General features: G+C 44.6%; 5 protein-coding genes and 1 pseudogene across 6 annotated transcripts; 3 read left to right on the top strand and 3 right to left on the bottom strand.

Annotated features, from left to right (window-relative positions):
- The first annotated feature begins 13,891 nt into the window (after positions 1 to 13,891).
- Positions 13,892 to 15,122, top strand: LOC136498932 (plant cysteine oxidase 4-like). The gene is made up of 3 exons (XM_066494632.1): positions 13,892 to 14,057; positions 14,181 to 14,347; positions 14,459 to 15,122. The coding sequence occupies exons 1-3, from the start codon at positions 13,922 to 13,924 to the stop codon at positions 14,942 to 14,944; spliced, it is 789 nt and encodes a 262-aa protein (XP_066350729.1). The 5' UTR covers positions 13,892 to 13,921; the 3' UTR covers positions 14,945 to 15,122.
- A 5,242-nt stretch (positions 15,123 to 20,364) lies between these two features.
- Positions 20,365 to 23,054, bottom strand: LOC136500989 (wall-associated receptor kinase 2-like). Its single transcript, XM_066496479.1, has 2 exons — positions 22,005 to 23,054; positions 20,365 to 21,890 (listed from the first exon to the last, which is right to left on the bottom strand). Exons 1-2 carry the CDS (start codon positions 22,579 to 22,581, stop codon positions 20,506 to 20,508), a joined length of 1,962 nt encoding a protein of 653 aa, XP_066352576.1. The 5' UTR covers positions 22,582 to 23,054; the 3' UTR covers positions 20,365 to 20,505.
- Positions 23,055 to 23,908: 854 nt separating this feature from the next.
- LOC136501613 (uncharacterized) lies at positions 23,909 to 31,761 on the bottom strand (annotated as a pseudogene).
- Positions 31,762 to 32,857: 1,096 nt separating this feature from the next.
- Positions 32,858 to 36,066, bottom strand: LOC136502295 (phospho-2-dehydro-3-deoxyheptonate aldolase 1, chloroplastic-like). Of its 2 annotated transcripts, XM_066497744.1 has the most exons (5): positions 35,438 to 36,060; positions 34,793 to 35,070; positions 34,230 to 34,506; positions 33,870 to 34,115; positions 32,858 to 33,281 (listed from the first exon to the last, which is right to left on the bottom strand). In XM_066497744.1, the coding sequence occupies exons 1-5, from the start codon at positions 35,882 to 35,884 to the stop codon at positions 33,003 to 33,005; spliced, it is 1,527 nt and encodes a 508-aa protein (XP_066353841.1). In that variant the 5' UTR covers positions 35,885 to 36,060; the 3' UTR covers positions 32,858 to 33,002. The 2 variants fall into 2 exon arrangements, with proteins under 2 accessions (XP_066353841.1, XP_066353842.1); XM_066497745.1 differs by lacking the exon at positions 32,858 to 33,281 and having other exon boundaries at positions 33,878 to 34,050; positions 35,438 to 36,066.
- Positions 36,067 to 38,700: 2,634 nt separating this feature from the next.
- On the top strand, positions 38,701 to 40,319 carry LOC136502297 (uncharacterized). The gene has a single exon (XM_066497746.1). It carries the CDS (start codon positions 39,128 to 39,130, stop codon positions 40,100 to 40,102), a length of 975 nt encoding a protein of 324 aa, XP_066353843.1. The 5' UTR covers positions 38,701 to 39,127; the 3' UTR covers positions 40,103 to 40,319.
- Positions 40,320 to 42,227: 1,908 nt separating this feature from the next.
- Positions 42,228 to 45,521, top strand: LOC136502298 (uncharacterized). Its single transcript, XM_066497747.1, has 4 exons — positions 42,228 to 42,437; positions 42,559 to 42,971; positions 43,975 to 44,085; positions 44,973 to 45,521. Exons 1-4 carry the CDS (start codon positions 42,266 to 42,268, stop codon positions 45,159 to 45,161), a joined length of 885 nt encoding a protein of 294 aa, XP_066353844.1. The 5' UTR covers positions 42,228 to 42,265; the 3' UTR covers positions 45,162 to 45,521.
- Positions 45,522 to 70,770: the final 25,249 nt, after the last annotated feature.

Here is a 70,770-nt window from a genome sequence, read left to right as displayed (position 1 = left end):
CTCACCTCCTCACCCGTTCTCATACCTCCGAAGAAATATGAAGACATGATGTTGTACATCGCGGCAACTTCTACTGTGATCAGCACAACAATTGTCGTAGAAAGAGAAGAAGAAGGGCGTGTATATAAAGTACAACAGCCCATATACTACATCAGCGAAGTACTGTTAGAATCAAAAATCCGGTACTCGCATGTGCAAAAATTACTCTATGCCCTCCTAATCACTTCACGCAAGCTTCACCACTATTTTGAAGGCCACAAGATTACCATGGTGATAGATTTCTCACTCGAAGACATCCTACACAACAGAGACGCAATAGGGCGCATATCTAAGTGGGCAGTTGAACTTGGTGCTCTCAATATTGATTTCAACCCACGGAAAGCAATTAAGTCTCAGGCCCTGGCCGATTTTGTTGCCGAGTGGACAGAAATTCAACAACCTATGTCAAATACCATCCTTGATCATTGGAAGATATACTTTGATGGATCACTCAAGCTAGATGGAGCCGATGCAGGTGTCCTCCTCATTTCTACTGATGGAAAACAACTCAAGTGCGTCCTTCAGATATTATGGCAAGCTACAAACAATGAAGCAGAATACGAAGCCCTCATCCACGGGCTACGAGTGGCAATTACCCTCGGAATCAAGTGTTTACTTGTATACGGCAATTCAGCAGTAGTCATCAATCAAGTCAACAAAGATTGGGACTGCACCAAAGAAAACATGGGCGCCTACTGTGCTGAAATACGAAAGCTCGAAAAATATTTTCAATGATTAGAAATTCTACACGTCCTACATGATTCTAATATTGCGACAGACATCCTTGCCAAGCTTGGATAAGATAGGGCAAAGGTCCCATCCGGTGTATTCATAGAGGAGTTATCAGCTTCCTCTATCAAACAACCCGGTGAGATAACCGCTGAAATCTCAGCTAATGGCACCTAGATTTTGGTAATCACCACTTCATGGACCCAGATTTTTATTGATTACATCAAAGAGAATAAGTTGCCAGTGGAAAAAGAAGAAGCTACCCGAGTTGTTCGCAGAAGCAAGAATTACGTCCTAGTAGGAGACAAGCTCTACAGAAGAGTCGCATCATCAGGAGTACTCCTAAAATGCGTCTCATTTGGAGAGGGCAAAGAGATCCTAGATGAAATACACTCAGGTTGCTGTGGAAATCATGCCGCTTCAAGAACACTAGTCGGCAAAGCATTCTGCACCGGTTTCTACTGGCCAACCGCTTTGAAAGACGTAGAAGAACTCATCAGAAGATACAAAGGTTGTCAAATGTTCACAAGACAAGCTCATGTGCCAGCTCACAACCTCATCTGCATCCCACCCGCTTGGCCTTTCTCCTGCTGGGGGCTGGATCAAGTAGGACCTCTCAAGAAAGCAAAAGGTGGTTTTGAGTACATCTTTATAGCAATTGACAAGTTCACCAAGTGGATTAAATACAAACCACTCGCAAAATACAGCACAGCCAAAGCAGTCGAATCATCACAGATTTGGGTTCTCCCTTCACAGCTACAGAATTCCAAAGCTGGGCATAGGACTGCGGCTTCATAATAGATTACCCATTAGTCGCACATCCAGAGGCCAATGGACAGGTGGAAAGGGCTAATGGACTCATACTAGCCAGATTAAAACCAAGATTATATGAAGAACTAGTGGACTATGGATCGAAATGGATTGAAGAATTACCCAAGGTCGTATGGGGGCTACGGACTCAAATAAGCAGAGCCACCGGATACTCACCTTTCTTCCTAGTTTACGGATCAGAAGCCATACTACCTGCCGACTTGATCTGGACGTCACCAAGGATAGAACAATATGACAAAGGAGAAGCAGAACACACCCGAAGATTAGAACTCGATAGTACAGAAGAAGTCAGAGTAAACGCTACCCTTCAATCAGCAAGATACCTCTAAGGATTAAGACGCCACTACAACAAGAATACACAGCATCGATCACTACAAGTCGGCGACCTAGTACTAAGAAGAATATAAAAAACTGACGGACGCCATAAACTACTCAGTCCATGGGAAGCTCCTTTTATAGTCATGAAAGTCACCGGACCAGGCACATACAAGTTGATAACCGAAGACGGAAAAGAAGTCAACAATACATGGCACATCAGCCAGCTAAGAAGATTCTACGCATGAAAACAACTCAAGGGAAAATATATATATATATAAGCCATAAGAGAACAATGTTCATGATCAATAAAGATGGTGCTCATCGACAACATATGTACTATTATGACTTATCAGTGTTCATGATCAATAAAGATGGTTCTTTCTAGACAACATATGTCTTATTATGGCTTTCCCTGAGTTGTTTCCAATGAGCCGAACAAAAAAGCAAAATGGCTGAAAAGACGCCTGAGCATACCGGCCGAGAGCAAAAGAGCTAAAAAGATGTTTGAGCCCACTGATGAGGGTAGCTAATAAGCTAACACCCGAACAAAAAAGCAAAATGGCTGAAAAGACGCCTAAGCATACCGGCCGAGAGCAAAAGAGCTGAGAAGATGCTTGAGCCCGCCGATGAGGGTAGCTAACAAGCTAACACCCGAACCAAAAAAGCAAAATGGCTAAAAATACACCTGAGCATACCGGCCGAGAGCAAAAGAGCCGAAAAGATGCTTGAGCCCGCCGATGAGGGTAGCTAATAAGCTAACACCCGAACCAAAAAGCAAAATGACTGAAACTAAGCCTGAGCATAAATTAGAGCAATTCCAAGACAAGGCCCTCTAGCTCTTTGTTCCTAATAACAAGAGGCTCGGGGGCTACACTTAGAAGATCCCAAGAAGTGCTACATGGTTTCGCTCAAGAAAGCACTCAAACGACGCTTGTTCCTGCTCAACAAGACTTGAAGGAGCAAGACGAGGCTTCCAGAACTCAACCATGAAGTGCTCGGGGGCTTGTCGATCCTAGGATGTTTTTGCAACCACAGATAGGACCAGATGCTGACCACACTCGGAGTTAAAAAGAAGAAGTTGGAGATATCCTAAGTTTTTTCAGTACTAACAAGAACAAAAAGTTTGTCGAGACAACGATCTATACCGAGTTGTTTACAAGTCACAGACGAAAGCCAGACAAGCACTCGACAAATCAAGGAAGTCTACCAAAACATCAATCTACATATACCGAGTTGTTTACAAGGCACAATCTAAAGCTAGAGAAGCACTCGACAGATCAAGAAAGTTTGTCAAGACAATGATTTACCTAAGCCGGGTTGTTTACAAGACAAAGAAATACAGACAAAGAAGATATCAACAAAAAATAAAGAATCTCCATTTAGTCTTCAAGTATAGTGTTTTATTACAGAAGTTGGAATACAAAGGTCGACTACATCAAGCATTGTCATCAGGAGAAGAAACATCAATGTTAAGATTATCTACAATCTTCCTGGCTAAATCATCGACCTCGGGCTCCAACTTCTCAACAGCATCCAGATACTCTTGGCTCTCGGCTTCATCAGCAACCTTGGACAAAGGAAAGTCTGGAGAAAAAACCCAGACCTAGGCAAGAACATTCCTAGTACAAAGATGGGCACACCTCTTCATGAACACCTGGAAACGGGTCGGCACTTAGGGAATGAACTGAGCCCAAGAATGACCATCATTTGCTGGAGTCCGGAGAAGGTCGGCTACTGACCAAAAAGACTTCCACAAAGCTTTTTAGTTCTCAGTAGCCATTGCCAACTTGCCAGTCAAGTCCTCAACGGTCTTTTGGGCCTGCACAAGATCTCTGTCAGCTCCACACCTAATCAACTTAGCAAGCATGAGTTCTTCTTCAGCTTGAGTAATTACCTCCCTAGCCTTATTATGGCTAGTGCGAACGAGTGTCTTCATCTCCTCGATACCCTCCGAGAGCTTCTGCTTTTCAACTCAGAGAGCTAGACCAATCAACAAAAGACAAGTCAGCAGAAAGGCAAATTTGAGTACAAAGGAAAGTGAAAAAGAACTCACGATACCATGGCACTCTTTCTTCATGGCCTCCACATTTTTAAGGCCTCCTAGGCAGCTACATCTCTCTGCTTTTCTACATCAACTACCTAGGCATGAAGAGCCTTCTTCTCCTTCTGATGTGTCTGACGCTTAGTCTCCAACTCAGACCGATAGAGGTCAAGCTCTGCCTTCAGGGTACTCACCTCAGAAGACAACTTTTTCTCATTTTCAGACGAGAAAAAGAAGCTAGTATGATCATGAGAAAAAGACTGAGCAAAAAGAGAGAGAGAGAGAAAAACAAGATATAAGGACAGAAGAAAAACAAACATCCAAAGAAAGAACTGTAGGAAAACTTACCTAGATCTTTTTCCCAAAAGAAGTCGCAAGGGTCGACAAGCTTCCCCAGGCGGTGGTTAGCTCTGATAATCGATGAGTGGCATCAAATTGCTGCACCACGTCATCAGCCAAAAGCGGACCACTAGAAGCAAGAAGAGGAGAGGGAGAAGCCAGCCGATGCAAAGAAGGCACAACAAGGGCAATATCTTAGGAAGCCACGGCCAATCCCTCAGATGAACCCACCGCCATGGCCACGGTCATCTCAGGAGTCGGCAAATCAGCAGCTATGCACTCTGTCCCCCTCTCAGCCACCTCAATGACCGTGCATTCTGAGTCCTGAGACTCAGTACACAAGGGCGCACTAGAGGTCTAACAAGAAGTCAACTGGAGGCTCAGGGAAGACGAAGGCCTAAAAGTTGACAAGGAAACTCGCCAATAAGAATAAGAAAAAAGGAGAACAGAAGCAAAGAAATAAAACTAGAATTCACTCACTCAGCTATCTTCTTCTTCATAAAACCAAAAGAAGACCTCGTAGGGGGAACCACAGCAGCAAAAACATCGCCACCACCCTGCGATGGGAGTAGCGCGATTGGTACTGGAGTACTCGAACCCGATGACCGCTTACTACAAGGGAACAAGACCAAAGTCAAAACAAAAAGAAGGGTTCAACAATAGGAAAATGAGAAAAGAACTCACCAATGAGTAACAAGGGCGGCATCATCCTCCTCCTCTTCTTCACTCTCGACCAAGGCCATCATAGCGCCAGCTAAAAAAGGACAAAAGTACTCGGTCAAAGATACAAACAAACAACAAAGGGGTAGAGCGTATCAATATGCTCACCTAAGAGCATGCTAGCTACAACTGGAGTACCTGGATGAGTACTTGACTGGCGGGACTTCTTGGCAGCAGATGGAGCAAAAGAAGAACTATCCGCTCGCCCCCTCTTTTCGAAAGTACGAGGAGCTCAAGGAACTGGATGAGGAACATACTCTTCATATACATCAGAAAATACGAAAGAAACACCAGGAATCACCATGGTAGTTTGAAACTTACTGGTCAAGGATGCCCCAGCAAGACTACCCTTAGCCTCCACATTTGCAGGCCAATCATCAAGGGGAATTGGATCAGCGAAATTACGCCCCAATTCCTATAAAAGAGTAAAACAACAAGACAAGGAAGATTAAGCAAAAGTGGATACAACAAAAGAGAATTAAAAGTACCCACATAAGAAAAGAAGAACTCACAGCAGGAGGCAGGTTGTTAGCACTGTACTCAAGGACAGCAAGCGGGACAACGCTTACTCCTTTCAGCATCTTCTGAAGACACTCGAGCACCTCCTCATCAGTCAACTCAAGGGCAAGGACCATACGAGAAGGATCCTCTGCCCTAGAGTACTCAAAACCATAATGTTCTTGCTCCTTCAAAGGTTGAACTCGGCGATGAAGAAAACTAGAAATAATCCCAAAGCCGGTCAAGCCTTGCTATTTCATAGTGCAAATCCTCTCAAGAAATGGCTTGATCGTCTAGAGCTCAGCCACCATCATAGGGTTCTTTTCCCATCGGTCATTAACCAAGGGACCAGATTCAAAATGAACAGAAAGAGGGGGAATCAAGTTGGCGGCATAAAACCAGTCATCACACCAATCCCTCATAGAATCAACCAGGTCATAGTCAAGGAATTTGCTCTTAAGACCCTGGCGAAACTAAATCCCGCAGCCACCAAGAACATTGGTGTCATCGCGGCGGGGTTGTGGCTTCAGGCGAAAGAAGTAATGAAAGAGAGAAAGAGAAGAAGGAATTCCAAGGAAGGTTTCACAAAGATGAACGAAAACGAAAAGATGAAGGACAGCATTGGGAGCAAGGTGGTTCAGACTAATCCCAAAATAGTTAAGAAATCAATGAAGAAAGGCAGAAGCAGGAAGGCAGAGACCGGCATGGATAAAGGAGACAAAAAGAATAATCTCACCAGGACTAAGAGCAGGGACCCGATGCTCGCCTGGAGCTCTCCAATCAGCAAACTCCTTGCTCTAGAGCAGACCATCACTCACGAGCTCATGAAGCTGGTCTTCAGTTGTTGTTGGAGCTGGCTAGATCTTCTGAGCAGCCCTCATCACCATGAATTCTTGATTTTCAATGACGGAGAGCGATGCTTCCTCGTCGACAAAGGTCGCCTGAGACTTACTCGCCAACTTCTTCCTACCCATGTACTAGCAAAGGCAATGGGGGCACTAAGAATAGAGAAGGCTCAGATGGCAGCGCTCAGATGACGACAGCAATGGCGATGGCGGAGTTTCGAAGGCTAGGGTTTCAAGGCAAAGGCGAGGTACCAAAGAAAAGGAGGAGAAATGCCTTTAAATAGATTTTACACCAGTAAAAACGTGGCCCACCAGGCCTGTTTTAACATGGCATGAGGACACAACGGTCCATTTACCGACGCAACTAAAATGACGGACGGCTCAAATCCACACAATGGTACAGTTCACCGGGCAGATTTCAGACTTATCTATCCAGCACCACGGCAGAGTTATCATATTACCACAAAAAGAACTCATTAACAATAAAGCAAAGAAGGATTACCTCACAAGGAGCACAACAACCCAGTCATCATAGAAAGAACTCAGAAATCTCATCAACAACCGGGACATCAAGAGAATAAAGAATGACAACTCAGAAGACAAGATTCTTTCCATTATAAATGGTTTCAAAAATAGAAGATTACACATCTTACAAGACCCAACGAACTCGGTACCACAACAAGCAAAGTAGCAAAGAGGAACCCGAACACGGCTAGGCTCTGGAACGACTACATGTTCCAAATTGCTACTCGGTAGAATAAACCGCCCTCGGCTACACTATTTTCTTCAAAGGACGGACACAGTGCATCCAAGGCGGAAATCAGCAGCATGGCAGGACAACATGGAGCAGAGAAGGCCGACAGGCATCTGTCTACCTAAGACCAATGTGATGCTAGATATAGTGTTGATCTGCACTGGACAGTCTTAGGGCAGGCGACGAGGATCAACCAAGAACTGTCAGATGAAGGATCGCATCCCACATCACAAGACTCCCTCCAATTACCGCACGTACTTCCAAGTACAATGCTGCTGTGGAATTAGCCTACCTCTAATCCCTATCACAAGACTACCTCTAGCTATGGCAAGACACACAAGAACTGTAAAATACGCCCGGGGGCTGCTCTACTTCACAAACTACCATATTCATGACTACGGAGACTTCAGACCAAGCAACAAAAATGCTCGATGAATCAAAACAGCACAAGAAAAGGATATTTATAGGCCAAAGAAATGGTGCACATGGACTAGAAGCACCAGTGGAACAAACCTAACAAAGGACATAGTGAAAAGACATAATTTAATGAAAGAGGAGTCAGGCGTAAAGCAGCAGTACTCGAGAACGAGCATATTTGGAAGAATATACTAATACTGTACAACTCGTGAACAAACAGCATTTACTATCAACAACCACCATACAACTACATCTGATAATAGCAGACTACCAGAGAACATGCCAAGAACCTACATCCAAGTTCTTTTTGATAAAAGAACCCAACAAGAGGCTCAGGGGCTACACTCAGAGAGTGCACTTTTTCCTTCAAAAAGCGCACATCACTCAGAAGACTTCATCAAGACAGTAGTTTTTCAAATAACATAAGATTCAAGACCCTCCAACTTTTTGTTCCAAATAGCAAGAGGCTCGGGGGCTACACTCAGTGAGTGCACTTTTTTAAAAAAAAAAGCGCACATCACTCAGAAGACTTCTTCAAGACAGACCACTTCAAGGCCATACGACAAAAAGAACACGGACATAGCTATATCCGAGCTCTTTTTGACAAAGAACCCGGGTATATGCTCAGGAGCCCTTCGACGAAGATTCAGGGCGATTTCAAAGAGAAGACCCTCAAGCTCCTTGTGCCAAACAGCAAGAGGCTCGGGGGCTACACCCAAACGGGAGTACTTTTTTCTTCAAAAAGGTACACACCACGCGAAGATCTCACGAAGCGCTATACAGTTTCACTCAAGAAAGCACTCGGACGACGCTTGTTCCTGCTCAGCAAGACTTGAAGGAACAAGACGAGGCTTCCAGAACTCAACCATGAAGTGCTCGGAGGCTTGTCGGTGCGGGACCCACGAGATACCCCGCAAGAAAGGGAGAAGATCTAGTCTAACCAGGATTCTTCCTCTGTAATCTTAGTAGAAGTATTATTCTGTAATCCTACTATGAACTCTTATTGTAAACCAACTAGGATTCTGACCTCTTGACTATATAAAGGAGGGCAAGGTTCATAGGGATGGTGACTTTAGACAACACAACACTTGACAATCAATCCAACGCAAAGGCTAACGCCGACTAGACGTAGGGCTCTTACTCGATCAAAGATCGAGGGTCCGAACCAGGATAAATCGACTGTCTCTTGCGTTAACCGTCGAGTTCCGCATACGCTGAAGCCCGAACATACTGCCCCGGGAACCCTCGTGGCAGGCTATCGATGGTTAAACATCGACACCAGCTTGTTAGCTTACGGAGCGTAATCGTATTTCTAAGGGTTTCGGTTGCCGTTGATTATTTACGTCTCTGTGTTGCATCCACGTATATCATAATAGGAACAACGATGGATCGTGGAGATGATTGGAGTAGCGGAAAAGATTGTGCCTTGATGATCGTATTACCATGATGAAATGCTAACTTTTGGTTATATCTTACCCAGACAAGTCCCGGTGCATAACCCCTATTATTCTGCACTTTTATTTTATGCTTGTGCATTAAGTTTTAAGGAGTTGAATAAAAACAACTTGCATATATATATATATATATATATATATATATATATATATATATATATATATATATATATATATATATATATATATTCTTATCATATGAGTCCTACTAGTATGTCAAGATTGTGTAGATTGCTATGCTATAGGATCCGGTAGAAGTCGAGTGATTACCTGTCACTCACGAGAGATAGAAAAGATATTGTTGTTGTTATTATATTACTATCACATGTAATATATATGAAGGATAATTGGAGACCAGACAGAATGGTGTTTTGGATTGGGACTTGGTTAGACATTCGAGCGAGGCTCGGATTACATGTGTTCTGTCTGTGTCGATTGAGTACTGTCCGTTGCTGTGGATGGTAGTGAGGTCACAGACATATTATCCTGAGCACATACTTGCTTATGGAAACCAAAAGGCTCGTTACGCTCTTGTCATGGGTTCTGGCTCTTTTCGGACCGACTGATTAGAGACAGGGAAAGATGGAGGTCTAAGCACCATACTGAGACCAGGTTTCAAGTGTGGTGGCTTTGAGTCCAAGTTTAGACAGGGACCTGGACCCATTGATAGGAGTAGAACGGGTTGGTCTTGTTTGTGCCTAAGGTGCAAATGAGGCGTGTGTTTCGGGATACCCAGCTGGGATACACCATAGTAAGAACTAGAACTTGAAAGGTGATAAAATGGTTCTGATTGCTTACCACCTGCTTGAAAGTAGCATATGTGCTTATATAGAATGGTTAGTTAATGAACTAATGATGGCTGCAAATAAAATTGCATATAAGGACGCACGTTTAGTAATGCTTCCGCAGATGCAATAATCCACAAGCCAAATAAGCCTCGTATATCATTGGAGTCTTTTATTTTTCTCCTATCGGGTAAGTCTTGCTGAGTACAATCGAGTACTCAGGGTTTTATTCCTCCTGTTGCAGGTGATTGGAGGATACTTAGAGCTGACTCGTGTGTGGAAACCTCCTGGTGGTCTCAGAGAGGTTTCCTTTCACGCTACGGCCGTAGTGTTTATCTATAAACCTCACTAAAGGTTTTTATAAGAAAAGAAATAAAATCTGCTAGCATCTCTTGTGTAAAAATGTCCACTATGTTAATGCTCCACCATATCATTAAATTAATCTTTGCTTCCTCTGTAACTCTGATAAACAACAACAACAACAAAGCCTTTAAGTCCCAAACAAGTTGGGGTAGGCTAGAGTTGAAACCCAACATAAGCAATCAAGGTTCAGGCACGTGAATAGCTGTCTTCCAAGCACTCCTATCTAAGGCTAAGTCTTTGGGTATATTCCATCCTTTCAAGTCTCCTTTTATTGCCTCTACCCAAGTCAACTTCGGTCTTCCTCTGCCTCTCTTCACGTTACTATCCTGACTTAGGATTCCACTACGCACCGATGCATCAGGAGGTCTCCGTAGCACATGTCCAAACCATCTCAACCGGTGTTGGACAAGCTTTTCTTCAATTGGCGCTACCCCTAATCTCTCACGTATATCATCGTTCCGAACTCGATCCCTTCTTGTATGACCGCAAATCCAACGCAACATACGCATTTCCGCGACACTTAGCTGTTGAATATGTCGTCTTTTCGTAGGCCAACATTCTGCACCATACAACATCGCAGGTCTAATCACCGTCCTATAAAACTTGCCTTTTAGCTTCTGTGGTACCCTTTTGTCACATAGGACACCAGACGCTTGCCGCCACTTCATCCACCCTGCTTTGATTCTATGGCTAACATCTTCATCAATATCCCCGTCCCTCTGTAGCATTGATCCTAAATATCGAAAGGTATCCTTCTTAGGCACTACTTGACCTTCCAAACTAACATCTTCCTCCTCCCGAGTAGTAGTGCCGAAGTCACATCTCATATACTCAGTTTTAGTTCTACTAAGTCTAAAACCTTTGGACTCCAAAGTCTCCCGCCATAACTCCAGTTTCTGATTCACTCCTGTCCGGCTTTCATCAACTAGCACTACATCGTCCGCGAAAAGCATACACCAAGGGATGTCCCCTTGTATGTCCCTTGTAACCTCATCCATCACTAAAGCAAACAAATAAGGGCTCAAAGCTGACCCTTGATGTAGTCCTATCCTAATCGGGAAGTCATTCGTGTCTCCATCACTTGTTCGAACTCTAGTCACAACATTGCTGTACATGTCCTTAATGAGCCCGACGTACTTCGTTGGGACTTTATGTTTGTCCAAAGCCCACCACATAACATTCCTTGGTATTTTATCATAAGCCTTCTCCAAGTCAATAAAAACCATGTGTACGTCCTTCTTCTTCTCCCTATACCGCTCCATAACTTGTCTTATTAAGAAAATGGCTTCTATGGTTGACCTACCGGGCATAAAACCAAATTGGTTCATAGAGACCCGCGTTATTGCTCTCAAGCGATGCTCGATAACTCTCTCCCATAGCTTCATAGTATGGCTCATCAACTTAATTCCCCGGTAATTTGTACAACTTTGAATATCCCCTTTATTCTTGTAGATCGGTACCAATATACTTCTCCTCCACTCATCAGGCATCTTGTTCGATCGGAAAATATGGTTGAACAGCTTGGTTAACCATACTACAGCTATGTCCCCGAGGCATCTCCACACCTCGATTGGGATACCATCCGGTCCCATCGCCTTACCTCCTTTCATCCTTTTCAACGCCTCTCTGACCTCAGATTCTTGGATTCTCCGCACAAAGCGTCTATTGGTGTCATCAAAAGAGTCATCCAACTGAAAGGTTGTATCCATATTCTCACTATTGAACAATTTGTCAAAATACTCTTGCCATCGATGTATCCATATCCTCTGTAACTCTAATAACATTGTTATATTCCGTTGTTGTAATCAATTAAGGTAATATTCTGTTACCGTAATAAAGTGATGTAAGAAATGACTTAAGAATGTTGTAAGCTTTATTTTCACATTTATGATCCTGATGGAAAAATATGGATTTTCGAGATTCTTCCTTGGGTGTGCTCGATGGAACTGCTTAGTTTAGTGCACTCTCTTGAATACTTAGTGTCTAATAAAAAATAAGTATTTTTGAAAGGATATTAAATTAGACGGCTCTGTCACATGTAACCGGTCGGCCGGTGGTTGATTTGCATCTTACCACTAGCTAACAGCGTGCATGGAAAATTTAAAAAGCGCGAACGGGAGGAACGACCAATGGATGGAATGCTTTTCTTGTCACGCTATCCGTGTCTCAAGCAAAGCAAGAATGCATTTTGTTCGTCGGATTGGAATTGGAGTCGGTGCGCGCGCGCGTGGAATAACTTGTCTTTTCGCCTCTGCGTGCGGATAGGATTCGTCGTGCCGTATACATATACATGACTTAGACTAAATGCAAAGGGACATACGCAATGCCGTCACCAGCGTCAGCTTATTAGCAGTGGATTATATGTATATACGTAGCTTGTCGTCAGGCCTTTTTTTTTATTTACAGTGGCTCCTGGTTTCTATCTTCTACTATTATGGCGGAACCAGCGATTTTGATTAAGGGGACTAAACAAATACGATAACATCTTTAAATGTGATAAAATATACACAAGTGTATGTCTCTATACATTTTTAAATATTTTTATACTATTTATAATCAAAATCACAATATTTTAATAAAAAATGGTTGTATAGTTACTTTGTTATGCTGTAAATCCAAAATATTTGTAGGAGTATTAAAGAAAATCTACCGTGCTTGGGGGTGGGGGGGGGGGGGGGGGGGGGGAGGGGGGGGGGGGGGCAGGGCCCCAGCTTGTCCCCCTGGTTACGCCACTGTCTACTGCTAATTTAAGCAATGTCAACACTGATCTATATTTTCTCTATTCCAAAATGTAATTCTTTTCAGTTTTACATATATTATCAGATATGACATGTATATATCTCATGATTTCTCAAGGAAAAACATATACATTTTATGGTGAATTTTATAAAGCCGCGTAGATGGGGCTGGCTGCATTTTTTTTATAAAATTAGTAAAAGTTAGAGAAATTTAACTTGGATAAAGCTAAAATGACTTGTGTTTTACCAGAGGGAGTACCTTATTAGCGTGACCCAAACAGTACAGGAGAGATAGCAATGTAAGATTTGGTTTATTGCCATATTCGTTTGACTGATAAGCCATAGCTAAAAATACCATTGGCTGATTTGTTGTGAGAAAAAAATATTATTTATTAATTAAAAAAGTATGGCTTATAAGCTAAGCAAACAGTAGTACGTACATGCATAGAACTTTGCTCACACGGTGGTACTACTAGGCTAGTGGCATTAAACCATTCCGGAAACAGAATAAAACAAGGCAGTATCAAATATCAAGTGGGCGCTACTACGGCTACATGTACAAAACCCGAACCCCAATAAGGATGCTGTCGAGATCCCAAGCGACCAAACACAGGCCACAAGTTCCGTGCAGCAACTTGTTTTATTTACTAAGTTAATTATTGTCAGGAAAGGAAAAAAAAAAGGGGGGGGGGGGGGGGGGGGTGGGGGGGGGGGGGGCGAGCGAACGCAGGCAGCGCCGTCCGTCAGAAACAGCAGGGGGTTGGGTTGCCTGGCTGGCTGGAACGGCCGCAAACTTGGGTTGCCCGGGGGGGCCCTGGAAAAAGCAGGCGAGGCCCACGGTTTGGCCGTTTGGGGTTTGGGCGGTCGCGGAATGCCAGAACAGAATGTGCATCCAGACCACCCACGGCGCACCACGTACGCACGCGATGCCATGCCAAAGCTTTATAATCCGGGCCCGATCCAGCGGTGCGACGCAGCCCCCAATTTCCACTTTCCAGACTCCAGTCCAGGGCGCGATCGACACCAGACATCGACACGACGACACTCACCATGGCCGTGGCGTTCCCGCCGCACATCATGGCGCTGAGCAAGGTGCAGCGGCTCTACGACGCCTGCGACGTCGTCTTCTCCTCGCCGGCGGCGGCGCCCACGGTCGGGGAGATCAGATGGCTGCAGAACATCCTTGGTCAGTTCACTACTTCTGTCGTGCCTATGCCTTGCTTCGGCTTCATTTCTTCTTTTTGCATGCGTCCTGGTGTTCGCCGGCTGGTGAATGAAGACGACTCATAAATGTTTTCCTTTGGTTCAGATGGCATGGAGGCAGCCGACGTCGGGATCGACGACGGGGAGAAGCCGACGTCGTCCTCGTCCGAGTCCGACGACGAGCTGAGACCCAAGAGCGGCAGCCGCCTCCTGCCGGCGCCGGCGTTCACGCAGATCACCTACGTGCACATACACCAGTGCGACGATTTCTCGGTAAGCAGGGGCTGCTGTGTAGCCGCGCGGCGGATCGAGCTTGTGGTCGGTTGGGTTGTGTTGTGCTTGTACTGAATACTGATCCCGTCCCGGCGTGTTGCCTGCTTTCAGATCGGCGTCTTCTGCTTCCCGGCCGGCGCGACGCTGCCGCTGCACGACCACCCGGAGATGGTCGTCCTCAGCAAGCTGTTGTACGGCTCCGTGCGCGTGCGCTCCTACGACTGGGTCGCCGCGCCTTCGCCGTCGCCGTCGAGGAGGAAATGTGGCCTGGCCAGGGTGGTGGCCGCGGACGTGGTGCGCCGCGCGCCCTGCCAGGCGTCCGTGCTCTTCCCGCGCAGCGGCGGCAACCTGCACGCCTTCACCGCCGTCACGCCCTGCGCCATCCTCGACGTCCTCACGCCGCCATACTCGGAGGACCACGGACGCCCCTCGACTTACTTCACCAACGTCCCCGTCCCATCTCTCCCGGGTTTCGCTGTCTTGGAAGAGACGGACCTGCCCGAGGGTTTCACCGTCGCCGGGGCGCCATATCTTGGCCCTGAGCTCACGGTCGACATGGATGAGGATGACGACGACGACAGCTACGACGACGAGTAGTTAGCTGTAGATAGTTACCTTCTCTCCCTGTTTTCTCTTTATCTCTCTCTCTCTCTCTCTCTCGATCGAAAGAGCTAGATGATGCAGATACTAGATAGCTATAGATAGTTCATAGTTGCAAGCACAAGCTCTCTGCAGATCTGTGCATGGCCAGTGTACAAATTCTTCGCCCGACCGACCGACGTGTCACGTGTGTGTACTAGCTAGGAGAGTTCTGATAGTAAAGTACCGCTGCTAGTTCATATAGTCTAACACCGTGGTTTCACCAACCGACGCCCTTGTAAATAAACAGACAGATCGGACTTCCTGCGCCCGTCTCTCCATCCCTGTTCTGGCTCCATTGTCCAATCCATAAGATATATTCATGTCTGTATTATATGTCATAGTAAATATTCTAAAACGGAAATGCTATACAACAACCAGGTGTTTTATCACCCGGTGGCACACAAATTTTTTTTTGCCGCGCCGGCGCCGTTGTGCCCGCGTCGCTGCCGCGCCTGCACCGCTGTGCCTGCGCCCGCCAGTCCCCACGCTGCCGCTGCCGCACCCGGCATCTTCCCCAACTCCGGCCAGCTTCTTCTTCCCCAACTCTGGCACCGTCACCAAATTTTGTCTTTGTCCTTTCGTAGAAAAAAAAATGTTACTTATAATTTGTGATTCACTACCGGAGACCGGCTCTTTGCCGAGTGCCAGGCGGTTTGCCGAGTGTTGTTTTTCGGGCACTCGGCAAAGACGCCTTTGCCGAGTGTTTTTTTTGACACTCGGCAAAGAGGCTCTTTGCCGAGTGTTTTTTTTTACACTCGGCAAAGAGCTTCTTTGCCGAGTGTTATTTTTTTTTTACACTCGGCAAAGAAAATTTCAAAGCATATTTTGAAGCAGTAAATTAATTCAAATGAAAAAGTTTTTAACTACAAAGTTGTATAACTCATCAAGATGTACAATGTTTGTTTTGGCCTTTTCTTCATATGACAAAGTGAAAGTAAATTTGTTCACAAATCTAACATATCTCTCCTGTAGTTTATGAAACTACAAGAGAGATATATAAGATTTGTGAACAATGTTAGAACGACCATGTCGGATGAACAGATGACCAAACAACCAAAATAAACTCTGTAGATCTTCAAAAGTTATGAAACATTGTAGTTGACAACTTTTTGATTTGAAAACATCTTGTCGTGCAAAACTACGTTTGAATTTTAAAATTTTAAAATTCAAATTTTGTAAACGACCTCGGATGGGAAAACTTCCTAAACTAAAAGTGTAGATCTCGAAAAGTTATGAAATTTTGTAGTTTACAACTTTTTTATTTGAATTCGTTTAGGGCCTCAAACATGCAATTTACACTTGGCAAAAAATCTTCTTTGCCGAGTGTTTTTTTTTACACTCGACAAAGAGCTTCTTTGCCGAGTGTTTTTTTTTGACACTCGGCAAAGAAAATTTCAAAGCACATTTTGAAATAGTAAATTAATTCAAATGAAAAAGTTTTCAACTACAAAGTTGTATAACTCATCAAGATGTACAATGTTTGTTTTGGTATTTTCTTCATACAACAAAGTGAAAATAAATTTGTTCACAAATCTAACATATCTCTCTTGTAGTTTATGAAACTACAAGAGAGATATATAAGATTTGTGAACAATATTAGAACGACCATGTCGGATGAACAGATGACCAAACAACCAAAATAAACTTTGTAGATCTCGAAAAGTTATGAAACTTTGTAATTGGCAACTTTTTGATTTGAAATCATCTTGTCATGCAAAATTGTGTTTGAATTTCAAAAATTTTAAATTCGAACTTTTCAAACGACCTCGGATGAAAAAACAACCAAAATAAACTCTGTAGATATCAAAAAGTTATGAAACATTGTAGTTGGCAACTTTTTGATTTGAAAACATCTTGTCATGCAAAACTGCGTTTGAATTTCAAAATTTTAAAATTCGAACTTTTCAAACGACCTCGGATGAAAAAACAACCAAAATAAACTTTGTAGATCTCGAAAAGTTATGAAACATTGTAGTTGACAACTTTTTGATTTGAAAACATCTTGTCATGCAAAACTGTGTTTGAATTTCAAAATTTTAAAATTCAAATTTTGTAAACGACCTCGGATGAAAAAACTTCCTAAACTAAAAGTGTAGATCTCGAAAAGTTATGAAACTTTGTAGTTTATAACTTTTTTATTTGAATTCGTTTAGGGCCTCAAACATGCAATTTACACTCGGTTTAGTATAATATATTGGGAACTAAAACGGAATCCAGACACAAGTGAGAGTGTGGTGTAGTGGTAGAGGAGGTACGTGCACAGCGGGAGGCCTCGGGTTCGAATCGCGTCGGCCGCGTAGCCATGAAATTCACGCGAAAAATGTCGGAGATGGGTGGGCGCTGGCCGGTGGGGGCCTCCATCGATAAAAAAAAATCTATTTTTTTGGGTAAAAATTCCCATTTTTTCAGGTTTTTCGGTTTCAACTTTGCCGAGTGAGGCTTTGCCGAGTGCCCGACAAAAGACACTCGGCAAAGACGCCTTTGCCGACGGGTTCTTTGTCGAGTGTTATTTGCCGAGTGCAAATTGGGCTTTGCCAAGTGCCCCTGGCACTCGGCAAAGCCATTGATTCCCGTAGTGATTTGTGCCAAGGAGGAAGAGGGGAGAAGAGGAAGATGAACAGTATCCATGGGGGAAAAATCATGTGTTCCCAGGTGCTAAAACACCCGGGTGTTAGATAGACAGACTCTAATCTTATGCTGTTAACATCTATATATTTTTTCAAATTAATGATCAAAGGTATACATGTTTAAATTAGAACAAAACTTTACAAAACAAATTAGTCAATTGTATGCTAGGCACAACGGTAAGAAAAGTCCGAAAATGGCACTTATGATGTGAAATCAAACACACATGCCTAAAATGTGGCGTAGCAAGTTTTAGGGCCTGTTTGGCAGGGCTCTGGCTCCTCTAAAAATGGCTCCGGCTCTGGCTCCTCTGGAGGAGCTGAAGGCGTTCTGGAAAACGTTTGGCGAAACGGCTCCTTCGCACTAGACGACGTGAACCCACAGCAAGGAGCCGCGCGAAGCTTGTTTTTTAGGCTTCTCCCGCGCAGGCAAAAAATGGCTCCGGCTCTTGACCGGCTCCTCATACGGAGCTCTTTCCAAAACAAACGTTTGGCAGCTGAAGCCTCTGCAGGAGTCCTCCTAAAGAGGCTCTTAATTAGCTCGCAACCAACTAAATAGACCCTTATCAAGATGCCAAGGCAAACTCCCTAGTCCGTCCTCCTCTCCAGATCTGACAGTGGAGTCTTCACCAAAATCTCTATCTGTATCAATACGAAAGTATATAAGGAGCCTTTGAGATACGGGGAACCCATCTTAGCGCTACACGTCTGGCTATTTGTACTGCTTGTGGCCTGTGACACCCTCACTACTATCACCATCCTATCCATGTAGCCTAATGACTTTCTCTAAATCTAGAAGCCATGAAATTCCCTAGGGATATAGTTGGTGACTAAGACCACAGATTCCCCCTATTATCTGAACATATCACTCTCAGTTGTCACCAAGTAGGGCGTGTGACAAACTAAATAAGCTTATAGCAAGGTAAAAAGAAAAAATCCATTTTTCTGGAAAGAGAGAGAGAGAGAGAGAGAGAACGATGCTATTAGAACTAGGTTAAAACATCTGAAAAAGATTATTCGTAAAAATATGGGAAATTTCGAAAACGATAAGAATGTCACAAAATGACAAAATTGATTTGCTTCTATATTTTTGTTATCATTTTGTTAACTGTGTGATTATATTTCGTTTCCTATTTATCCTAAAATTACATGGAAAAAAAACTTGAAAAACGAGGTCTTGTCATTAGTTTTGTTTCAACTTTTATCCCCACTGCACGTGCGGTGGAACCGTGGAAGTCCATGGACGAAGTCAAAGCAAGTCTTAGCTAAGCCTAAGCCCCCAATGCAAGAGACTAGCGCATATATAGCTGCCGGATCGATTTATTATTATATATTATATTATACAGTGTCGGAAGGTTCAAAAGTGAATGTGATAACATAGCTGGTGTGATATGATGTGATGCTTGGTTTGCAGAAAAGCTAGTGTGCCGTAGCGCATGCGCTGGACTAATTAAGGAAGAAAATACGACGTCGACACGAGGCAGGAAATTAAAGAACACAAAGCGATGTGATATGATTTTGACTGCGCTCAAAACCCACCATTAAACTACGGCGCGGCCAGCTTAGCAGTGGACCGTAACGTCTTTAGACTCTAGATAGAAAGTAGTAACTTTCTAGTAGCTTGCAATTGCAACGAAGATGTTCGTTCAGACAACGGTGTCAGTTCACTCTGTTGTCAGTATTACGTGCTCAATGCCGGATTTTGTTTTGGCTGAACGCCCCTATTAACCTAAGCTAGCTTAGCTAGCATCGGGTTTTTTTAACCACAGCATAAATCTCGAACGGTGCCGTTCCCAGGTTCCCTTTCGATCCCACCGCTCATCACGCCTCTCACTCACTCTCTTTTGTTAGCAGAAAAGGCCGAAAAGCTAGCTACACTGAGACTGGCCAACTGTGGTTGCGTGCAAAAGCTAGCCCACCAAGTGCCAAGGAGATGCAACAAACAAACACAGCCCACACGAGCTGCGCATTCTACGATCTACGTACAAGAGAGCCCACGGTTTTTCGGTACGCCGCTGTTACGGTTGACATTGGTTTAACAGTTTCGTCCAACTCCATCTACACGTGCATATCCCACATGTTCTAAACCAAAAGTCTCCATGAAGCCGAATGAGGCCCAGTGAAGCCCAAGAAAGAGGAAAGCCCGGTGACACTTGGGACAGCCGGCGATGCTTAATCAGTGGCACGTTTTTGTGTGAGTTTGCATAGAATTCTATACAAGCAGAAAATGCTCCCTCCGTCCCCCAAAATAATGCTATTGTAGTTTACTAATCTATTTCATATATAGAAAAAGGTATCAATATTTATATCTCCAAATAGATTTACCATGAAAATATACTTCATAACCAATCCAATGATACTTGTTTGATGTAAAAAAATATTAATACTTTTTCTTATAGAAGTGGTCAGAATTAAAATTGTATGACTTCTCGTGAGGCGTGGATTGCGTTTTTTTTTAGGGGAGGGCGGGGGCTCAAATCACAAACAAGTGATCTTTGGAGATTATTCTAAGTCATTTGTTCAAACTTATAGTATAACTTTTTCTATGTTGATTTTGGGTATTTGAAAATAATACAAGTACATCTTGCTGCAAAATTCAGTCAATATTTGAGAAAGATTGAATTACAAAAAAGAAATCAAACTGAAATATAATTTGGAACAAAGAGGGTATTATAATGGGATTTTCACTATCAGTAAAACAGAATAAAGAAAATTATTATCTTTTTTTCATTGATGGAGAAAGAAAGACTACCAGTAGCTTTTTAGTATTACCCATTACTAAGTGAAGCAGTGAACAAAGAAAATAAATGATTCTAGGGGCCGGGGATAATTGATGCTATCGTGGAGATTGAACAAACAAAACAAGTGATTCTAAGGAAACTAAAAAGATACTCATCGTGGAGATCGAATCCCTAAATAGGCTGAATCTGTCATGCTAACATACGCATTAGTACCAATACTAAGTTCTATTTCAGAGGACGTCCCTGTCCCTGGTGATCCGACAAGCAAGGCCTTGAGCTCCTCCTCATCACAAGTCTCTTCTTGGCTCCCCCAGGGATGCTGCGACAGCTTCCTAACCCTGTCGAGCTCTTCCGCAACCTCCCGCATGGAGGGCCTCTTCTCGCTCGCCATCTCCAGGCACTGCTTCGCCAGCTCCGCCACCTGCTCGATCAGCTCCATGCTCTGCTCGCCTTTTATCTGTTCGTCCAGTATCTCATCGAGCCTCTTCTCACCCATGGCGTGGAGGAATTGAGCCGAGAGGTTGATCTCCTCGTCGTCGAGCGCCTGGAGGTTCATGGCCTTCCTGCACGTGAGCAGCTCCAGGAGCACGACGCCGAAGCTGTACACGTCGCTCTTGCTCGTCAGCTTGGAGGTCTGCATGTACTCCGGGTCCAGGTAGCCGTAGGTGCCCTGCACGAACGTGACGAACTGCGCCTCGTCCGTGGGCGCCAGCGTCGAGGCCCCGAAGTCGGACACCTTGGCGGCGTAGCTCTCGTCGATGAGTATGTTGGGCGACTTGACGTCGCCGTGGATGATCGGCGGCGAGGCCCAGGAGTGGAGGTAGGCGAGCGCCTCGGCGGCCTCGTGCGCGATCTTGAGGCGCGTCGCGAAGGAGACGCGTGAGCCGCCGTGGCGGCGGTCGCCATGGATGAGGTGGTAGAGCGTGCCGTTGGGGACGAACTCGTAGACGAGAATGGGGACCTCCACCTCGAGGCAGCAGCCGTGGAGCCTGACGACGTTCCGGTGGTTGACCTGGGACAGGATGAGCATCTCCTTCCCGAACTCCTTCTCCTGCCTCTCGCTCACCAGCTTGCACTTCTTGATTGCAACGGCCCTGCCGTCCCTGAGAGACCCCTTGTAGACGGTGCCGCTGCCTCCCTTGCCCAGCACGTTGCGCTCGTCGAAACCGCCGGTCGCCTCCTCCAGCTCCTCTTCGGTGAACAGCGTGAAAGACAGGCCTTGCTTCGACTTCATCTCCTCGAACAGCAGGAGGCCGCCGTGCTGCTTGAAGTACCTCTGCTTCACGGCGGCGAGGCTCCGCTTCTGGCGGATCATGTAGGCGCAGGACATGGTGACCACTAGCATGACCAAGCCTGCGCTAACGCCAACTGCGACGCGCACTCCGAGCTGAGATTTCTTTGCCTCGCATGTGCCATTGTAAGCGTTGCCTGTCGTCTTGTCGGGGCAAGAACAGATGAAGCTTCCAGGAGTGTTGGTGCAGGTTCCAGGAACAGAGCAAGGGTACTTGTTAGGATCCTCCTCGCACTCGTTAATGTCTGCAGCAGCAGATCAGATCAAAGTTTGTATTTTTCTTTTGGTGTGTCTGCGTGTCAAAACTAGCAAAAGTTTATCTTTTTTTATTGGCATGCCGAACAGGACAGAGTACAGACCTTGGCAGCCGGCAGGGATGTAGGGGTTTCCTTGGTAACCTGTGGAGCAGTTGCAGAGGTAACCGCCGCCGTTCCTGGAGTCGACGCACTCGCTGTCGTCGCTGACACACATGTACGCCGTGGCGTTCCGCTTCGCCTCCCGGCACGTCTCCCTACCGACTACCCAGTCCAGCAGCACCGGCACCTTGCCGCCGGTGGACGTCATGAAGTCCCCGGTGGTGACGTAGGTGATCCGGAAGTCGAACGCGGCGGCCTCCATGAGCACGGCGTAGGTGCAGGGGCTGAAGCCCATGACGGCGGAGGTGTTGAAACGGTCGTCGAACTCCACCGCGTAGGTGTTGATACCACGGGGGATGGCCGCCTGGCAGCAGCCCATGCCGGCACAGGAGCCGTTCACCAGCGTCCCGGCGTCCGGGCACGTCGCCATGCATCCCGTCATGTAGACGGTGCCGGTGTTGACGGACTGCACGTACGCCAGAGAGTTGCAGCCCACGACGACGAAGCGGCTGCCCTCGTCGGAGACCCGGAACTGAGAGTCGGAGAGGTCCGGGCCCCAGCGGCTCGTGTCGCCCACCATGGACCGCGACGTGCGGTTGTAGCACCAGGCCTGGATGTCGTTGCGGACGCGCGCCTGGGCGAGGCGCACGTTGATGTCGATGACCTCGATGGACTCGCCGCTGAAGGCCTGGTAGCCGCCGCCGGCGGTGCGCCTGCAGGTGAGTTAGAAGGTGATGTCGCCCTCGCCCGTGTAGTGGTAGCAGCCGCGCCCGATGCCGAACGGGTACGGGATCTCCAGGTCGCCGCACCGCCGCTGGCAGGAGGCGTTCCCGCCGTATGGTGTTGGTGTTGGTGGTGGCGCGGCCGCCGCCGATATCGATGGCGGCCATGCCGAGACGACCAGCACGACGGCGATCAGTGTGGGTGTGGCGACAAGCATCTGCTGCTGCTGCTGCCTCCGATCCTGCATGCTGTGCTTTGAGAAAGTGTTGTTCAGATCAAACACCGATGATATAATTTCTGACCATTGTTTTTGTTAGGACTTGATTTGGACACCATTGTTCTGTTTTGAATTGATTCCCAAGTAAGTTAGGGGTACATGTGGCTGAAAACTAGACATCACTTGTTTTGAAAAGTGCGCGACCTTGGCATCCTAGGAGTAGTGTTTGCTTGGCACACGCGATGCCATATGTGATTGGAATTGACACCAAGACAAAGATTGGTCCAAGAAAGATATTTCAGGGTTTCGAAAAGGATGGGTGCTCCATGGTCAAAGAACACTGTGTTTTCAGGGATCCGTCGTAAAAAACGATCGACAAAATCAAATCTTGTTCAGAATATCATCAGATAGCTCTTCACAGATTTTGCAGGCATCTGAGAGCTTCTTTTCTTTCTTTTTTTGCGCATAAGGCATCTGAGATCTGACGATGTAGCGACGTGTTGATCTCGTCACACCAAAGACGACAAAACCCTGGTGCTACTACTTTGGAGGGAAATGTGTATTCAGGGCCGCTCAATCTGACGTACACGTTCTCTTTCCATGAAACTTGCTGCAAGTCCCGTTCAGTGTGATGTCAGGGGCCGGAGAAGTAGGCTGACGAACAAGCGTTTCCATTTCCATTTCCATTTCCATTTCCGTGTGAAAGGTGATCAGAGAGAGGCGGAAACCAACACAAGAACATCGTGCCTTGTTGAAAATTGACGGCTGCGTGCGTTGGGGGTTCACACTAGCATTTTCAACGGCGGAAGCATACTGCTCGTCTATGTTGATATGCCATATGTTTTTTTCAGTTTCCCAACAACTGCTCGTGCATTTAAAACTCCACCTGAAATGACCCCTTTTGTGATTTGTGATTAGGTAAGTATATCTGAGTAGATTAAGACATAATCACAAGTTCAACGGACCAAGTTACATTTCAAAAGTATATATTGTAGTAGTTTTTCCTTCTGTATCCGAAATGACTTGTTTACACGCAAGAATAGCACAGAACTTGAGAAACAAAATCAGCGGGACGTCAGCATCCGCCAACAGCATGCTGCAGTGCTACGTCAGCCTATTTTACACGGCCTACACATGGCGTGAAAGCTAGAGGTTCTTGATTGTCACTTTGCCAGTCTTGAGTCTCCACGTTGTTATCATAATCAATTAACCTTGTGACAAGATCTCTCATCTTCCTCTACACAGGCTTTAAGGCCAAAGCGATACGCCATCCTTTCAAGAAGATCCTTCCTATCCGAGGGAGAAACCATAACGTTCATAGTCCCCTTCCCTCTCCAGCAAACAATGGCAATTGTGGAGGGATCCTTAGAAATGGAATCTACATGCTTATGCCCTGAAATACTAGAGAAAGTTAGATTATGAAGTCATTGTTTCTTTTACCTTCAGATAGGGCATAATGTTACCTTCGAGTAACACTACAACACAGCAACCAGGCATCAAGGATGCAGCTTGCTCCCCAAATCTGGTATCGAGAAAATGAGCGAAGTTTATGCTTCGGTACTGTAAAAGGCGGTGGAAGTCAGGTGGGGATGCATATAGTATCCTCTTACTGATGTATGGAAGCAGTAGCGATAATCCCTCATAAGACAACCTATATGCACATGGACAGGCATCCTTTGATCTATGCCTTTCCTGAAAGAGAACAGAGTAACTCAAAGTTTGAGTAAAATATGTATGTTCTTCCACTGTTCAATGTTCCTAAGAAATCATGAATCTGTAAGGAACACCGTGTGTTTAGAGCACTTTATACTTACAAACATTTTAACACCAAGTGAAGCCATCTTGAGCTGCCCACCAACTTCTGCATTCAACTCCAAAATCTCTTTAACTGATTTTGATATGTAATATATTCTCCTTGCGTTATCAGTACTTCTAGTCACCAGATGACCTTCGAGTGGGAATGATTCCTTGATGCCAAAGAAGGATATTATACTCTTTATCACCGCTTCATCATTCAAAAATAAGACAGGATCAACCCCTTTCCACCTGCTTTGCTTTTGCAACTCCATTCTATCTCCTGACTCTGCTTGAGTGCTTTCTACATCACTGAAACCCATTTCAACCTCGGTTGAGTTCTTATCCTTTGAAGTTTGGCTGTCTGTTCTTAAATTCTGTCGCCTACCCAGCATTTCAGTATCAACTTCAGAAACGTTGTGCTGTTGGAGTGTCAAAATAGTTTCATAGGGTCTTGTTTCTGGCTCAGGTTCTTTCTGAAACTGCATAATCCTGTCTGTTCCAAGTGTGTGCTGAATTTTTGTGCCCTTTATATGACTGCCTGAAAGAACACGGAGCATTCAAGCATACAGTGGTAGTACTATTTATGCATGTAGGCATATAAGATTAAATGCAAACCTTCTTGAAAGGTATTGAGTGGAATCATCAAAAAGAAAGCGGAGATTACCATTCAAGGGAGACAGTTTATGAAGAACTGCGATGAAAAATGCCCCACTGTTTTGGTCATGAGGAACAATCCTCATGCACCGATGCAGTGGAAATTTTGAACTCAATGTTTGAAGTGCAATCCAAAATTTTATTGGAACTGATAGAAACTCCATCCATATCATGATTAACTTTTTCCGTTTCTTCAATGTTGATATTTCTTGAGAAGCTGTTCATATTATCTATGTTCACTTCAACATCACCACACACAGTATGGCTTTCATCAGTGCTATTACTTGCAGGAAACATGCTTGGCAATACTACATTCTTCCTATTGTGTGGAACTTCACCGTGACTCTGAAACCAAGATTCTCGGTCTTGTACCTGCAAGAGTCAGAAAAGGAACCGCTAGGATAACCAGAATAGAAGGATAAGATTTTTGCCACCCTGATTATGTATTGTACATTGTCAAGTAGGGACTGACTGTTCGACTAAAACACTGAGATGGAAAAAGGGTTTATTCTAAAAACAATCATACAACAACAACAACAACAACAACAACAACAACAAAGCCTTTAAGTCCCAAACAAGTTGGGGTAGGCTAGAGTTGAAACCCAACAGAAGCAATCAAGGTTCAGGCACATGAATAGCTGTCTTCCAAGCACTCCTATCTAAGGCTAAGTCTTTGGGTATATTCCATCCTTTCAAGTCTCCTTTTATTGCCTCTATCCAAGTCAACTTCGGTCTAAAAACAATCATAATTCTACAAAAAAAAAAGAGACAACTATAGATCCTCTGCTTACAAATAATTGTCAAATTCAGCCAATACACATAAACCAATTAAAATAATTGTGATGTCAATTGGACCAAAATGCTCCTAGTACCCGTATAAAAAAGAGGAACCAAAGTAGATGGTATAGACAGAATATATAGGGGCATTTTGGGAAAACATTTCAGCAATCACGAACAAGATAAATAAAGTGGTCAAAAGTGATAAGTATCTATACTTCGAGAGAGTAAAAAAAAAAAGAGACCTGTGCTGACATGCTCAATTTATTTTCTCCATGTAAAAGATTATTAGTAAACTAAAATATCATAACGAAAGTAAAGCCATTGGTATAGTATGTTGTGTGTCATAATCGTGAATCCAGAGACACATACAAAGGGGCAGACCCAGTGCCGGAGGCTCCCACATGAGTGGGGTCTGAGGAAGGGAAAAAACGAGGCAAGCCTTCCCCCCGCAAAATCTGCGGAGAGGCTGCTTCGAACCCGTGACCTGGTGACTCAGTGAGACAGCTCTCACCACTACACCAGGCCTGCCCTTCCAGAGACACATACAAACCAGGGTAAAAATTGTAATTAAGAATGAGCGATCTTATTAGATGCAACACATAAAAAAGAAAGTAACCAAGGGATCAACCTTGATATAGATATAAGCACACAAACCTTCCAAGTGCTAAGCCCAGGACGCCGGACCAATTCAGGTAGCTCGCTAGAAACATCAAGGAGTTCAATAGAGTTTCCACTTCTTCGAAGGAGCTATATGATTATGAGATACATGAACAACTTGCAAAGCTAATTCATGTTACAGCACACATATTGTGAACAGATTGTAAAAATGAATAGCAAATGGTATTTGTATGCAGCAGCCTAAAGGAAAGGTAATCACTCATAGTTAAGGACTTAAGCTTAAAAAACTACACCAACCCAAATAACATGAATTTTTTGGAATTTCCTCTACAGATCTTCGGAGTTCCGATGAGACGGTTCAGATTGAGGCTTGTGCTTAAGCGGCCTCATAAATCCAGTGGCATGAGCCTGTAAGGCATACAAATTGAATTTGTCCAGACATCATTTTGGATTCTATAAGCTACCTTAATTGCCTTATTAAATGGCCAGCCAATAAAGCACCCAAAACTATGTGACTAAACTACTCCAGAAGGCCTTCAACGCGCAGAGATTTTGCTCATATCTAGGCTAGAAGTCGCAAGAAATTAACAGCTTTATGTTCAACAGCTAAAGGTAAGAAACTACAGTAGATACCTCAGCTGTGACAGCTTCATTTTCAACAGGATTCATTGAACAAGTCGAATTGACCATCCTTCCACCCACTTTAAGTAATGCAATACCTTAAGAAATAAAATAAAACTGTGATATTACATACTGTTAACCTTAAAGCTTCAAATGATATATTTTGCTCTCAAACTGTGATATATTATGCAGTAGAACTCCGACGAAATTCCCAGGTAGGTATGTTTAAAAACTCATGGTATACTATGATTACTCAATTAGAAAGAAGAATCACCCCCAACAAAGTGTCAAATCAATATTAACAGATCCATACCACGCATTGCAATATTTACTTGCAGAAGATGAAGTTGGTTACCCATGCCTGAGTTCCTGAACAACAATAACAGATTGCGACCTGAGGATACATACAGGGAAGCATAAAGCAGCAGACAAAACAAAGATTCAGTTATTACCACTTTCTCCACATGTCATGACCCTTGCGAATAGTCCCATCACCACTACAGGGAACATCACAAAGTATGCGGTCGAATTCTAACCTTTGTAGTTTGCAGGGATCTTTATATGATTCTAAAGAATCCTTTGCAAGAGAACAATAGGGGAAGTTTTCTGCTTCATGGTTTGTTACTATTAGGTTGGCGGTGCACATTCTCTTTGTATTATGGATAAGGAGGTCACATCTTCGCACATTGAGATCATTGGCTACCACCTAATCAGTCTCACAAGAAGGGAGAATATATATGTTAGTACTTAGATTACCCCAAATTAGGGAGGGGGATTTGGGGAGAAGTGAGAGGGTAGGAACAGTGACCAGTAGGCCGATGCCCAAGACAGGGGCTAAGCCTTTGATCTACTTCTCCTTAAGTTGCAAGGGTACATTGGGCCTCTATATATAGGGGCCTATGACTTAGGGACAGAGGTAGTACAGGAGATAGACCTCCTAGTCATCTAGGCTCTAGATCCTTCTTAGTTCTTACCATGCCGGTGCCACAGCCTACAGTACACAAGTTAGCATTGACCCCATAACAATACAGCAGGCCTGACTGAGCTGCTTACTAGGTCAAGTTGGTCCTGGGCCATACCAATATAACTAAACTATTCATTTCTCATAAGTCTTTGGAAATTATAACACAACTAGTTCTACTAACTACATGTAACAAAACTAAATACTAACAACTAATATGACTCCAAAAATCATCAAGAGTTATAAGAGCAATAGTTTTAGTGCCACATGAAACTGAGGGAGAAACATACCAATGCTCCTGGAAGTAGCCCTGGTTCTTTTGATTGGTGAATCATCTCAAGTAACTGAAAAGTTTTAGATCCCGGAGCAGCACACACTGCACAAGATACGCAGATACATGTGAGGCTATACTATTGGAGTATTTTGTCATCCAATCAAAATGAAAGAATACCCATTGACACAGTCGGTTTGTATGAGAAGCACAGGATATTTAAGATAACAGAGAGGAATTAAACAGGGACATACTATCAAGAATATGGTGATCTGGTTGTACATTCAGAAACAGTGGCGGAACCTGTAGAAATAAATTTCAGTTAATGAAACAAGACTTCATCTAACAGAATCGAAAAAACAACTAAAATACAAGTTAACAGATATGACAATATTTATCAACAAATTGTTACAGGATGCCCACCATGCTAACAGCCTCTTGCCTAGTTATGTTACCAACCTCACTCTCATGCTTTAGAAACTCATGAAAACTGGAAAAGAAGAGTGGATCAATAGAATACTCATAGATTAATCGATAGCACATCAAGGTAGAAACATAAATTAATTGTTCAGAATAATAATAGTTTGAAAGTGAAAGAAATATATAGCCAACTTCCCCATAACAATTTAAGCTTTTGGGAAAACTGATTGCTCATAAAAACCAATTCTACATAAGCCAATGTTCCTGAAATTAGATAAATTTTAATAACATAATTGTGGAACAAATATTCCCTAGGTTAACCTGATGCTCTACCAATCTGCAGTACCAGTATCTGATGTTTATTGGATATCCTGATTCTTCTGACCCAATACAACTCAGTTTGAAGCCCACTTCAAGACCATCTCAGACATCTCCACCCCACCCCAAATCCCTACCATATAATCACTAGTGCAAAGGCAAGAGTGTCCCGTATTTACACTACATAAACCAAGCAAGATTCAGGTCATGGCAAGACATAAACATCATGCTGCAATTAATTACCTTTCGAGTGCCTGATTTTTCCTCAATTCCTTCCGAGAGAAATTCAGATGCCATGCAAGATTGCATGGATACCAAGGCAAGGCAGTTATAGCATCTTCTCCATGCTCATTACTGACCTTTGCAGTGAGTTTTTTAATTGTAAATTAGAAAATGTCAAGGATTGAGTAAGGAGAAATTCATAGACGACAGAGAAAAGGCTACCTCACTCTCCAAAGATCGCCTAAATTCATTTTCCAACTTTGAGCAGATATATTTATAAAACTGGCAACTGAAAAGGAAAGTAGAAATGTAAACCTTCAGCTTACATGGTAAGCACTAGTAAAAGATGAATTATTGTATTCATGTATCAAATACGCAAAAGTAAATTTAGCCTTTGTGAGAATAGCATGATATTGCTTAATGGAATAAACTTTTGCAGTAACTACAATGAAAGGTTTGCTAAATGGCACACTTGAAGCTACCCTGAAACTACATGAGTCTTATAATAAGTGACAATTAATTGGATGGTTTACACGCATTCCTAAGGCAATTCTGAAGTACAGGTTCCTTAATGGACTACCATAAAGCGCAGATTGCAAATAAACTATCTAATACAACCCTTGCACATGACTACTTGAATGGCAGATTAACCAGATATCCAAGTCATGGAGCAGCCAGCCTTTGATAACCAAAGGCTTTGGGTGCAGAACGAGAAGGAGAGATGGGCATCACGTCCAAGAGAAAATGAACCGTTGATGACAGTGGTCCATGTGGAGTTACTCAAGCCAAAGAATTGGATAACTAAATGAAGACCTCAGTGGCAATTCACGATTTCACTTCAGAGTAACCAGCATTACCAGGCATTGATCCGAAAGGTCACTGGCAACGGTTTCCGCAGAACATTCATGAAGGCATCCCACTCCTCCTTGCGGACAATTTGCTGAACCTGCCCAAACAAATATGCAGGTGCGATCACACACACTGACACACATCCAGAAGAGCAGGATCCTGAAACCATGCCATTTTCTACGTAACTCTAAATATGAAGACTAAACTCACCTAGCACAAGAGTACATAGTGGTAATCAGTTAAACCTCAGACCTATGATACAGAAATATTGTTCATATATGAACACATTTATCATTACTGCAGCAACAAATCGTTCCAATCTCAACAAACAAGCTGTCACCCCAGACACTGCAGCTTGATTCACTTCAAATTGTGCCAATGCGATAGATAGGAAAGAAGCTATCTGAAATCGAAATGAGCACCACACCTTATAGTACTCTTCGAAGGCAGCGTTCTCCAGTAGTGGCGGCTGCCGCGAGGGTTTGGCCTCGGCAGCGGGAGGGGCAGGAGGAGGGATCCGGGGACTGCTGCGACTCCAGAGGCTCTCGAGCGCCTGCGTGAACTGGCGGCACGGCGCGCGACCGCGCCTCCTTTCGCTGCCCCCGACGCATCGCCCCCGCTGGCCGCCGGCGACGACGCAGGCGGGGGTCCTCGCGACTAACATTCCAGCATTTCAATTTGTGCTCGTGGACTGTGGTGGTGAGGTGGGTGTGCTCAGTAGGATTAGGATGTCATCAACAAGGATAATGTGCGGTTGCAAAGATGCACAGCTCGTATATATCTTAACCTTTGGTTTTGATTTAACAAGTTGTTTGCTGGAAGGAACTGAATGGCATGGCAACAGAGCATCTTATCCTAATTTAAAAATCTGGCATGTTAAGTACTTAAATTTTACGGAACAATATGCTGATTCCAAGATTTATGCGTACCTGATATAAGTATTTATACTTGGGCTCGAGGGCCGCGACGCTACCCCAAATGACCCTCCTCCTGTCTGTTCGTCCAGCTCTCTAGTCATGGCAGCTTCGAGGAAAAATAATCGCCACAACGGAGCTCGAATCGCGCACAGCTCGCGCTCCACCTGTGCAGCTCGCGACGGCCGGGTGGAGGCGCGCACATATCGTGCTCCGCATGCCCAGCTCGTCACGGCCGGGGGTGGAGCTCGCCCACGTGCAGCCCAGGCGGAGCCCGCCCCGCACATCTCGCGCTCCGCGTGTCCAGTTCACCATGGCCGGGGCGGAACTCGCCCGCGCATACCTCGTGACGTCCGGGATGGAACTGGCCGACCCACAGCTCGCAATGGAGCTCACCCCACGCACAGCTAGCGAACACACGCAAACGAACCTCTATTCTCCCGAGCAACAAATAAATATTCCTAGCTCATGTTTCGAGTGTTTTAAATATTTCAGAGATACGTTGTAAGTATTTCGTATAGATGTTATAAAAATAGATTAGGATATTGCATATGTTACAGTGGGCGTACACATATGTTGCAAATGTCTGTTCCTAATATTTTATCTGTTTTTTTTTCTAGACGTACGTTTCAAGTGTGTTTATCTAGATGTTAAATATGTTTTACACATATGTTACAAGTGTTTTATCTAGATGTTATGTATGTTTGCAATGATTTTTTGGGCATTTTCAAATATTTTTTGCAAATGTTTCCAACAATGTTTCAAATATTTTATATGTCTTCAAACATATATTACAAATGTTATGTCTAGGTATTTCAAAAATAGATCGGTTAGGACGTGAGGGGTCAAGCGGGGTGCAGACACCGCGTGGGTCAGGCGAGGGCGTAGACGCCACGTGGCATTGGGAGGGGTGTGAACGCCACGTGAGGTCGGGCGGTACGTAGAGTGCAGGCACGGGTGTCCATCCGCTGTCACTGCCGTTATACTTAGCGTGCTTTGATTCCTCAAAAAAAAACTGTAAATCTTCTAGGGTGCAAATGCATGAAACCCTCGAGACACACGAGAACAAAAGATGACCCGATCAAAATTTGACTAGTTCAAAACGAACCTTACAACGAGAATATGCTACTGTATTATCTATAAAACAAACATAGCTATAGTAGTCAGATTTGTATAAATTTGAATGTCCATTCATGAATCAGAATATACACTGTATCAGTATTACATGGCACGCATATATTTATACACACACACGGCTTCTTTGATCACCCACAACCTGGAAGAGAAACCGGAGGTAATATTTGAAAGACAAATGCAGAAGTACAAGATTCCTGCTCTGAATGGTCATACTACCAGTCTTCTATCGCCTGTTCATTCATGTTTCAACCGATTATCAACTTCAGTAACTGCATAAACCTACCAGATAGATTCAGTGTATAGTGCAATTCTCAAGAGGGAAATTTAGAACAGCTACTTTACGAGTAGGAGAGCAGAAGGTAACTTGCATTTTATTATTTATATATGACACCGGAAATCAAAAGGTTGTCTTGTTTACCAGTATATATGACAGCAAAATTTGACACAGCAGCTAAAACAAAACCGAAGGACTAGTCCTTGTCAGTGAACTTATCACAGTTCACAGACGAATCGAACCCAGCTGGTTCATGTACAAAGGCGACGAGGCAATCCTCCTTTTCCTAAGGCGCTCCGCAATGATGAATGCCATCTCCAGAGACTGTGAGGCGTTGAGCCTTGGGTCACAGTGCGTGTGGTAGCGTGAGCCCAGATCATCAAATGTCACGGTACGTGACCCTCCAATGCACTCTGTAACATTTTGTCCAGTCATCTCTAGATGCACTCCTCCAGGGTGGCTCCCTTCTTGTTCGTGGACATCAAAGAACGCACGCACCTCAGCCTGGTTTCAACAACATAGCCATCAGAAATAGTTCATTTACTTATTCTCCAGTATGAGATTGGATGCATAGAAATTATTCAGCACTCCTATCACGTACCAAGCACTAAGCGATAGCAACAAGACAACAACCAACAACCTTTTATCCTAATCTTTGGCAGCTGACTGACAAGGATGGTAAAATAGATAGTTGGAAGGACCAAACCACTACATCCGACCAGAATTTATAATGGGGCTGGAATATTCGAGGAATATACAAAAGATCCATGAGAGCGCAATAGATTGGGGCAAAATTTCTTCATCAATCGCTTTCAACCTTTTCAAGCAATTTTCAATTCAATTGGATGGTCTCATGGATATATTGTACTATTTACTCTAGAGACCAAAACAATCAGTATGACTGAAACGATCAGTATAGTAAAGCTATATACCATGTCCCTTGTAAACTCACACTTGCACACTGCATAGACAAACTGGCCCCACAAAGAGATAACGACTAGTCACTATTCACTCAAAAATAATACAGACCCTTGACAAAAATACAAGCAAATAGTCCAACATGGAGATAAGATAGCAAGCAAAGAGAATTACCAAAATTCTGTCGAATGAGCGGGTTTTGAGTCCACAAGGGGCCTTCATGGTGTTCCCATGCATTGGGTCAGTAACCCATGTTACTATCTGGCCAGCCCCACGGACGGCGCGTATCAGGTGTGGAAGTTTCACCCTCATGTTTTCAGGTCCCATTCTTGTGATGATGGTTATTCTCCCAGCCCTGTTTTCGGGATTCAATATATCAATCAACCGCACAAGTTCTGCTGGGTCCATCTTGTCACTAACCTGTATTGCAATGGATGAGGAGAAATTTCCCAGAGAATGCCTAAACCTTGAGCTTTTCAATTTTCAAATGCAGAGGTCAAACAGGAGTTGCTAGATGTTGAGTATAATATTTACCTTGATACCAAGAGGGTTGGCAATGCCTCGAAGGAACTCCACATGAGCACCATCAAGCTGGCGAGTGCGCTCTCCGACCCATAGGAAGTGGGCAGAGCAGTCATAATAGAGGCCACTGGTGGAGTCTTCACGTGTGAGTGCTTGCTCATAAGGCAGAAGAAGGCACTCATGTGACGTCCAGAATTCTGTTGTTGTCATTATAGGGTGATCTAAAGTGAGTCCAGCAGCTGACATGAACCCCAAAGCTTCGTCAACTCGGTGAGCCAATTCCATGTACCTATTCACCATTTCCCTCATGTAAACCATGAATTGGCACAACTGAATAGCTCTTGAGTGTTATTAAGTGTGTTGCAGTCACTTCGTGTGAATCAGGATCCCTCTAGATTCAGAAGAAAAAAGAACATTTCCATTTTTGGGGTAAACAAATAGCTAATCACTAAGACCATCAAGTGAACTTAAAATGCACACATCTTAGCATGAATTTCAATATTATTAAAGAAATAAGTGCATGAATCAATCGGCATGGCATGCAGGTTAATCATCATTGATTCAAGATAACCCACCTATCCCCTTGTTCACTATGCTCTGTGAAATCAAGGTTCCATTGCGTTACCCTCTGCATTGCAGCATAACCTCCAGTTGCGAACGCCCGCAGCAGATTCAGCGTTGCTGCAGACTGTGAGTAGGCACTTATCATGCGGTGTGGATCTGGCAATCTTGACTTCTCATCGAATGCATCCCCATTGATATTGTCCCCTCTATAGCTTGGCAACTTCACTCCATCCCGCTCCTCAAAACCATCTGATCTTGGCTTTGCAAACTGACCTGCCATTCTTCCCACCTAAACATCCATATGCATATAATTATAGTATATACAAAGTTATCCTGACCATGGTTTAGAAATACAACCAGCGCTGTTTGATTATATATCTTAATTCCTTGTGCCAAAGAAATGCATACCATACATTTGAAACATATTGTGTTCTATTAAGATTAATAACAGATGTAACATGTACATTTGTTGTCCTTCCATCCATCATACCTCCTTTTTTAATGGCAAACATGCAATTACTGGGGAAACAAATTTGCGGAGAGGAAAAAAAAAAGGATTTATTTAAGCTGAAAAAGAGGGCATGATGTCCAAATAATTTGATCGATCGATCGATCACAACACTAAAGCTTTGAGGCGATTTTATTTATAATACTACCTTGACGACAGGCATCTGGCCTCCGAACATGAGCACGACGGACATTTGCAGGAGGACGCGGAAGGTATCCCTGATGTTGTTAGCGTTGAACTCCTTGAAGCTCTCGGCGCAGTCGCCGCCCTGGAGGAGGAAGGCCCGGCCGACGGCGGCCTCCGCGAGGCGCTCCTCGAGGGTGCGCGCCTCGCCGGCGAAGACGATGGGCGGGAACGCCTCCACCGTCCGCAGCACCTCGTCCAGGTCCGCCTTGTCCGGGTACTCGGGCTGCTGCAGCGCCGGGCGGCCCCGCCAGCTCCCGACGGACCACTGGCTCGGTGGCCGCGGCGCCGCGCGGACGGCGCGGGCGCGGAGGAGCGCCCCGCGGCCGCCCCGGCCCCGCCCCTGCCCCCGCCACGGCGACGGGAGGGCCGGGTTGGGCGGCAGCGCGGGGGTTGATGGCGCGAGTGCCATTTTTGGGGATGCGGCGGTAGGGTTTTTCGGCAACGGATCGGATAGATGGGGGTACACGGCGGAATGGCCGAATGGGTGCCGGTGGAAGCTTCTGGCTCTCGCTGCTGGAGTCTGGCTGGAGGTGGTCGTGCTGCGTGATCCGTGGACCGTGGGGGTTGGCCAGTTCAAGGAGAGAGCACAAATGCGAGACCGGGTCGGGGTGCCCTTTTTCGGCTAAAGCCTGGTGTCGTGTCATGTGGTCCAATCAAGAGAAGATTGTGTATCTGACTCCTCATCTAGTCATCTGCTCCAACTGGCCGGAGCAGTAGTACTGTAGCAGACTAGTGGTGGTAGGAAAGTACGTTGATGATTTATAGTCACAATATACACATTTTAATCATATAATAAGGGGTAATTTTGATCGTATAGTTGCTTGAGATTTTGGTGACAACATCCAAGACATGGCTATGGGTCATAAAACACCATCCCCATATGTGGAAAAAAAAATTATAGGATCTTGTGCCAAGTAAGTGCAATGTGCACCTCGTAGCTATGAAGCTCTCCATGAATCGAGGCATCACAAAAAAAATGTGTTATATACTTGTTTTGTTCTAAATATACTGTGTACACAAAACCGTGTAGTAACATCTATTGCATGATTCTTGCTTTTTATCATTGTTCCTGGTCTTTTAGCACCATGAATCACCTTTTTTTGTTGTTTGCGTAGTTGATGCAACCGTGGAATGGAATTGAGAACTTATGATCATATGATGTGGATTAATTGCGCAATGTTTGTAACCATGACCTTATTTCAATTGTTATAATAAGATGTAAACAAGTTACGAAAACACACCTGTTGAATCTTTATGCCATGAATATATACCTTTTTGTCAAATAACATACAAACAATGTATCCCTTTAAGAAATTCTGCATACAACTTTAATCATCTTCTTTTCTCCAACGATAGCAATGAAGAGAAATGCCATGAAGCCCATGGGTTTTGTGGATTGCCTTTTCAGTCTTGATTAGATATTCGCTTAAACTATCACACAAGGGGCACCCGGTCCCTCTCTTTTTCTTTTTATGCAGTGGATGTTTTATTCACATAGAACCTTTCTCACTACTATCAACCAACATAGACAATTTGCTTTAAATTCTACCTCACTCACCTATCCACACCACGGGTCAGCCAACTTCAACCATGGACAAGAAAAGTGTTTCTATTGTTTGCTTCCACTCAATCATCAAAGTTAGACATCGATATTTGTACCGATGGCGGACTCAAGGATTTTTCTATGTTGGTATATGGAACCAAAACTTCCAAGTGCAACTCATTAAAACCCATTTAGGAATTCAGTAGACAACTATAAAATTTGATCTACAATTTAGTATAAAAATATTAGCAACATAATTAAGCCTTGAAATCAACAACTAAGTTCAATCTTGCATAACCACAGTACAATTCTACACATAAAGTAAGCAATGCATCAACAATCAGCCAATCGTTACTCCAACTAACTAAGTCACAACTAAATCTATCTACATCTAGATGTCTAATCATCTATTGACAATCATTACTCCAACTAACTAAGTCACAACTAAATCTATCTACATCTAGATGTCTAATCATCTATTGACACCTATGGGCTAGGGTTTGCATATCCTAGAGAGTTGTCGAGTTGGGCGCATGGGGTACGGTCAATGTCAGGATTCTGTTGCGAAGATTCCACTCGTCACTGGATTGCCACTAAGCCTCAATATGAAAATAGGATCACGCAATGGGATTTGGGAAAGAGCGGGTAGAGGGTCCTCTACCCTCACCTCTTCGATTTTGGTAGGTGGCAGACTCGTAGCCTGAATGACAAGAGGCGGTCCTAGGGCATAGGTTGCCCTTCACTGCATCGCGGACGACGCACGAGATAGAGAGCAAAGTTTGTTCTCTCGAGAGGATTATGGATGGCATTATAGATGACACTATTAATACATGTATACTTTTTAGCTCTTGATCCAAATGATACTAATAGCTAAGCTAATATTAGGTATAAGCTATTAGCCGTTAGTGGATTGTGCTGGTATCTAGAAAGGCATTTGACTACGTATGTCATGTCTGGGCAACAACGATGGTAAAACTGATAAGAACAACTGAAACGTACTCCACGGTTGTTATTACTTGAGTGTGGAGCCTTTGATGTAGTGTAATCATCGGACATGGCATGTTTGGAACGTAGGAATTGTGCAGAGATTTCACAGGCATCAGTTCACTTTTATAGAAAAACACATGAAAAAGAAAAAATTCCGTGTTCCAAATATGTTGTGAATAGTTGATGAAGTCTTCGTGTTAGGACGGTTGAAGTAGCAGGCCTCCCGTCCTTCCAAAGGTTTTTTTTTTCCAACTTGTCCTTCCAAAGTTGGGCCGGTGCCATCATCACCCAACACCGGCCATCTACGGTTTTGTTCGCCTGCTCGTAAAGCCGTTTATGCTGATTTATATGGTTGATTTATTAGAAGAGAAAAATACTATACCATAACTTATAAACCACTTATAATGTCACGGCAAATTCGCGTGCGCCAGTTTTTTTTTTTTTAGCAAATAATTCGCGGGCGCCAGCTGAACCGCGGTGAGGTGAGGCGTGGGTGGCGCGGAGGCGGTGACCGCTCCGGCAGAGGGCCAGCCAACGTGCCAAACCAACGGGCCCGTGGCCCCGGCCGCCGCAGCCCGAGCAAGCCCTTTCCGCGACTCGTTTGCGTGCGAGCGAAGCGAGCCTCCGCTCCGCTTCTCCCCGGCCCCCGCTCGGGGCTCCCGGGACTGACGACCGGGCCCTGCCCCCGCCCGGCTCCACCGCTCGGTCATGCAAAGCGACACAGGCAGCAGGAGAGGCCGCGGCCGCTGGCGATGCACAGCACAGCGGCGTGAGGGGAGAGGAGGGACCACGCGGCCGCGGCCGCGGCCGCCTCCCTTAGGGCTAGCGCGCGGCAGTGGCATCCACCGCGCCCGCGCGCCGCTCGCGTCCACGTGAACCACACCGCCACCACCACCACCCGCCGCGGCCCGCCCGGACGATGGCACAGCCAGCCCCCACCCAGAAAAAACCCAACCGCCCACCACCCATACCCAGCCCCCGCCTTATCCTCCTCCACCGCCGCCGCCGCCCCCAGCTCATCATCTATTACGCGGCGCCCGCCCCCCAACTACTCGTCCTCACCCCCACCCTAGTCGCCGCCCGCCCGCCCCCCAGATCTAGATCTGAGCCTCCCGTGACCAGATGATGGCCGACGACCCGCCGCGGCGTCCGCCGTCGGCGCTAGCGAGGAAGAGCGCGCCGGCGCAGCCGTGGTCGGACGTCGAGACGATGCACCTCATCGACGCGTACGAGGAGCGCTGGACGGCGCTGCGCCGGGGCCAGCTCAAGGCGCACCAGTGGGAGGAGGTGGCGGCCGAGGTCGTCGCCCGCTGCGCCGCCACACCGGGGGTCGTCGCCCAGCGCAAGACGGGCACCCAGTGCCGCCACAAGCTCGAGAAGCTCCGCAAGCGCTACCGCACCGAGGGCGCCCGCCCCGTCACCTCGCTCTGGCCTTACTTCCGCCGCATGGATCGCCTCGAACGGGGGCCCCTCGCCGCCTACCCGGCCGCGGCTGGCTCCCCGCCTGCCGCCGACGGCGACGAAGAGGAAGAGGAAGAAGAAGAAGAAGAGGAGGACGAAGAGGAGGAAAACGTGCAGGAGGAGGAAGGAGAGGAAGAGGAAGAGCTCGTCCCCCGCAACAACACACGGAGCATCAACGGCATCATCCGGGAATTCGGCACCGGCCTCGCCCCGCGCCACCCGCAGCTGCAGCTCCACCAGCCGCCGCCTTCTTCCATCACGCCGTCCACCGCGCCCCCGCGCAAGAGGGTGGCCTACGAGGCGTTCCAGGCCAAGGCCGCCGCCGCGGCGGCGGTCAAGGCCAAGGACGACGACGACGAGGCCGTGGAGCTGGCCCGCCGCGGTGGCTCCTCTGGGCGGGGGGCTGGGGGAGCCGGCGCGCAGCTCTCGGCTGTGCTGAGGGATTTCGGCGAGGGCGTCATGCGGCTGGAGCGGCGGCGCATGGAGGTGCAGTGGGAGATCGAGCGCGGGTGGCAGGAGGCGGACGCCCGCCACGCCAGGATGCTGCAGGACGCGCAGCGCCAGCTACTCGACACCGTCGCCGCCGCCTGCGCCTTGCCGCCGAAGAAGGCCCGGAGGGACCATGGAGACTCGTAGCAATAGCGATTGACACCGTCGGTTAGTGATGCTGATGCTAATAATGCTAATGCGAGCAGGGAAGGCATCCCATCCCAATGTTCCTTCTTCCTCTTCTGTTAGCACGGAAGGATGTACTCCTAGTAGTAGTGTTAGTCAGTTCGTATATGGTGTAGTGCTTGCAGTAGCATCTTCTTTTTAACTAGGGATGTTTATTTATGACTTTTATTTATGTTAATCTTGTGTTATGGTGAATGGCATGCTTATGCTTATTTGTTGCCAGAGAAAACACTGTTCGTTCAGCGAAAAGTACGGCTGTGCTGAAGTAGTGTAGACGAACAGTGCTGCTAATTATCTTCTTGTGTATGAGATGTGACAAAAATTGCACAGGTGTTTGGCATCTCGTGGAACTGGAACTGCGCGCATATAGCTCTTTCCGGATAGTGGCGATGAGGCAAGTATCTGACGAAATTGTCCTGATGTTGGACCCGCCTGTCACGATAGTTGTGCTTATAGAAGAATTTAAGAAGCTTTTTCTTTGATTTCCTCTGAAAACAAAACCCTTGTTGAGGTGGGGAGAAATTGTCACCATAATACGATTCATAAGGAAGCCTACATAACTACTGTACATTACATGGTCAGTAGCAGCAGAATCTGTGACGTGCATAACATGGAAGAGCATTGACGGTAATTGCACAAGTTGCTCTCTCTGGTATATAGGAGTATGCCGGACGTCAATCAATTGCTTAGACATTGCACCGGTTCAGTTTACCTTCAACCTTCTTCGTTGTCGACGTCCAGTGTTTCTGCAGAGTTGTGCTCCTGCCGAGGTGATTCTAGCTGACTGACTGTCTAAAAAATTACGAACCAGTATTGTTCAGCTGGTAAGGGTGTCAGCTTCAGTTCTTCTAGCTTGAACTATCGTTGCTGATTACTCCCTTCGCTCCATTTTATCTAGCGCAAGTTAGAATGACACGGTCTCCTAGATTACACTTTGACTATTCATTTGCTTTATATTATATTATTTATGTCTATAATCTTATAATCATTGGATAGCATAATTCCTTACAAATCTAACAATATAAAGTTTGTATTATAATGATTAAAAATTATTAGTCTAATCATTGATTAAAGTTTTTAAATTTTGAATCTTGATATACGTGTGCGAGTAATACTGAGTTGCTTAACCGTTCCTGTAAAGCCTCCGTTGAATTGCCGATTGCCCTTTCTGGTCGTGGAGCATCCTTTGTTCTCGTAGTCATCCATGGATTTGAATATATATATATATATATATATATATATATATATATATATGACTACTATCCTGTAGCTGGCTACAGAATAACTTATTCTGTAGCCACTTTGAGTTACGATAATTACTATGTTATTTTACGAGATTATAGTAACTCCTTACTAAGTGGTTTAATATAACGTTATGGTAAATATCCCCATGTGTTATAGTAACCCAACTATCGTAAATATGTATTTATATTATGGTAAATTAGTATATAAAATTATAGTAAATGGAGGTGGCTACAGAATAACTTATTTTGTAGCCGGCTACTGAATAGCCTCTCCCTATATATATATATATATATATATATATATATATATATATATATAATTATCGTAAATGGAGGTGGCTATAAAATAGTATATAGTATATTCAGTAGCCAGCTACAAAATAAGTTATTCCGTAGCCACCTCCATTTACGATAATTTTATATACTAATTTACGATAATGTCAATACATACTTACCATAGTTGGGTTACTATAACACATGGAGATATTTACCATAACGTTATAGTAAACCACTTAGTATGGAGTTACTATAATCTCGTAAATTAACATAGTAATTATCGTAACTCAAAGTGGCTACAAAATAAGTTTATATATATATATATATATATATATATATATATATATATATATATATATATATATATATATATATATAAATAAAGCGTTGCGACGTTGCATTGCTGAAGAACCAAGATACTACCATGTGATGCTGGGCTAACTTTGGTTTGCGTAAGTCTGGACCCACAGAAAAGCCCAATGGAGCCGGCCCAGTCCGGCCTCTACTCTCCTGTCCAGGACCAGGTCCTTGGTCCTTGGTTTCCAACCGGTGGCCTCGCCCGCCCGGCCGCCCCCGGCCACGACACCATCACCCCCCAACCCCAATGCTGCTGCCGCATCCCAGTCCCCTCGCGCCGCTCCGCGCCAGCTCCTCCTCCCCGGCCGCGCGCCTCCGCTTCCGCCTCCCGTTCCTGTGCTCTCCTTACCCCTCGCCGCTCCTCTCCTCGCCATGTCCCCGACCCCGATGGCCTCCGCCGATTCGGGCCCACGCGTCCGGTAACCACCCCCCACGCCCACGGCCCTCACACACTCACTCTCGGCTCACTTGCACCACGGTCACACTCACCCCCCGGCGCACCGCACCTCGATTCGTGCTAATCCCTTGGGCATTTCACAGGCGAGCCGAGGCTCGGCGGCCGCCGCGGCGTCTTCGGCCTCGACGCGCTTCTCTCGGCTGCGGAGCTGCTCTGCCTCGCGCCGCCGGCCATCTGCTCGGTGGTCTGCGCTGCGCGCCTCGTCTTCCTGCCGGCTGGCGCCAGCGCCGTGCCCCCGCCGCTGCTGGTCCTGCAGTACGTGCTCTTGGTGGGCGCGGTGGCCATCGGCAGCCTGATACGGCGGAGGCAGTCGGGGCGGCTCCGCCCGGCGGCCGGTGCTGCGGGGGTGGGGGGTGGATTGACGGGGAGGGTGGAGAAAGCGGAGGAGACTGTCAGGGGTATGGTGGCGGCCGTTGCTGTGCTCTCGAGGACCGTCGAGAAGCTCGGCCTCAGGTTTAGGGTGTTGCGGAGGACGTTGAGGGACCCTATCACTGAGGTATAGTAGTGCTTATTTTGTCACAGTAGTTATTTGCCAACTCATTAGACTCTTGTGTGCTGCTAGGTTTTTTATGAGAGAGCACATAATATTTGATTGATTTATTGCTTGAAATTAGATGCCAAGAAGTGAGGTGACGAAAAATAGAGTGTTCATGTTTGTTGAGTTGATACTCACCTAGTAGCATTGATAGGAACTACCTAATGAAATGTTGGATGGAAATTGTAGTTGTGCTTGAGTTTAGTCCTCAAGGTAGTGCTCTTCATGAATTTATCAGTAAACTGTATGTAGACGTGGACATTTGGGTTGTTGGCTACTATTTCTGTAAGGGAACTGCTCCAGGCTATTGTGCAACAGGATATCGGCTGCAACCTTGCTTCAGTTATTGTTTGCCAAACATAGTGCTACTGTTTCTTTTGATTCACAATGCTGGTGTACAGCCTCACTCAACAACCTGCCTGGGTCTATGTTGTATGTCTGTATGATCATGTGCTAAGGTAGTAGGCTTGCACCATTTTTAGCTTAGTTCTGAGAAATATTAGATGTGTATAATCCTGTAAGAAAATAAGCACCTGAAATGGTTCATAGAGATGCTTGGTTTCTTCTCTTTCTTGTTCCCCACAGTTATCTTTTTGGAGAAGCTGTGCAGAAAAAGTGTCAGGACTAACTGTTCTGGAGGTAACATGAAAGCATGGCTGTTTCTTCTGTGTATTTGTATTGGTGAGTAGCTATGCATCTTCTCTTTGGAGAAGGCAGGTCTACATACACATGACAACTATGTTTGCTTTTTCAATATCATCAGCTGTTCTCAGTTTGCACAAATTGCTTTGGAAAAAAGAAGCATCCCTTTGAGATAACACCAATAATTTGTTTCAGTCATACTTCTTAGTGACACACAAATCTTTCTGGGATGATTTGTGATTGTTCCTGAATAAACCATAGCATGCTTGCACTGCTATAATTGCCTCCATTTAGCTTCACCTATTATCGCTTTCTTCCGCAGACAGCGGCTTTAGCGCAGAAGAATTCTGAAGCCACTCGTATTCTTTCTGCACAAGAAGACCTCCTTGAAAAAGAAATCGGTGCAATTCAAAAAGTTCTTTATGCAATGCAGGTGATGTATCTTGGCTGTTTGCTTTGACATTTCTCAAAACCTCAATTTCTTGAGTAATCTTTATTATTAGAAAACTTTGCTGAGATATATTATTGTGGTTCTGCTTTGTATAGTTCATTAGCCGGTTATGGCTGACTGGCAGTATGTTCCATGTTGCGGACAAATATTTGAGGAATTCTTATGCTATCATACTTTCATTTTTATCATTGTACTTCAGTACATTCATATGGTTAGCATAAACACATGTATTCGATATGTTGAGATAGATATTAGAGCAGGTTTTAACGATTTTTCTTCCCCTCCTATTACCTATGCTCACATGTATATTATAGAACCCAGTTCATGATAATACTGCAGCAAGATACTACCAGCATTTTAGAAATCAATTGGATGTTGGCCAGAGTTTGCCACACAATAGGTGCATGCACACCAATTGGGCACAGAAATTAGTTCCTTTAAGGTTGGCAACAAATAACAAACAAGATGGTTTTGGTGTGTTTGGATAATATCCACACATTGTCACACTTAGAAAAATTTGCCTAGGTGTGGCTTAACAATTTGCTGACCACACCTTAGGCAACAATGTTTGGCAAAGAGATGACTCTACGACGGGGCGTAGCTGAAAAAGTGTGGCAAGCCACAACCACAACTGTGGCAGGAAATCAAACCCTATGCCAAATCTAATTGCATCATTGGGATATATATTTTCCCCCCTTCCAAGGCATGGTATATCTTACCTTTCCTGCTCAAACTATTCACCCTGAACAGTGATCATATGCAATCAGTGATTTCCGTTGTATGCAGAAGACTTGGAGATAATTCAGTTCTTTTTCCTTACTAATACTGTAAGGTAATGCTTGCTGTCTGATAAATAATCTATCCTGCAGGAACAACAGCAAAAGCAAATTGACCTAATCCTTGCGATTGGGGAAGCAAGCAGGATACTGGATGGCGAACAAGACTTGTTTGGCAGGGACAGTGCTAGATCTTCCAGCGCAAGTCCAGCTCCAGAGCTGGAGAACAAACAAGTAGAAACAGAATCTGAAGCGGTTACAGGAGGAAATAACAAGTCCTGATTTTATCTTGTGAAATGGAAAGAAGACGCGTCCAGGATGGACCAGCGGTTTGTTTTCCATCCGAGATTGAGGAGCATGAATGAATGGTTAAAGACTTAAAGCGTCACAGCTGGTTGTTCAGGGCTTTGTACTAACCACATTCTGGGCAAATACAGTCCAGGAGGATTGTACAGGGCAAGCTGGTGTATATTCACAAGACTCTGGCATTTGGTCACGTCATTTCTGTTTGGTCACCGATAGCTTCTCCACGGCTTTGTACTGACCACATACTACATCCGAGTCATTCATTGATGACATACAAATGTTGATTGATACGGACACCGCCGATGGAGGACTAATTTCGTTCAGTGTTCCCGTGTACATGTGTAATGATGTGCAATGATTTATATTGCTGTCCCTTTGCTTCTCTAGGCTAGTACGCCTGTACCAGTGTACCTCTTCGACGTTCATTGCAAGGTCTTGTTTGATACTAGTAGTATTGCAGTTGCATGTTCTGATGATGATTTCATTTCGGTGGGTGAGGAAACAGTTAGGCCTCGTCCTGCACTGGAGCAAATGATTGGGGTTATTGCCATTTGACTAACGGTGTAACAAAGACGACCCACGACCGTGGTATCGCCAAAGTGCGTGGACCCTCACCCACTCTACAATTTCACATGACATATCTAGGCTCTACCGAGCTCGTGCTCGTACAAAGCCTGAATAGTGCTGGTCAACAAGAAGGAAAATCGGCAAAGAGTGATTACTAAACTCAGGCGGGCGATGACAATCAGCCTGTTCGACGGGCCGTAAACAATCATGAATTATTTACTGCTGTCTGGTTTGGTATAAGAGAAAAATACTGTTCCAGCTTATAATCCACGATCGTATACAAGCAAGCGAACAGGCTGAATGCCATTGCCAACCGGAACAGTAATTTTCTCTCACACAAACCAGCCAGCGGTACTTCTTCACGAACCAGCAACGATACGGACCAGTCAATTGAACAGGCTGTTTAAAGGTGGCCAGCCACAGGCTTTGAGTCAGTTTCATCATGGGATTTGGATGCCTCTCTAGGTCTGTTTGGGAGCTGATGAAGCGAAAATAATTGCTTCACTTAGCTCTGGTTTATTTCGATAAAAAGAGAGAAAATAAAAGGTTTTATTACTTACATGGAGAAGCTAGAAGTAGCCAGAGCTTAGCTCTGGTTTATTTCGTTAAAAACATTTGTCCAAGCCTTTCAGATTTGAGGTGTTTCACCAGCTCACCGTCCTCTTCATGTTTGGCTGGTATTAAGACCGGTTGATAAGCCGGCTGAAGCTGTTTTTGTTGTGAAAGAAAAATACTGCTGATAAGTTCAAGCGAACAGGAGCCTGGATCTCGGATTATATGCTGCTAGTAGTATGTTAGCAGAATCGAAGGGGAAAGGGGCTGTCGTGGGGGGTTGGGGAAGAACAGAGCAGCGACGAAGGATTGATTCAGTTTAGGAGTTCTGTTATTCGTTACATTGCCCGTCGGTTCCTACTACATTTATCTACTATATGCTCCCACTCGGCACCAGAGTATAGCTTGTTGGGCTTCGCCTGGCGCTTGGGCCGACGGGCAGCTTCTTCTGGATCAGTAGTAGATGGGCCTGGGCGGATGGTGCTGACATAGTACCGGAACCGGCGCCCTCCCCATGCCCATGCTCATGCGCTTGGGCCGGAGGGGACGCAGAGCATGAGCAGGCACCCCGGCCGTTCGTGTTCACTGGATGGACGATGGCAATGATGCGTGCGTGCAGCGTTTCCGTGCCTCCGCTTCTTCTCTGGACTACCGGCCGGGGGTGGTTCATCATGACCAGGAGGAGTACGTAGTAGTATTTGCCACTGGCTGCGAGTGGCGACGTCACTGGTGTTCGTCCACTGTTGCATTAACTGGCATTTAACACATGCTGAGATGTGTCTGTGCGTACGGTACTCCCTCATGACTCTCGTGCCAAGAGGTACTCGAGTGCACACAAACCGCTGCCATTTGTTAATGATGCCCCGGGCAGTGTTCCGCTGCTACGAATTTTTTCATTGTTAAAATACTGTTTATGCTAGAACGTGGTGAGAGAAAAATACTGTTCTAGCTGAAAAAATACGCCGAACAAACTTGTAGCTCAGCCATCGACAGAATATCGTCGGCAGTCCTTTGAGGGGTATCCCACGGAGGTAGATTGATCGGCAGAGAAGTATGTAATCAAGAACAAGAAGACAACAGAGACACACGAGTTAAACAGGTTCAGACCGTCAGTATGACGTAATACGCTACTCCTGTGGTCTGTTGGTTTGTATTAGCTATTGTATAATATTGCGTGTGTTTGGAAGGGTCCCTGCCCGCCTTATATAGTCCGGAAGACAGGGTTACAAGTCGGTTAGATCTGAGAGATAACCCGAAAGTAATAACAGATTACAGGAATCTTGGGATCATACGTATCTAACAGATCTCATGATATCTTCAGGATATCTTCCCGGTGTCTTGCGGGAGGCGCCGAGCAGAGTCGTGCCGCGCAAGGCTTCGTCCTGTGGGCTAGACCGTCCCTGGGGGCGCAACCCATGTGGTCTGTCATGGGTATCCGGGGTCGTACCCCCCATAGCTAGTCCCTGAGCGCCTTGTACCCGTTGTGCAACGTCGTCTTGAGCTTGTCCTAGCAGGTGCGAACAAAACCGAGCAGTCTAACTCATGGCTCGACCACCGTGATGAGTTGCCGAGCAGTTGTGAGCAGTTGCCGAGCAACATAAACCGTAGCCGAGCAGCGTGAACCGTAGCCGAGCAGTATAACCCAAGTACGGCTTGCCATAAGGGTGTAAGGAGCTCAAGTTTTAGAATCAAAAATTTCTTCGCAGTGGACCAAATGTGCCCACTTAGAGTCTGGCCACTAGAAAAGGAGATAGTCTTCTTCAACTTTAAGAGGCGCGAAGTCTTCTAAAATAAAGCAAACACATCCACCGCAATGTGAAGTGTGCCCACTTAGTCCCCGAGCCTAACAGTAGATGACGTAGTCATATGGTGTCAGGGTCTAAAGTAAAAAAATAGTAAAAGACCAGCCGAGTAGAGAGTCAGTCTCCGGGCGTAGCCCCGAAGTGAGAAAAGCACACATTCACCGTAAGGTGATGTGTGCCCACTTAGTCCCCCGAGCCTACTGAAAGATGACGAATGAATCTTGTAGCAGGGTCAAAGAAAAATAAGTCTAAAAGCTTGCCGACGTCATCTGACATACGCGTATCAAGACCCCAGACGTGCTGCCCAAGATCAGCACCCTGATCCGAACGGCATGTAGCAGCTTGATAGCACACCGATGAGGCGTAGCAAGATCCGACAATCAAGAGAGTCCCCGACGTAGCTAGCGACATCCGAGCACCGAGGAGTCCCCAGCATAGCTGGCGATGTCCGAACACCGAGGAGTCCCCGGTATAGCTGGCGATGTCCGAGCACCGAGGAGTCTTCGGCATAGCTGGCGACATCCAAGCACTGAGGAGTATAGCTGGCGATGTCCGAGCGTCGAGGAGTCCTCGGCATAGCTGGCGATGTTCGAGCACCGAGGAGTGTAGCTGGCGACGTTCGAGCACCGAGGAGTCCTCGGCGAAGCTGGCGAGGTCTGAGCACCGAGGAGTCCCCGGCGTAGCTAGCGATGTCCGAGCACTGACGTGGCTGGCGACATCCATGCGGTGAAGTATGCCCACTTAGTCATCGAGCACGAAGAATCTAAGCACCGAGGAGTAACCGGCGTAGCTGATGATAAAGCACAAGCGACGAAGAGTCTAGTCAACTAGTGGCGACGAAGTGAGCATTGAGTAGAAACGACTAGCGAATAGTCTGATCAACTGGTCGGCGATGGAGTCCATGAATCAAGCGGTCTGACCAGTTGATCGATGGAGAAGTTCGAGCACCAGGTGGTTCGATCACCTGGATGATAATCCTGCAATACAAACATGTAGAACGGGTAGTACATGATGTAAAAATATATGAACTCCAGAGAAAAATCAGCAATGGCGATGAAATAGCATATGTAGCTCGACGATCAGTTGGTGTGAAGATGTAATTATATTTAATATAAATCATTTGACCAGTTAGTGTGTAGCTGAGTCTCTAGCTCTAGCTAGCCCATAGTCCATAACATCGAGCGCGGAGCCTGTGCACGTGTAGGAGGAACAGGCGTCACCAAAGAATCACAGCCGACCACCCATAACGCAGAGCGTGGAGCCCATAGCACGTGTAGGGAGGAGCCAGAGATAGGGCCGTCTCTAGGGACATCTGAGCGTCAACATGACTGTTCAGAGGTTCAGAAAATCGTTTGGAGAGCAAACATAGAGAAAATAGCTCGGAGAAACATTGCGACGATATATGGAGACTGGAGAATATTTAGAAGAATATTAAAGTTGTGACTTAGTTTTAGACAGAATGTCTGGTCGGTGGCATATGGTGTTATCTGATCAGCATTGACGAAATTGCCAGGCGCTCGAGCTATCGTCATGGAGGCGGTCGCGCTTGTCACGGCGCCGTTCTTCGCAGCGATCATCATTGCGACGTGGCAGGTGGTCAGAGCGAGTATTTCTTGGTCATCTTCTAGGTTGTTGTCGTTGATGAAAACACATACGAAGCCAAGTAGCTTGCATGGTACATGCATCGTCTGAGTCCATGTAGTCTGTAGTAGTCGCGCTCGTCGATAGGTTTGCTGGAGTAGGAGTCCCGTTCCTGTGGCGTGTTGTAGCTGAAGCTTGATACACCGATGTCGTCGGGAGGTGACGCATGCGCCGCATGTCAAGCCCATAGGGCTGCTGAAGGACGCTGCCATAGGAAGTCAGGTTGCCATGAGCAGCGTCGATCTTGAGATCCCATCTAGCCCACCATGGATCAAGCGCCCACCCCTACCTGGCGCGCCAACTATCGATATAATATCATCGGCAGTCCTCCGAGAGGTATCCCACAGAGGTAGATTGAAAGGGCCTAGGATGCCACCTAAAGGGGGGTAAATAGGCGTTTCTGAAAATTAACACATTTAAATGCGGAAACAATTAGAAAAGGTAGTTTAAAAAATGTCTATCCTATGATGGTTTAAGTACTTGTTACCAATGGTGAAGATGAAGTAAATGATATATTCATTAAATTATCTTCGGGTCAGCCATATGGGAGATTATGATTAGAATTGATTAATAGATTGAGTGAATATTTTCAATTAACTTGCTCAATTACCCCGAAGCCTTCATCTCATCACCAAGTACCTACATCATTAACCTAAGCACACTTTAGTACCCAACTCTTGTTGGGTCCTTTTGAGTTAGTCAACAAGTGCTTAGGCACCCAAATGGCTTTAGCACTAGTTTGTGGTGAACACATCACCTTGCTAGTGCTAACTCCATTTGTGGTCTTTCTAAGCATATCATTATAAATAAATGTGTTCAGCTTAGGTGTGTTACCATTTGGGCATTCATATCTTAAATGCCCCTTTCTTGTACAAGCATAGCATATGCGACCTTTGTTTGCTCTATGCTTGCTTTGCTTATATGAATATCTATCAATCTTGTGGCCCATCTCATTGCATCCATAGCATCTTCTTGTTGTAACTTGGGCTTCCTTTCTTGCCTCTTTGTATATTGGGTATTTCTTGGTAGGATGCCCCAATTTCTTGCTCATGAGATAAGTGCTTTGTCCATCACTTTTCTTTTGATTGGCCAACTTGTTTGAGGCCTTTTGTTCGGCCGCTTCACACTTGTTAGCCCAACTCTTGTGTGGACACATAGCCCACTCATGTCCATACAATCCACAATCATAACACATCCTTTTTCATGTTTCTTGCTCTTGGCTATGTTGGCCTTGCTTGAAATGTGATTCTTTTATTGGACTTTGGAGGAAGCAAGGTTTGAACCCTTCTCAAGCTTCTTCACCATGTTATCACGGTTATCTTGAGAAGGTTGTGCTTTCTCCTTACTCTTCAACCGAATCACTTCTTTCTTTAATCTATTCACCCCTTCTTTGAGCTCTATGTTTTCTATAAGATTTAGCTCAATCGAAGATTGGCTTGCTTGAGGAGCACACCCATTAGTACAAGAAATATTTAACTGAGATGGTGTACTAGTGAGTGAATGTGTAAGAGGTTGAGAAAATTTTACCGATGTGATCACAACCTCATGAGCTACCTCAAGCATGATGTTTGATTCTACTACTTCCTCATGAGAGCACTTTAGATGAACATAGTTTGCTTGTAGCACATTATACTTGCTTGATAGTTCATCTAGCCTTGCCTTGAGCTCCAAGTTTTTCTTCTCTAGTTGTGAAACTCTAGAAGAGGAGTTAGTAACTAAAGCATGCTCAATTGATAATTTTTTATACCTTTCACTTAGAGCCTTTAGTTCTTCCATCTTGGAGATGAGAAACAATTCTTGCTTTTAAAATGATTGCTCTTGCTTCCCAATTTCTTCTTCAAGCTCATCATTCTTTTCAACTATCTTTATGATGATGAACTTGTCCTTACGGTTGAGATGATCAAGGTTGTAGTTGCCTTCAACTTCAACATCACTCTCATCTTGATCATCTACTTGTGCTTTCTCTTTTTCTTGATCTTTCTTGTTACTCTTCTTCTTGCTTTTCTTGGCCATGAGACACAAGTGATGAGTATCATGAGATATTGAGGTTGACTCATCACTTGGTCGCCACCGGGCTTGAGCATCATTGCAAATAGCTGCGTGCTGCTCTGCTACCTCGGTCATACCAGACACGTCCAATATGTGCTGGCAGATAGCAGGTCATGAGCTGCTTGCACTTCTTGCTCCGGCTCGACGCTCTTGAGGTCTTGTGAGTCTTCTTCGTTGCATGAAGACACAATGGACGTACTTTCCATTGACTCGATCTTAAATGCATCATCATATTTGGATTTTCCATATAAATTAAAAAGTCTAGTCTAAATGAGATGAGCACTCTCCAGAGGTGGTTATCCATTGAAGATTGCCTCATCTTGAATCTCTGCACTCAATGTACTCAACATGACATTAATAGCTTGAGCATTGAGTTGCACGCATATCTCTTCCTCTTTTGACAAATTTTTGTAGTTGCTCCAATCAACTATAGAAAAAGGTATGCTTGCATCCACAATATGCTCAACAAGAGGACTAATATTCCTAAAAGCATCGAGTACATGAATTGACCAAGGTAGAAAGTTTGAACCATCATTTTAGAGAAGCACCGGCTCCAACTCGATAGACATCGACATCCTTTTCTCACGGTGATGAAGCTTTAGATGAGAACCTCACTCTGATACCAATTAAAAGGACCTAGGATGCCGCCTAGAAGGGGGGTGAATAACCGTTTCTGAAAATTAACACCTTTAAATGCGGAAACAATTAGAAAAGGGTTTTTCCAAAATGGAAACTCCAAATTAAGAGTAATACCACCCCTCATAAGTTAGCCACAGAGTAAACAAGGTATAAAGAATATATCTAGAAGCTATAATCCTGCAACACAATGTTAAAACAGAGAATAAATATTTTTCAGCATAGATAGGAAATACCGGACGTGTCCGGTATACATGATTTCTACAGAGCAGCTCCAAACTTGCTCCTTTCGGTTTCTATCTTCAAGCCAAACTGTAGGTACCTACTAGAGATGACAATATACACAGAGAACCTGCACAAGAGATGGAGCAACACAAATATAAAAAAATGCGAATTGAGACACGATATTTGTTTTACCGAAGTTTAGACTCGTTCGAGTCCTACTCTCCATTGAGGGGGCTGCGGGTGACCCAGCGAAGGTCAGCCCTAGAGGGTACCACAAAGGTTACTCTAGCCGAAGTCTTTTCCAACTCCTTTTCCTCCTTCCACTAGTTGATTCTGAGGTGGCGGAATAGACTGTTACAAACTTTCTGAGGCAACCACAATCTCTCGGGTGCTCTCCAGCGACGCCTAGCCATCTAGGACCGAAGAGTCTAAGAGTAACAAATGTGAATCTTGAAATAGACAATATGCACAAGTGCTCAAGTGGTTGGATTGCTCTCTTTTTGAATTTCACTCAACCCACAATTTGATTTGGCAAATTTGATCAAACACTCACTAAGAGAGGGTTGGGAGAGTTAGCAAAGCTCAAAAACGTGCTAGAGGATCAGCAGAATCAACAGCCTCCAAAGGTGGAGGCTTGGGGGTATTTGTAGCCCCCTTGAAAAACTAGCCATTTTACAACTGTTGTCTGGTATGGTCCTGTATGACTTACACTGCCCCAACGGTAACTAAGTTATAGTGACAATGTGAGGCGTCGGAACTCCCGATGAATGTCGAAACTCCCGACTGTTGGAACTCCCGACCCTCAGCATATTTGAAAACTAAGTAACTGAGTTGAAGTTTGTGAGGTGTCGGAACTCCCGACGCATGCCAAAACTTCCAACCGTCGGAACTCCTGACTCACGTCGGAACTCTCGACCCTCAAGCCATTTGAAAACTAGCCGTTGGCCTCTGGTCGTACATACCGAACACCGGACACATCCAGTATGACCAAGACAGTGAACCTCTGAGTTAGTTAAGCGTGAAACGTTAGAACTCCCGACCTATGCTAGAACTCCCGACCGTCGGAACTTTTGACCCACATCGGAACTCCTAATGAACAACTCGAGAACAAGAAGAATTTTATCATGGCTGGGCACATACCAGACACGTCCGGTATCAATATCGGACACGTTCGGTATTGCCAGACCAGCAAAAACAGATTAGCTCTTTTGTCTCTCAAATACTCAAAACTCACATAGGTTGGCTTGAGCACTTATGAACCATTATCTATCAACATGATGCATCCCTCTTAATAGTACGGCATTCCTATTAACTCAAATTTAAAGGGTATAACGAATTTAAACCTTTTGAGTTGATCTCATTCAACCGAAGCCGTGTATTCCAATCTTCATCAAGTGAGGGTGCCAACATGTTGATATTGATCTTTTCACTTGGGCATGGCCATCTTGAGCACGTGACTTGAGTTCATTCATCAATTTTGAATAATCCCAAATGTATCAAGTCACTTCCATCAAACACACAAATAGTGATTTAGGTTAAAAAAATAGTGATTTGATCCTCCACATTAACATGACCATCATAGCTTGATTAGTACCTCAACTAAATGCAAGTACTTCCTTCTTCACCCTAGCTAGGTTCTTCGGCCGCCAAGCCATCACTTGCCCTTCACCCTTGCTTAGTACCTCAACGTCTTTCCTTGCTATCTTCACCATCTCAAGCCGTCAAGTCACATCTTGTGTTGAATCATCCATTCATGTATTGTTATCTTTTTCATTTCAATTAAGCAAGCTTCAAATATGAGACCATTCCATACGCAATCCCTTATGTCTCATTAATTAATTCTTACGAGCTTGCTTTCACATAGTATATGAAAATCCCACAATAAATGAGCCTTTGCATGAATTTTATTTGTATTGTTGTCTTGTGCTTGAACTAGATTGTTTATACAACAATATATCATTTTGGCTTTTATTAAGTACCTGTGAGATAACCTATTACTTGTCCACACTTAGCAAATAGGTTAGACCTTTAATCACGTAGTCATTCAATCATCTAAAACCCACTAAAGGGCTAGATGCACTTTCATAGATTGATCGCTAGAGAAGCGTGTGATCAAGAACAAGAAGGCAACAGAGACACACGAGTTAGACAGGTTTAGGCCGTCAGTATGACGTAATACCCTACTCCTATAGTATGTTGGTTTATATTAGTATCGTATGATATTGCATGTGTTTGGACGGAGTCTCTGCCTGCCTTATATAGTTCAGGGGGCAGGATTATAAGTCAGTTAGATCTGAGAGATAACTAGAAAGTAATAACAGATTATAGGAATCTTAGGATCATACGTATCCTAACAGATCTCGTGATATCTTCAGGATATCTTCCCGGTGTCTTGCGGAAGGTATCGAGCAGAGTCATGCCCCGCAAGGCTTTATCCTATGGGCTAGGCCGCCCCTGGGGGCGTAGCCCATGTGGTCTACCATGGGTATCCATGGTCGTACCCCCACAGCTAGTCCCTGAGCGCCTTGTACCCGTTGTGCAACACCGACTTGAGCTTGTCCGAGTAGGTGCAAACAAAGCCGAGCAGTCTAACTCATGGTCCGACCACCGTGATGAGTTGCTGAGTAGTTCCTGAGTAGCATGAACCATAGCTGAGCAACATGAACCGTAGCCGAGCAGTATAACCCAAGTATGGCTTGCCATAAGGGTATAAGGAGCTCAAGTTTCAGAATCAAAAATTTCTTCAGAGTGGACCAAGTGTGCCCACTCAGAGTCTGACCACTAGAAAAGGAGATAGTCTTCTTCAACTTCAAGAGGCACGAAGTCTTACAGAATAAAGCAAACACATTCACCGTGAGGTGAAGTGTGCCCACTTAGTCCCCAAGCCTGACAATAGATGACGTAGTCATGTGGTGTCTGGGTCCAAAGTAGAAGAATAGTAAAAGACCAGTCGAGCAGAGAGCCAGTCTCCAGGCGTAGCCCCAAAGTGAGAAAAGTGCACATTCACCACAAGGTGAAGTGTGCCCACTTAGTCCCCGAGCCTGCTGGAAGATGAGGAATGAATCTTGTAGCAGGGTCAAAGAAAAAGAAGTCTGAAAGCTTGCTGACATTATCTGGCATGCGTGTATTAAGACCCCAGATGTGGTGCCCAAGATCAGCACCCTGATCCAAACGGCATGGAGCAGCTTGATAGCACACCGATGAGGCGTAGCAAGATTCGACCATCAAGGGAGTCCTCGGCGTAGCTGGCGACGTCTAAGCACCAAGGAGTCCCCAGCGTAGCTGGCGATGTCCGAACGCCGAGGAGTCCCTGGCGTAGCTGGTGATGTCCGAGCACCGAGGAGTCCCCGACGTAGCTAGCGACGTCCAAGCACTGAGGAGTGTAGCTAGCGACATCCGAGCACCGAGGAGTCCCCGGCGTAGCTGGCGATGTCCGAGCACCGAGGAGTCCTCGGTGTACCTGGCGATGTCCGAGCACCGAGGAGTCCCCGACAAAGCTGGCGATGTCCGAGCACCGAGGTGTCCCCGGTGTAGCTAGTGATGTCTGAGCACCGACATAGCTGGTGACGTCTGTGCGGTGAAGTGTGCCCACTTAGTCCTCGAGCACGAAGAATCCGAGCGCCGAGGAGTAACCGGCGTAGCTGGCGATGAAGCATGAGCGATGAACAGTCTGGTCAACTGGTCGGCGATGAAGTTTGCATTATGTAGAAACGACCAGCGAACAGTTTGATCAACTGGTCGGCGATGGAGTCCATGAACCAAGTGGTCCAACCAGTTGATCGGTGGAGAAGTCCAAGCACCAGGTGGTCCGATCACCTGGACGATAATCCTACAATACTGTTAACACTGGATTTTGGTCGATTCTGGAAGATGACAGGTAGACCCACATGCGGGAAGAAGGGTGTTCGGCAAACAACGCAAGCGGTCGGCTAAATGCTTGTGCGGTCGGTTATTCTGGAAGGCGGTAACTCCATTCGGGAAAACAGAAGATGGCAGGCAAGACCGATCGGAAAGATGAGAGTTGTATTAATAAAGGAATCTATAAGTTTAGAGTAAGGAATCGTAAGTTTCCAAGTTTGTTTAGAAGTTCCTTTGTAAATCGTAGTCCTTTAGGACTCACATTTTGTCTAGGGTATAAATATTGACCCTCGACCATTGTAATAAGGGTTCACAACCAAATCAATACAACCGGCCCCGTGCCAACCTTCGAGTCCTCTTGTCGTGTCGTCGAGTTCTTCGAGAGGAATCATCGATCCGTCGACCTCCGTAAGTTCCGACAACCTTGTTATCATGTTTAGTATCATGCGGTGGATTTAGACATGGTGCAAGTAGTCTTGTTTGTTTTCAATGGTCGTGCGGCGGATCTTTGCTTGACAATCAAGAAGTCTTTGCTTATGCTTCGTTTATGAGTAGATACCATGCGGCAAGCGTTTACTCATATGCTTAGTGAAAGCGAGATAGTTATCGGCTCTATATTAGATATGGCAAATCTAAATAGATTCATTAAGTTATCCAGTGTTGCATGTTTTAAACCTCTTATATATTTGTAACACACTTCTGCCCAATCTAGATTGATATTGTTCGGCCTTTTTTCTCTTGTGGTTTTATTCGTGCTTCAACGATCATTGTTTATTTTTATATTACCCTTGCAAAATAGATAACATGCTCATAGTGGTTGAATTGTCTTAATCTAGATTGTCACATGTTGCGGGTTCATGCATGTTAATCACGTTTAAGCTTTAACGAAACTAGGTGTCGTGCGGCAGATGCAGGTTTTAGTTTAGTTTAATCGCTTTTATTTGTACGTTCCTTCTTCATGGATCCCAATTCGGCTGGATTGCCAAGCTTGGTTGTGCATTAACTCATAATTAATTTCACTTGTTCAAACATGTCTTCCCATGCACATGTATTCGGCAATTAGGTCTTTACGTGCATTTACCCTACGATTAGCTGAATGGTTTATGAATTTGTTGGCAGACAGCTCTCTATAGCCGTATGTCGTTGTAAGTGGCTTCAGGGCCGTATATGTGGAACTGTCCGGTATTACCCGACATGTTCCGGTTTGACATTTAATTGTTTTATCCCTTGTTAGTTTTTTCAGGTCAAACTGACTAGCACGCTTCCGGATCACGAAACACCCGGGAACCCGACTGAAGCCACGCTTTTTGGCTTGCTGTGTGTGAGGCACAATACGTCACATTTTGTGTCAACACACTTTTTGGCACACCCGGTGGGACAATCTGTTAGTTCAAGATGGCATCTGAGATCAACAATGATCATGTTCTGGATGTAAGCATGGCAGAATTGCCAGATAATTACAAGGATTTAGTGCTTCAAGCATGTGAGCAATACCAACGGAAGTGTTTGATGTCTTTTTCCAAAAACAAGAGCAATAAAGTGTTTCAAAAGCAGTCAATGCCAAGGGTTCTTCTTCCGCATCAAACTGATTACACTGAAGAGGAAGATGCTCAGAAGATGGCAGCCCTGGTCTATAAAGCCATGGGAGAAACCATGACAAACCATCACACAGCTTTTCTGAATACCTTTCGGGCGATCATGATCAGTACTTTTGGTCCAATGGTTGATAAATACTTCGAAGAAAATGTTGGACCACTCAGTGGGCCGACGCTTTTCAATGTTCCAAAGCGTCAAGAGAAGCCTGTTGGGAAAGAAGTAGCGTCACCTTCAAATATAGGTGGATTGACTCATACTGAAAAGCAATCACATCCCACCTATGGCCAGATGACATTTGGTACCACAGGGGAAGTGCCACCTTCAGCTTATAGAGTTTCTCCAATATCAAACAGATTACAAAAGAATATGTATGGTGATGGGTATCAAGAATTTACTGATTACAGTGCTATCAATGCTGTGCCAAATCCAGGGTATAGAAGTGTTTCAGGATTGCCTTCTGGAGTGCAAGTACAAGGAAATCAGGATCCAGGCATTGATGTTTTGATGCACAGGATGGCTGATATGATGCAAAATCAGTTCGGCTTGAAGCCAAAGAATCAATCCTATTCATACAAGTCTCCTTATCCAGAATGGTACAATAGAGTGGCGTTACCTCCAAGGGTGAAGCCTCCAACAGATTTAACTAAGTTTTCTAGTCAAGATGATACTAGTACCATAGAGCACGTCAGTCGATACTTAATGCAGCTTGGAGAAGCTGCTTCAGATGAAGCTTGGAGGATTCGATATTTTCCTTTGTCTCTTACAGGACCAGCTTTCACATGGTTCACGTCTCTACCAGCTCATTCCATTGGTACGTGGGCAGAACTAGAGCAGAAGTTTCATTCATATTTCTATACGGGTACTAATGAGAAGAAGTTGGTAGATCTCATGAGTCTGAGGATGAGAACAAATGAGACACCATTGGAGTATCTTCACAGGTTTAGGGAGACCAAGAATATGTGTTATTCTCTAAATTTACCAGATGATCAACTACCTGGAATAGCTATAGCAGGAATGTTGCCGAATATCAGGGAGAAGTTGTTCGGTTTAGAGTTTGATGATCTTGGTCAACTTGCATAGCGTTTAGCAGCTATGAGTAATCAAGCCCAAGGATTCAGGAGAGATAATCGCTTTCAGAAGAACAGTGCCACTAATGAGGTGTATCAAGGCTTTCTGGATGAAGCGACTGAGTATATTGATGAAGATGAGATAGCTGCAGCTGAGTTAAATTGGGCAAAGGAACCCACTCAAGTTAGTCAACGCTGGTTGAAACAACAAAAGGGAACCTATGATTTTGATGTTACTAAGGCAGACAGACTTTTTGCATTGTTGATAAAGGAAGGACGCATCAAGCTACCAGAAGGACATCCTATGCTACGTCCTGAAGGAGTGAAGGACAAAAAGTATTGTGGTTTTCATAACACTAATTCTCATTCTATTAATGATTGCCGAGTGTTCAGAATACGAATTCAGAAAGCTATCCAAGAGGGACATTTGAGGTTTGATGGTAAGATGAAAATTGATGATCAACCTTTTCCACAAAATATTATTTCTTTCTCTGTGAATATGGTCTCTGCCAATGATCTCAAGGGTAAGGGCAAGGTGAAGGTGTTGACTTCTGATAGAGCAAAGGAGAGTGGTGCTATTGACCCGGATCGGCAAGTCACCAGTAGAGAGCTGCAGCAACGAGTTCGGTTTCAGAATAGCCGAACCGAGAAAGGTCAAACTTCCAAACCTAGAGTTACATCACGTATTTTGCTAAACAAGTGGCAGAGGGAATAAGAGAAGGAATACTGTAAGAAGCAATGGTTTATGCAAGAATGCCAGAGGTATGAGGAAGAAGTATACCGAAGGGAGCAAGAAGAATACATGACAGAACAGGAGCAGTCTCATTGGGGTTGTTCGTTCTTTAGGCATTGTTGGAATGAAGGTTTGAGGTTGCCTGCAAGAAATAATTGTCCGGAGTGTAGTGTTCAGTACTCCGAGTATAGGCAATCTCGAGTCAACCGCCGTCCCGTCTATGAAAGACTTGGAACGAAGGTTCCTGAAGATGATCGGCGCTTAAAGATAAGTGGCTTTGAGAATCAGCAAAGGAAAAGAGTTGCAGGTTCGGGTTGGATTCATAATAGAGTGCATGATGAGGAAGCTGACTTCTATAAATACATATGGCAAAAAGGACAGTGGTGTCCTCCAGGCCTGAGGAAAAGTCAGAAAAGAAGAGTGCAACGGTTGAGGAATAGGGAGCTGGAATTGGAAGTTGCCGAAACAAAGCAAATATGGCGTCCTAAAAAGAAGCCTGATGGATGTGGTCCTTCGGCTAATGCTTGCATGGCTTTCTTCCTCCCATCAGAGTTTATAGCTCCCGAAAGCCAAGATGTCCAAGAAGAGGTGTACTCTGATTTTGATGAAAGTGAATGTCAGGATTTGATGGCTCAGCTTGTATTAACACAGCAGGCTGTTTTTGATAAACCAATCAAGAATCGTCACTTGAGACCACTCTATTTAAAGGGATATGTCAATGGCAAGCCTTTAACTAAGATGTTTGTCGATGGAGGGGCTGCTATCAATATCATGCCTTATACTACCTTCAGGAAACTTGGGATGACTAATGAAGAATTGTTGAAAACTGACATGGTGCTCAGAGACTTTGCTGGCAATCCTTTCGATACCCGAGGTGCTATCCATGTCGAGTTGACCATTGGATCGAAAACTCTGATTACTACCTTTTTTGTCATTGATGGCAAGGGGGCATATAGTCTACTCTTGGGCAGAGATTGGATCCATGCTAATTGCTGCATTCCTTCAACCATGCATCAAATTCTCATTCAATGGATTGGAGATGATGTTGAAATTGTACATGCTGATGATTCGGTAAGTGTTGCTGCCACAGAGTCTACCTATTGGGAATATGAAGGCGTTGATTGTTTCTCCGGAAAAGTGTGGAAAGAAGGTCCTGTGAATGTTTTCAGCGAGGACCAACAGCCGATCCAAGCAGTCGGCTCTCATAGTAATTTTTAATGGGAAATCCTGTCGATGGCAACAAAGGAAAGTTGGGACGTGGTTTTATGTCGGCTGATAAATTGGAAGAAATTGATGTTGGTGATGATTCTAAGCCAAGGCCGATGTATATTAGTGCGAAGTTAGACCCAGAATATAAATCAAAGTTGATAAACCTGTTGAAAGAGTTTAAAGATTGTTTTGCTTGGGATTATACGGAAATGCCTGGACTAGGATCGTTCCATTGTTGAGCATCGATTACCCATTAAACCTGGATTTCGTCCTTACAAACAACCTCCACGGAAGATATACAAAGAGGAGGTATTGGCCGATGTAAAGAAGGAAGTTGAAAGATTAATAGAAGCAAACTTCATTCGGCCATGCAAGTATGCAGAGTGGATTTCGAATATAGTACCGGTAGTACAAGAAAAATGGAAAAATGAGAGTTTGTATAGATTTCAGAAATCTTAATAAGGCAACTCCCATGGATGGTTACCCAATGCCAGTTGCCGATTTGCTGGTAGATGCAGCAGCAGGTTATGAGGTCATTAGTTTTATGGATGGTAATGCTGGCTATAACCAAATTTTTATGGCAATAGAAGATATTTCGAAAACAGCTTTCAGATGTCCTGGTCATATTGGTTTGTTCGAGTGGATAGTCATGACGTTTGGGTTAAAGAATGCCGGTGCAACTTATCAAAGAGCTATGAATTATATTTTTCACGAGCTGATCGGCAAGATTGTAGAAATCTACATCGATGATGTAGTAGTCAAGTCTAGAAATCATGAAAGACATTTAGCCGATTTAAGAAAGACTCTGGAGTGCACAAGAAAGCATGGCTTGAAGATGAATCCAAACAAATGTGCCTTTGGAGTTTTAGGCTGGTGAGTTTTTAGGATTTTTAGTTCATAAAGGAGGAATTGAAGTTGGTAAGAAGAGCATGGAAGCAATAGACAAAGTTGTGCCGCCAACTAATCTCATAGAATTGCAATCATTGTTAGGCAAAATCAACTTTGTAAGAAGATTCATATCCAATCTATCAGAAAGAGTTTTACCCTTTTCCCCTTTATTGAAGCTCAAGAAAGATCAAAAATTTGTATGGGGTGACATACAACAAAAGGCTTTTGATGAGATCAAACAATATATGAAAGCACCACCTGTGCTGGTACCTCCACAACTTGACAAGCCTTTTAAGTTGTATGTGGCGGCCGATAGCCTAACGATAGGATCGGCCCTTATGCAAGAGTTTGAAGGAAAAGAAAGAGTCATAGCTTATCTTAGCCGAAAGTTGTTAGACCCGGAAACAAGGTATTCGGCTGCAGAAAAACTTTGCTTATGTGTATATTACTCATGTACCAAATCTCGGCACTATTTGTTGAATTCCGAATGCGTGGTGGTTTCTAGTTTTGATGTAATCAAACATATGTTATCAATGCCGATTTTGAATGGAAGAATTGGCAAATGGATTTTAGCGTTGTCGGAATTTAATTTAAGATATGAATCGGCAAAGGCGGTGAAGGGTCAAATTATTGCCGATTTTATTACCCAACATCGGGATCTTTCTGTTGAGGTGGTAAGCATTGTGCCTTGGGCTTTGTTCTTCGATGGATCATCTTGTAACAAAGGTGGTGGTGCTGGTATTCTCTTGATTTCCCCACAAGGAAAAACTTTTGAATACGCGGTTCCTATTGAATTTCATGTTACTAATAATCAGGCAGAGTATGAAGCATTGATTAGAGGGCTTCGGCTTCTTATAGAAGTAAAGGCCGCTGCTGTCGAAATCTTTGGGGATTCTGAGTTGGTGATTAATCAATTGAATGGTCAGTATGAATGCAAGAACAATGTGTTAAGAGAATATTATGAGGAGTGTAGAGAACTTTTGAAGAATTTTCTGGTAGTAACCTTGCATCATGTCCCTAGAGAGTGCAATGAAGAAGCAAATAAGTTAGCTCAAGCTGCTTCTGGATATCGAGAGAGTCGGGAAATTTTTGCTATAGAAGAAGGTGTTTTAAATACTGATCAAGTAAATGGTGATTGGAGATACGAAGTTACCAATTATTTGAAAGATCCATCTCAAAAGGTTTCCCGAAAACTCAGGTATAAAGCTATCAGATTTGTGTTTCTTGATGATCAGTTATATTACAAGTCCATCGATGGAGTATTGCTCAAATGTTTAAGTCAAGAAGAGGCCAAGAAAGTGATGTATGAGGTTCACGAAGGATTGTGTGGTGCACATCAGTCGGCTTATCGGATGAAGTGGATAATTAGGAGAACTGGTTATTTTTGGCCAACTATGTTGGAAGATTGTTTTGAATATTACAAAGGGTGTCACAATTGTCAAAAATTCGGCAATATTCAAAAAGTTCCAGCGTCTGCTATGAATCCTATAATCAAGCCTTGGCCGTTCAGAGGGTGGGGTATGGATTTAATTGGTCAGATCAATCCTCCTTCTAGTAAGGGACACAAATTTGTACTCTTGGCCACGGATTATTTCACCAAGTGGGTTGAAGCTATCCCTTTGAAGAAGGTAACGTCAGAGAATATGATCAGTTTTGTTAAGGAACATATAGTTCACAGATTTGGGATTCCTCAGACTATAACAACTGATCAAGGAACTCAATTTACTTCTTCAGAATTCTGTGACTTTGCCAAAAGTATGGGGATTAAGTTGTATAATTCTTCTCCTTATTATGCACAAGCTAATGGTCAGGCAGAAGCATCAAATAAGATTATGATTAAAATTATCCAGAAGAAGATTGATGAAAAACCAAGGAAATGGCACTTGGTTCTTAATGAAGCATTGTGGGCTTACCGAATGGCTTGTCATGGGTCCACTCAAACGTCTCCCTATGAACTGGTTTATGGACATCATGCTGTGTTACCATGGGAACTGCGGTCAGGATCAAGGCGAGTTATTTTACAGAAAGAATTAGCAGAAGAAAACTATAAGAATCTGATGATGGATGAATTGGAAGATTTACATTTGATTCGTCTTAAGGCATTAGAAAATATTGAGAAAAATAAATTACGCGTCGCCAAGTATTATAACAAAAGGGTTAGGCTGAAGCAATTTGCAAAAGGAGATTTGGTTTGGAAAACTGTATTGCCGGTTGGAACAAAGGATAGAGCGTTCGGCAAATGGTCTCCAAATTGGGAAGGTCCTTTCCGAATAGTAGAGTGTGTACCTGACAATGCATACATATTGAAGACTTTATTTGGGGAAGAGTTTACCAGAGCTATCAATGGAAGATTTCTTAAGAAATACTACCCCAGTGTTGAGGTTGGTTCGTGAATATAGATCAGAAAAAACGACAAGGAAAAAATTGCCTTTAGCCTAAAGATCGAATACAAGATTGAGAATAGCCGATATTGTTCATATCGCCTTTAGCCTAAAAATCAGATACAAGACTGAGAATAGCCGATATCATTCATATCGCCTTTAGCACAAAATAGCCGATGCAGTTTGCATCGCCTCTAGCACAAAAATGTTTATCTGAAACTGGGTTGTTTTCAGCATTTTTTCTGACAGTCGCAAGTGGAATTTTACCGAAAAGAATCAAAGAAGTAAATATTATTCCAAAGGACGAGATTATTTATAAAAGTTCATCCTAATACAAACTACTCCTCAAATAACTTGTTGAGGATGGATTGGGGGTTTGTGATTTCGGCAAGGGCAGCAGCATGATCGTCGTAGGCCTCCAGACGCTCATCGATGTCGTCGACTTCGTCCGGGCAGTCCTCCAACGAAGCCAACTGGCTGGGAGGAGTAGTCCTCGTTGGTTTGGGAGGTCATTGCCGCCAGCCCGAGAGAAGCGCCGAGGTGCACACCTTGGATGACGGCCTGATCAATGCGGCCGTCCACAGCATCAAGGCGTGCCTCGGATGTCTCCCCCTGAGCATTCACCTTGTCGGCAATCTTGTTCGCCGCCGTCTTCAAGCGGTCATTCTCCGCGGAAAGAGCTGGGCATGAAAGAAGAAATGGGTCGGCAAGCAAAGGAAGTCAGGATGATAAAACTAAATGAAGATATCAAACCGGTGATGGCGTCGCAGAATTGTTTCCGCTGATCCTCCCATTCGGCTTGATCAATGCCGAACTTCTTGGAGACGTCGCCTAGCTCCTCCCGGGCTTCATCCCTCTCCTGGCGAAACTTGAGCGCCTCCTCGTGGGAGTATGGATGGTGTGCATCTGCTGGCTCTGCCGAACCCCAAGGGTTGGAATGGTAAGAGCTTGAGGAGCTGGAAGACCCGGAGGAGCCGGATGATGGAGTTCCCGGTTGAGCTGCCGACACCGGAGGAAGGAGATGGTATTGGCTGGAGCTGATGACTCTTATCCTGATGAATGAGGAAGGAGAAATCGGAATTAATAGATGAACGAGGAAATTGCAAAGGGGGCAAAGAACCGAATCATACCCACGACGCCGGTAGCGCGATGCTCTGCTTCCTTCAGCCTCTCCGTCGGCAGGACGCTTGCCACGGTTGCCACTGTTCGTCATTTGCTTTGATGGAGGTTAGGGTTTCCTTCTGGAATGAATCGAACGAAGGAAGTGGAAGAGACGGATGTGAGAACGCTGAGGCTAAAGATAGTGATGAAGGCCAATGGAAAGGTCTATTTATAAGCCGAAGCGAAAGATCGTGGCGAATTCCACGGGGTTGTGGGACGAGAATCCCGAACGGCGGAGTAGGTTTGTTCCCTTTCGGCTGGGCTAGTTACTGGACTGGGCCAGGCCTGAGTTAAGTCGAACTGTCGCTTGAATATCTCCATGATTTATTGGAGCCAACATTGTTCGGCTATACCCTCACAGTATTTGGATTGGATTCGTTCGGCTATCGGAAGAATGGAGACAATCGGCTACATTCTAATCGAGTAATTTAAGGGAAAATGGCCGATTGCTTTTTTTCCGAACGAATGAAAATAAGTGAACATAAAGTTGTTTAATAAAGGAAAAAAGGGTATCACACTTAAAGTTTATTACAAGCCTAATGTCTACTGGTTCAGAAGATGATTGATTGCTTCTATGGCCTCGGTCCTGATTCGGCTAACATTATCTAGCACTTTTTGATCTTCATCTTCAGAACTCTGGATGCTGGATAACTTATTTTTGATCTGCTGGTCTTCTTTGATGGTCGAAGCTATCTTTAGTGAAGTTGCTTCTATGTTCTTCGGCAGATTGGCTATATGGGCCCTGTGAGACTGAATTTTGGCATTCAGTTCGGCTAGTTGAGCTTCTAGTATAATTTTTTCATCCTCCATGGATTTCAGTTCAGGCTCCAAGGTTGTCAAGGAATTTCTCGTAGTCTGGATATGAGAGTGAAGATCTTTAATCTCCAGCTTTTTCAAAGATCTATCCTTCTGCAGAGCGGCCCTCGAAGATATGTTCTTGGTTGCCCTTCTCACCATAGCAAAGTGATCATCAAGATGGGCTGCAGATTCTAGGGGAGCCTTGAGAGCAGAAGGGATATCTTGATCAATGAGTTCAAGGAGGTCTTTTATCTGGTCTGCATCCTGAACCAGACTAATGGTATCCTTATTCAGCAGAATAATCACTTCTTTTAGCCGAGCCTGATTCTCCAGTGATAAAGTTTGATGAGAAGTGATCTCTTCACCTTTCTCAATAATGTAGTCCTCAATAGAGAAGGAGTAACTGGTGGTCAGTTTAGTGATGTTCTTCTAGACAAAGAGGAAGAAAGAAGGTGTTAGCCGATTGGGTAATTTTGCTAAAATATAGTATGAGACAAGGTATTACCTGTTGGGCTGATTGGTCATCAGGATGGGTTATATCCTGGCTTGCTGGAGGACTTGATTGAAGGTTCAGAAGAGACGGGTCTGGAGATTGATCAGGAGAAGTTTCCCTTGCCAGTTCATCTAAGATCTCATCTATTCTCAGTAAAGTAAATGATAATGAGCATAAGAGATAGATGTTGTTAAAGAGAAAGGAGAGGAGAATTGGTTGAACAATGTTACCTATAGTCTCATCAGGTTTATGAGCCTTTGAACCTTCAGCTTCATGGGTCTCTGAAGTTTCGCTATCATGGCTTTCTTCATCTTCAGTAGAAACTTCAGGGGTTGGTTCTGCAGGCGCTGAGGTATTACCCAGTATGGGAATTTCGACTTGTGGCTGCAATGGAAGAAATTGAATGTAGAGGTAGTCAGGCTTACTGCTAAATGAGATGGTTGATTTGATAAGAAAACAAAAGGTTCATGCCTTAAGGGATAATCTGGCTTTCTTGGTCCTTGGTTTCTTGGGTAAGAGAAAACTTTCAGGTGTTTCCTTTTGCTTTTTCCTTTGGAAGATGCAGCAGCTGAAGTAGCAGGAGTTCTCATGAGTGCCTTTAGAGGTGCTGAATCCAAAGTTGCAGAAGTTTTCATGAATTCCTTTAAGTTTGGAGCATCAAACCTCAGAGCAGGTTTGGGACCAGCCGGATAGTACTGAATTACTTTGGCAGGGGGAGTAAACTCAAGATCCTGTGCATGACCAGATGTTAAAATAAGAAGTGGATTCAAGAACAAGAAATGATGGGCATAATGAAATTACCTCACTGTCAGAAGCAAAATCGAGTTGCAAGTTTTTGCATAAAGAATGAACTGATATATTGAAGATATGAGCATGCCATTCTTGCCACCAAGAGACAAAGAGGGGATGAGCAGCATCTATTAGCCCAAATAGGAGATGGTTCGTATATTGGTAATTCCCATCCTAATTCAAAGACCTTCTTGGCTTCCATTCCTTCTGTTATTACTTCCCTTGATTTTATGATTGTTGAGAAGAGGAATTTTGGAGGCAGTTGGCCGCATCCTAATTGTCTGGCCACCATGTTTGGATAATAGAATTCATAGGTGGATTGTACTAATCTCCCATGATGAAATTCGGCTGGCAAAGTGCAAGGTTTGATAAAGGAGTTGAAAATCTCTGTGGATTCTTAGGCCTGAACAACCAATTTCATAGCTAAACTTGCAGGGCAAAGTCAGATTTTCATTTTCTCTGTAAGGAAACCAGAGCACATTGCCGAATCCTTTGAAAAATAGCTTGAAGAGATGACCAATGTCTATATCAATGCTTATAGATGCTGCTGCTTCCCCATAAGTCTGACAAGCCTTAACCTTTGCTGTGCTGCCTTCAGCATAGTTAACTGAGGGGAAACTTCGGTTGAAGAGGCTCACAGGGGTTATCTGATGCATATATAGTTGGAGCCACATTTGAATTAGCCACCAGGGACCATTCACACAAGAAATTTCTCCACCTTGGCGCATCTGAAGGGTGATCTGATGCATCATATGATAAGCAGACCCTAAAAGATATTTGCCTAATGGGATCTGGGTGCCTGCAGCTAAGTCTTCAGCCATAACCATGTGATTCAGGGTTGGTTCATTGGATTTTCCACAGAAGATGAATCTGCATAGCCACATATTCATGAAGGCTTTCAACTCTTTGTCAGAAACGGTGCCAGATGCATTCATATAGTTCTGGATATGTTTGACCCATCCACATCCAGAACTGACGGCTCTTTGATTACTCTTGCTCTTGTACTTATAAGGATATACTGGCAATGACACATTCAAACTAGTCATCATGAATACGTCGGCTAGAGTGATGGTCATAATACCATGACCAAAGATAAAGGCATTGGTAGCGTCAGACCAAAAATGAGAAGCTGCTATCAGAAGGGAATCATTCCTGGGTGTCTCTGCTAAAGATAACTCCAGACAATGACTGATGTCCTGACTTTCCCAGTGGCTGCTGCTCTTCTCCAACATTCTCCTGTACCAGTTGCGCCATCCGGTGATTGGGGGAAATGGCCAATTCTTGAACGTGTTTGGCCATCGGTTTGGTGAGGTAATCCCAGACTTGAAAGGAATTCTTTGGGTTTCCTTCTCAATGATTTCAGAAGGGTCAGGATTTCCCATTGGGCCGAGGAAATAGGAGTCGGGGTTGGCAGCATAAGGGATCAAAATCTGGCTCTTGTACTCCTTTAGAAGATGATTGAAATCAGAAGGGAGTAAATCAAAAGAGGAGCGGAAAGATGAGATGAAAGTTGCCGAATATAAATAAAGTTTACCTCTGGAATTTCATCCTGGGTCGCCATTGAAGATTTGAAGGAGGTCCGAGGTTGCGCTGAAAGCTTGAATTTTTGGGCAGCGGCTGCGGTTTTGAACGGTGATGACCTAGGAGGATGAAAGAGCTTGTGGTCAATTTCAGAATAAAACAACTTATATCCCGAAATTGAGGGGGCATGTGTTAACACTGGATTTTGGTCGATTCTGGAAGATGACAGGTAGACCCACATGCGGGAAGAAGGGTGTTCGGCAAACAACGCAAGCGGTCGGCTAAATGCTTGTGCGGTCGGTTATTCTGGAAGGCGGTAACTCCATTCGGGAAAACAGAAGATGGCAGGCAAGACCGATCGGAAAGATGAGAGTTGTATTAATAAAGGAATCTATAAGTTTAGAGTAAGGAATCGTAAGTTTCCAAGTTTGTTTAGAAGTTCCTTTGTAAATCGTAGTCCTTTAGGACTCACATTTTGTCTAGGGTATAAATATTGACCCTCGACCATTGTAATAAGGGTTCATAACCAAATCAATACAACCGGCCCCGTGCCAACCTTCGAGTCCTCTTGTCGTGTCGTCGAGTTCTTTGAGAGGAATCATCGATCCGTCGACCTCCGTAAGTTCCGACAACCTTGTTATCATGTTTAGTATCATGCGGTGGATTTAGACATGGTGCAAGTAGTCTTGTTTGTTTTCAATGGTCGTGCGGCGGATCTTTGCTTGACAATCAAGAAGTCTTTGCTTATGCTTCGTTTATGAGTAGATACCGTGCGGCAGGCGTTTACTCATATGCTTAGTGAAAGCGAGATAGTTATCGGCTCTATATTAGATATGGCAAATCTAAATAGATTCATTAAGTTATCCAGTGTTGCATGTTTTAAACCTCTTATGTATTTGTAACACACTTCTGCCCAATCTAGATTGATATTGTTCGGCCTTTTTTCTCTTGTGGTTTTATTCGTGCTTCAACGATCATTGTTTATTTTTATATTACCCTTGCAAAATAGATAACATGCTCATAGTGGCTGAATTGTCTTAATCTAGATTGTCACATGTTGCGGGTTCATGCATGTTAATCACGTTTAAGCTTTAACGAAACTAGGTGTCGTGCGGCAGATGCAGGTTTTAGTTTAGTTTAATCGCTTTTACTTGTACGTTCCTTCTTCATGGATCCCAATTCGGCTCGATTGCCGAGCTTGGTTGTGCATTAACTCATAATTAATTTCACTTGTTCAAACATGTCTTCCCATGCACATGTATTCAGCAATTAGGTCTTTACGTGTATTTACCCTACGATTAGCTGAATGGTTTATGAACTTGTTGGCAGATAGCTCTCTATAGCCGTATGTCATTGTAAGTGGCTTCAGGGCCATATATGTGGAACTATCCGGTATTACCCGACATGTTCCGGTTTGACATTTAATTGTTTTATCCCTTGTTAGTTTTTTCAGGTCAAACTGACTGGCACGCTTCCGGATCACGAAACACCCGGGAACCCGACTGAAGCCACGCTTTTCGGCTTGCTGTGTGTGAGGCACAGTACGTCACATTTTGTGTCAACAAATAGAAACATGTAGAACGGGTAGTACATGATGTAAAAATATATGAACTTCAGAA

This window comes from Miscanthus floridulus, chromosome 13, assembly GCF_019320115.1.
Source record: "Miscanthus floridulus cultivar M001 chromosome 13, ASM1932011v1, whole genome shotgun sequence".
Lineage (NCBI taxonomy): Eukaryota > Viridiplantae > Streptophyta > Magnoliopsida > Poales > Poaceae > Miscanthus > Miscanthus floridulus.
Note: the sequence above shows the minus strand (reverse complement) of the source record. Positions and strands in the feature narration are given on the sequence as shown.

Excerpts from the sequence above, each read along its gene's own strand:
- LOC136498932 (XM_066494632.1), top strand. The coding sequence starts at position 13,922 with ATGGCCGTGGCGTTCCCGCCGCACATCATGGCGCTGAGCAAGGTGCAG. Across the intron at positions 14,058-14,180 it reads ATGGCTGCAGAACATCCTTG|ATGGCATGGAGGCAGCCGAC; the intron begins GTCAGTTCACTA and ends CCTTTGGTTCAG. Across the intron at positions 14,348-14,458 it reads ACCAGTGCGACGATTTCTCG|ATCGGCGTCTTCTGCTTCCC; the intron begins GTAAGCAGGGGC and ends GCCTGCTTTCAG.
- LOC136500989 (XM_066496479.1), bottom strand. The coding sequence starts at position 22,581 with ATGGTGGGCGACACGAGCCGCTGGGGCCCGGACCTCTCCGACTCTCAG. Across the intron at positions 21,891-22,004 it reads CATCCCTGCCGGCTGCCAAG|ACATTAACGAGTGCGAGGAG; the intron begins GTCTGTACTCTG and ends CTGCTGCTGCAG.
- LOC136502295 (XM_066497744.1), bottom strand. The coding sequence starts at position 35,884 with ATGGCACTCGCGCCATCAACCCCCGCGCTGCCGCCCAACCCGGCCCTC. Across the intron at positions 34,116-34,229 it reads CCAACCCTCTTGGTATCAAG|GTTAGTGACAAGATGGACCC; the intron begins GTAAATATTATA and ends ATTGCAATACAG. Across the intron at positions 33,282-33,869 it reads GCTCATTCGACAGAATTTTG|GCTGAGGTGCGTGCGTTCTT; the intron begins GTAATTCTCTTT and ends TGTTGAAACCAG.
- LOC136502297 (XM_066497746.1), top strand. The coding sequence starts at position 39,128 with ATGATGGCCGACGACCCGCCGCGGCGTCCGCCGTCGGCGCTAGCGAGG.
- LOC136502298 (XM_066497747.1), top strand. The coding sequence starts at position 42,266 with ATGCTGCTGCCGCATCCCAGTCCCCTCGCGCCGCTCCGCGCCAGCTCC. Across the intron at positions 42,972-43,974 it reads TGAGGGACCCTATCACTGAG|ACAGCGGCTTTAGCGCAGAA; the intron begins GTATAGTAGTGC and ends TTTCTTCCGCAG. Across the intron at positions 44,086-44,972 it reads AAGTTCTTTATGCAATGCAG|GAACAACAGCAAAAGCAAAT; the intron begins GTGATGTATCTT and ends TCTATCCTGCAG.